We start from the raw sequence: 72,089 nt of genomic DNA, 5'->3' as shown, positions 1-72,089 counted from the left end.
GGTTAATTGCAGATAAGCATTCGACCTGGAAACATGGGTAAGTTGTTCTGGAAGGTGAAAGCGAAAATTGTTCCTTGAAGTGCAAAAGTCATCGGAAGAAAGTGGGCTCAAAGCTCTGAAGTCAATGAATCGTGAAATTTCACTGTCAAGGTGAATTAGTGAAGAACTGTGCGTCAAAAGAGGGAATGGTTTGAACTTGATTGGTCAAACCGAGTGTGGTCGTGACCGAAAGAAGAAGGAGGTGTTTTGACCAAGATTGCTTCCCGGGATAAGTTTGGATGCGCGAATCGAATCCCATAACGGTACATTCAAGATTGGCATGGCGCAACATGCTGTGAGGAGACAAAGCTGTTGTGACTCGAAAGCTGGAATCAGATATCTTAATTTCAAGAACGGCTGAAAATTGGGTCAGTTGATTCTTCAGGAGATGTGATTTAACAAGTCTGCATGCCGAATTAATATAGTGCTTCAATAGTGCGTTGATTTGTAATCAGGAATTCCGGATTTAATACGTCAATTTCCCACGTAATCACATGAATTGAACAATTAGTTATAAACAGGGGTGGCAATTCTTAAAAAGTTTAAAATGTGAGTTCTAGTTAGTTTTATATTTGTGCTGAATTATCTTCGAATATTTGTTTGAAATGCTCCCCTAGAAAAAATTTAGAATATTTAACATTTTGCTGACCAAACACGAGAACTCGTTTTTTTTTCGCTTGCCGCTTGTGTGCTACTCTAAGTGGCATAATATTATGAATTTAATGTGGCGAATATTATGAATTTTATTAATCAACATTATTCTACAAATTTTATTACGATAGTTTAAGTAACTTAAAGCTACAGCATTTGTAGGATTTGGTCCAGTGCTTTCTGAAATATATAATGCCGAATTTGGGTGTTTCCCGGTTTAGATTTCATTGTGGTTCTTAACGTGTTGATAGAATGGTTAGGACTCACCAAATAACAATGTTTCAAAATAATCATAGTTCAACAATAGTAATTTTAATTTGTTAACTTATTTAAGAACTATTTTGATAAATTTTGCTAAACATCGATCCTAATAGAGTGCAGAAGCAGTTTTGTTTTTTTATAAACTTAAAGAATGACTTCATAAATTATTTTCTCATTTGTTTTACTTCTGGCGTCTCGATATTTGAATCTCGTTGCAAATGTTTTAGTTTGAATACAGAAGTTTTAAGTTATTTGATTATTTAGAAGCGCCGTACCCATAATAGGGTAGAATCGGATGACTTTATCCCTTTTACTTGATTTCCTAATATCTAAATGGAAAAATTTAACAACTTACCGTTTTTAACAATAAGTCAAAAATCAATCAAAACCTAGATAAAGATGTCCGTTGACTATTTTTGGCCATATTTCATATAGTATAAAAGTATTGTTACTGATGAAATTTTTTTTAGTGATGTGTGATTTTTACATCACTCTAGAAAATCTGACTCCTAAACGAAAGTGTTGGTGTTTATAGAATCGGCAACGAACCTTTGTTTCAACCAGCGAAACAATTAATTCACGAATTATCAAATTGAAAAGCTTTCTAGCTTATACTACTAACACTCATTGAAATGTTTCATTCAAAATCGTTTGTGCAGGTTTCACATAAACATTTGTCTGCTGTTAATGGAACACTTATATTTGCATATTTTAAAGTTGAATAATTGATAAGATAGTTTAAATGTGAAATTTGTTATGTTTTTGCTGATTTTGATTAAATTTTACACTAAGTGAGGCCATTGGAGTCAAAAGGGTATAAGTGCATGAAGGCTGATTTCGAGAAAAACCATTTGAACTTCGTTATGTTCCAATAAATCTTATAGATATTTTATTGAACATTTTTCATGAGAATGATCTTCTCAAATGAAAACAAGGCATTTTACAACATTTTTCCAAAAACCACGTATATTAGACGTTAATTGAGACGACACATATTTTTTTGAATTCACTTATACCCCTTTGCCACCCACAAATTTGTACATTCAGGTGTTTTGATCTTGTTTATATGGATAAGAAAACATAAATATTTATTTCTATAAGAGTTAGTAAATTTTTGTTTAAATTTATTTTGTGCTGTTTTGATGGGAAACAAACTCTGGTACAGTAAGTTAGAAGATTTGAGGTCTGAAGTTCGACCTGGTCTTGTCAACTTCTAGTCAATCCCTTCAAACTACAATTTTTCATCAGGATAAAATTTATAAAGATTCGTGTAAGCTATCTTTCCACTAAATTTCAATCACTGCATGTTTGGAGCGCTTTTGTCTGATCAATTGGGCATTGGAAAATAACTTCCAGTCACTATGAGTTGATTGTTAATAGTGAATAAAAAAGGTGCTTCAATATTAATCCAATTATCTCGTACAAATACATTTTTTGTACTTTTAAAGCTTCTGTATTAGCCTTAAATCCGTGACACACTCCATATAATAGTGACCAGAATTCAGGAATTTTCGATCCACTCATTGGTGGTTCAAAAAGGAGAATAAATAATAATAAATAAATATTTAAAAATATATATATTTAGTAATATTTTTTCCACTAGAATTATGACTAAATTCAAACAGATGAATCACATTGTATGGTAAATTTTTAAACATCATCAGCTATTCAAACGTCAATTACATTTTTTTGGTCCCGATGAAAAAACATTACTTTCTGGAAATCACGTTAGGGTTGGTGGAAAGGGGTTACTTATACCCCTTTAGGGGTTACTTATATACTCAATTAGAAAGACTTTGTGGCAAAGGGGTATAAATGCTGCACTTATGCCCCTTTGCCACCAAACGAAATGTGGCTTTCAGTTAGTAGGGTTTTTTCCACGGAGAACAAACCATAAGAAAATAGTTGAATAACATTATTTATGATTTAAATAGCATATGGTCCCTTTGGCTCCAAGGGCTTCAAATTGAATTTCGATTCCAACAGAAGAACAACGATAAGTTTAATTAAAAGTGTAAAAAAATTTAATTTGTAATCGATTTGAACTAAATACTCGACGGCAAGACCAAAACAAAACAGACTTTATTCAACTCGAGTTATTAGCTACTCGATTTTAAGCCCGTTACACAACAACAATGCTTCCGGATTTTTCAATCTCACACGAAGTGCTCTTATCAGCTTTTAATTGATTTACCGTCATTTGGGGCAACATGCAACACTTTTCAACTTCAACTTACGTGCACAGATAATCGTTTGGTTAATTCGATACAAGGTTGATGGGACGTCAAATTGGAAAGAATTATTGGTTTCTTCAGTAACTTTCAATTAAAAAAAATCGATTTCCACGCTTTTCGGAAAATGGGTAACTAGCAACAAATTTGGTTTTCATGAAAAATTAAAATGTAGTAAAATTTGTATTATTCGATGAATTGGTGTTACCATGAAAGTCATATAGCATACACAAACGCGTTATCAGCAACCTTCAAATTTTGCTCAGTTCAATTTTAAGGGCCAGTTAACGAAATGTATATGGCAAACTTTTGAAATTCGATGAATGTAGTTGTCTAGTTCTGGAAAATAGAAATTCGTTCCAGCAGCACAAGGAAAACTATTATTTTACCTAGATAAGCTATTCTCAGGTTGATGAAATTTGAAAATCTGTTCAAAAAAGTTCATTATTGGCTTTTCCGGTTGATGAATTTCGGTGAATTTGAAATCGAATAAAAATAATTCTTATGACGTTTCGGCCAACTACTTTCAGCCATCCTCAGAAAACTATATTAAAGTACAAAAACTTGAGGTAATACAAAAAAATATTCACAATATTCCATCACAATATAACTGCACTTTTGCACTTACAATTTGTATCGCCGCGTGCTTCCTGAACGGCTGTCTTAACTACTTGATTTTAAGTCAAATTTGAAACGCTTTTAGCAAATTTGAACCTCAAACTTTCTAGGTGTCAGGGAAAAATTAAGAAAAACTGTTACACCAAACAAGAAAACGGAAGATATTTGGATTATTATTCAGAAAGTCCATATAAAGGGTGATACGGTCAAAATTTGGTCAATATCAACTTGACGTATTGCTTTCAATTTTGCATTTAAAAAACCTGAACACCCCTCATTATGAAGGTGTGTGTGTGTGTAGAATGATGCTCCTATTTTGATTTTTGACTCTTCAATTGTCAAAATGCCGTCCAAGGAAGAAAAGCAGCGTATCAAAATTTTGCTCGCGCATCTCGAAAATCCGAGCTACTCGCACGCAAAGCTGGCAAAATCGCTGAAAGTTGCCAAATCAACCGTTACAAATGTAATTAAAGTGTTTGGGGAACGTTTGTCGACAGCCAGGAAGTCTGGATCGGGGGGAAATCGAAAACCGGAAGCCGCTGAGACGACAAAGAGAGTTGCCGGTAGTTTCAAGAGAAATCCTAACCTCTCTCTCCGAGATGCCGCAAATAAGCTGGATGAATCGTCTTAGACTACAACCGTGCATCGAGACAAAAAACAAGCCGGACTATCGACTTACAAGAAGGTAGTGACTCCAAATCGCGATGATAAACAAAATACGACGGCCAAAGCGCAATCCCGGAGGCTGTACACGACGATGCTGACGAAGTTTGACTGCGTGATAATGGACGACGAAACCTACGCCAATGCCGACTACAAGCAGCTTCCGGGACAGCAGTTTTATACGGCAAAAGGAAGGGGAAAGGTAGCAGATATTTTCAAGCCATCTGTACCTGTGGTTTGAAAAGCAGCATTTTCATAGCTTTCGGGACTGTCAACCAAGAAATTTACGTGAAAGAGTGTTTGAATAAACGTCTGTTGCCTTTCCTGAAGAAACACGGTTGTTCCGTACTGTTTTGGCCGGATTTGGTATCTTGCCATTACGGTAAAAAGGCCATGGAGTGGTACGCCACCAACAACGTGCAGGTGGTTCCCAAGGACAAGAACCCTCCTAACACGCCAGAGCTCCGCTTATTTGAGAAATACTGGGCTATTGTCAAGCGGAACCTAAAAAAGACCAAAAAACTGCTAAGGATGAGCAGCAGTTCAAGGCAAACTGGCTTTCTGCGGCGAAGAAGGTGGACAAGGTGGCTGTACAAAATCTGATAGCAGGGGTTAAGTGTAAGGCCCGGAAATTCGGATTTGTAAAAGCGGAAGCCTTACTGAATATTTTTCCTGAATTTTATACTAATTAAACTTGAAAAAGAAATTTAATTTGATTTTTTAAATAAACGATTTCACCGATTTACACGCGTTTTCCCTTGACCAAATTTTGACCGTATCACCCCTTATACACAAAAAGAACACAGCGATCGCATTGGTTGACCGGGCACTGAATCTTAGCGACGTTGAAAAACGTGAAATGAACGGGACAATTCAAGCGTTTTAAAAAATCAGCAAGGTCTCTAGAAAATCAGGACACCTTTTACCTCTGGCCCTGGGTAGTGGTAATGCATAATTTCGCTCGAGTTTTTATGCTACAGATAAAATTCAGCCTTTACTACTACAATAATTCAACGTCATTGACATTAGATGTGAACACGCATTGCGTATCATTGAACGAAACAAAATAAAAACGTTTGCATGTTCTCCCTATACCACCATTAAATAAAGGGGGATGGAAACAATTAATGAATGAATTGATCCGCTTGGACAACGCTGTGCGTGTGTATGGGAAATAAACGCAAAATGGCATTTTCAAGAACTACGCTTATTTAAACTTAGAAAACAGCTATAAATTGTGAGTTTCTTCATTTTTTCGTGTTCTGGCATTAAAATCGCCTATTGTCTTAATGGCTAAAACTTTAAAAAGTAGATAAAAACGTTCAAATATGCATTTTAATTTTTGATGCGAAAAACAGAAAATCAGTCACTGTAGGGTCATAATGAGAACCCCCATTGTGGCAGTATATTTAAGCACCATAAATTGGGGCAAACGGGCATTCTCTACCGTAGAATCTAACAGCGAATTCAACTCGATGAAGTGTGCTGAATTATAGAGCTACAGTTTGACTTGTTTCATTTGACGATTTAACCGATTGGTTAGGTGTCGGAGAGGAAGACTCGAGTTCGATTCCTGGTCGAGGTGATTTGTTTTTACTTACCATTCATTTTCGATACATTTTGCACTTATGGGATTCGAACAGAAAAGTTTTTCTTGCCAATACCGGGTATCGAAACCAGTAAGCCTGGCATACCAAAATCAGACTCGCACCAGCATATCCGCTAGACCACATCAGTGCTTTTGTTTGGCGGAGGATGCTACTATCCGTATAATGCAACAGTAAACAAAATTGAAGATGAAAATAAAAAAAACGCCTTGACCAGGAATCAAACTCGAGTCTTCTGATTACCTTTCCGACACCTAACCAATAGGCTAAATCGTTAGATGAAACAAGTCAAGCTGTGGCTCTATGATTCGGTTGACTTCATCGAGTTAAATTCGCTGCTAGATTCTACGACAGAAAATGTTCATCGTGCCCCGATCAATGGCGCTCTGTTCGCCCTGAGTCAACAAGTTAAAGTAAAAATCCCTAAAAATGCGTTTTAAATTGATTATTGTGAAAAAAAATGATGGTGAAAATTGAGGAACGATGTGTACATCATGTTGTATAGTGCATACATTATAGATCAAGTTGATTTAACGATCAAAGAGCTTATTTTCCGGTGCAAAAAAAATTATAATATTTTTGTCACTTGAGAACCTAGTTGGTTTTTTTATACTTCTGTAAAGATGATGCGGAGATTTCTTTTTTGATGAAACATTAATACTATAGGAACTACAACGCTGTTCCTCATAAAAATTTATTCAAGAAAATTCGTACTTTCGTGGAAAAGAGGAGTGCTTACTATGCCCCGGTGCTTGTTATTCCCTTATCTCCTCTATGTAAAACGCTATAAGGAAAACTTCAGAGAAAAGAAAACGTTTCCTTGTTTCATACCACCGTCAAACAACCACGGCTGTGCTTGTGTGTATATAAGCAGGCAGTAGACAAGCACGGTGTATATAAGCAGGCAATAGGAAACCGTTTCTCGTTTTTTTAGGGAAGAATGCCACCGCGGTGTGGTAAATTCCTGAAAAAAAAAGTTTCTCGTGTCCATTTCCCTTTCCCATCATACGACAATTTATGACAATTAACTCTCGTCCTCCAACTGACTCACTGCTCACTGGTGAAGCTGTTGGATGGACAGTATGAAAATAGAAAGTTGTTGTGAGCTCAAATCCCACTATCCAACGGATTTTTTTTTGTTATCTTATTCCTAGGATGAATAATCCAATTGGATGAAAATCCTATAAATGTTTTTCTTGTTTCGCTTGAATGTAGTAGTCGTGCATCATTGTGCCCGAGAGCTTGAGTTTTTATGCCTGTCAGCGCTTGTTCGATCGGAATTGAAATTATGCAACCTCTTCTTTGGGTGCAATTGTCGGTAAAGCAATCCCATCATCTTTGGCGAAATGCACGTTCCAGCACGTTTTAGGCATAGAGTAAGGTCCGATCTCCGGCATAGAGTTAGCTACGATATCTTTTCAAGAATTCGATTTTTATTCTAACTCATTTCTTGGAAAATTAAATTTTTATTTATTTCCAGGCACGTCACTCTGTTTGGGCGTTCTGCTATGTGTGTGCATAGGTATGCTGATTCCTGTGGCACAGGGCGACTCGAAGGCACGCATAGTGTGCTACTTCAGCAATTGGGCTATCTATCGACCGGACGTGGGACGATACACTATCGATGATATTCCCGGAGAGATGTGCACTCATATCATCTACTCGTTCATCGGCGTAGACGATAGTAACTACAAGGTACTGGTGATCGATCCAGAAGTCGATTTGGAACAGAACGGTTTCCGTAACTTTACTCAGCTCAAGACAAAGTACACAAACGCCAAATTTATGATCGCAGTCGGCGGATGGGCTGAAGGTGGCAAGAAATACTCCGATATGGTAGCGGTCAAAGAACGACGAGATTCGTTTATTGAGAGTGTGATCCAGTTCATGAAGGTTTACGACTTCGATGGGTTCGATTTGGACTGGGAGTATCCAGGGGCCGCAGATAGAGGAGGCAGTTTTGGTGATAAAGACAAATTTTTCTACTTTGTTGAAGAATTACGTCGAGCATTCGATCGCGTTGGTCGTGGTTGGGAAATTACTATGGCAGTACCGGTGGCCAATTTCCGACTGCAGGAGGGTTATCATGTACCGGAATTGTGCGAAAATCTAGATGCAATTCACTGCATGACATACGATTTGAGAGGAAACTGGGCTGGATTTGCCGATGTTCACAGCCCGCTGTACAAGCGCCCGCACGATCAATGGGCTTATGAGAAGCTGAATGTTGTAAGTATAGCTATTTAAAGCGTTAGTTTTTAGAATATAATTCTGAATATTTGTTAAGAATGCAATTCAGGTTTAATTATGTTTCACTCAAGCGAAAAAAAAATCTGTCTCTAGTTATCAAACCTTCAGCGCTAAATTTGTTCAAAGGTCAACAGAAGGCATGGGGATGACTTAAGCTCATTCAGTCTAGAGGGTTGTTCAACAAGGCCAATGAGATTTTAGTACTTAGTATTTTTTTCTAAAAAATCACATTTTTTGCTGCAATTTGTGTGTGGTTTATGCCGATTGTGTATGAGGAAATTTTTCTAAACCTACAGATCAGGAACTATTCCAATAATGGCATGCAGATATTCGCAGAAAATTGGCAAATGATTCACACACTATTGGCGTTGATAAGCTATGCAACCATTGAATCAGTCCACACAGCGCAAATGCATAGCGTATGCCTAATAGGAACATAAAAAAATGTTTTTACAGCTACTGTCGGTTTTCAGCAATGGCCGTTACAGAAAAAGTACGAAAATGAACAGTAATGAACACCCCATTCTTCAACTGACCCTGGTAGAACACACGGCAATTTTCAGTCCGATGTTCATTCTCCCGACGGCAATTTTTCAAAGTAAATTTTAAAATGTATCATTCCTTCTTTCCGATTTATTTTCAAAGCGTAAAATTGGGACCGTTTACACTAGACTGGTTAAACATAGGAGTATCTTCCGGAATCTAAACCTTAGGTGCTGAAATCGTTTCTCTGCCTGCCAGAAGGCCCCATGCCAAATTTCAGCTCATTTGGATTATTCAAAGGGGTCACTCAACGACACTTTAAGTTGTATGGAACTTTGACATCAGTTGTTCTAGCTTGGCTAAAAAATCAGCCTCAGACTTTTTTGTCGATTGTCGATTTTCAAGAATCGATCCTATATGTTCATTTTATAGATGGACCCAAAACTGACCTGTTTATTACACACTCAAAACTGACAAATTATAAATTTAATTTTGAGGTTCACTGAGGAGAAGCGAAACGCCAAAAGTAGCTCAAAACGTTTGGACCAACCAAAAGTCAATGAAAGCAACAAACAATTCATCGCGGCGATTAACGAGTTAATCAATCATAATTGACCTAGGCAAAGTTTCAGCTCAATCGGACTTTATTTCGGGGTGCCTCAAAAGGCTCAAAGTTAAGATTTTTTTACCCTAAAAATCACTAAAGATAGGATCAAAGGAAATCGGGAATATCGAATTTAACGATCCCGATTTCACCAAACTTCAAGAATATTATTTAGTTTCTGGGATTACAATTTTGGGAATTTTTTCCATTCGAGAACTAACGGCGTACAACTGATTGGTTCCGAGTGACAATTGGTACTGTTTTATTATGAACTTATCTCCTGGTGAGCAAGCTTCTAATCAAAGCTTGTTCTCACCCTTACACCTCCACCCATAATTGAGAAAATTATACCCATAACATATACTTTTACTTATTAATATCAAAAGGTAATAAAAGATCATTGATTGCTGCTTTTTAAGATAATGTTAAAATGAAGTTTCAATATTGAGATTAGTATCCTTTTCGCAGAATTTCTATTGAAATGGTGTAAAGCAACGGTTTCATTCGAATTAAAAGTATTTTTTCATGCAAATTTTGCTTTTCTTTATCATTTTGCTTACTATCTTCATTTCAGCTTTATTATTTTCAAGTAAAAATAATTTTGCCAAATTTTCATCAATTGTTTTATCTGAGCTTTTCTGATCACTGCTTGGACATCAACTAAATAAACAGACGGTGAAAATTGTTCAATTTTTTTTTCGAATATCTTCAAAATGCCAAAACCACCAACCCGCAGAAAGTGTACTATGTACGCCGTGACCGGGATTTGATCTAATACCTGCTGGCTTAGAAGACTTGAAGGCTATCCTCTACACCACGGGCTGCGGCTCAAATTCTTCTTTTGTCATCACCCCATGTGAAAACTAGAAAACTGCGCCTTTAAGTATGCAATGAATATAGGGTAGTAGACAAATTTTTAGAAATCTTTTTATCTGACACTTATAAACTGTGAAATGGAAACTTATATAGACTACTTATAATGGAAACTAATGTCAATGGAACTTTTAATAAGAAAAAGGGACCAGGTATCCTCATTCTCCCCTACATTTCTGTGTTTTAAGGAAAACAATTTTTTATCGCCGCTCGAATATATTTAAGTTTATGGAATATCGAAATATTATAATTCTAATTAGCGAGTAATTAAGACAGAAACGAAAATTGATGGGTGGAAAGGTAAAAAACGTCGATATTTGGTTTGACAAGAAAAATTTACAAATAAAGGGTGATACGGTCAAAATTCAGTCAAGGGAAAACGCGTGTAAATCGGTGAAATCGTTTATTTAAAAATCAAATTCAATTTCTTTTTCAAGTTTAATTAGTATAAAATTCAAAAAAAATATTCAGCTAGTCTTCCGCTTTTCCAAATCCGAATTGCCGGGCCTTACGCTTAACCCCTGCCATCAGATTGTCCACCTTGCTCGCGCAGAAAGCCAGTTTGCCTTGAACTGCTGCTCGTCCTTAGCAGTTTTTTTGGTCTTCTTTAAGTTCCGCTTGACAATAGCCAAGTATTTCTCAATTGGGCGAAGCTCTGGCGTGTTGGGAGGGTTCTTGTCCTTGGGAACCACCTGCACGTTGTTGGCGGCGTACCACTCCATGGCCTTTTTACCGTAATGGCTGCTACCTTTCTCCTTCCTTTTGCCGTATAAAACTCTTGTCCCGGAAGCTGCTTGTAGTCAGCTTTGACGTAGGTTTCGTCGTCCATTACCACGCAGTCAAACTTCGTCAGCATCGTCGTGTACAGCCTCCGGGATCGCGCTTTGGCCGTCGTATTTTGTTTATTATCACGATTTGGAGACACTACCTTCTTGCAAGTCGATAGTCCAGCTCGTTTTTGGCTCGATGCACGGTTGTAGACGATACACCCAGCTTATTTGCGGCATCTCAGAGAGAGAGAGGTTAGGGTTTCGCTGGAAACTACCGGCAACCCTCTTTGTCGTCTCAGTGGCTTCCGGTTTTCGATTTCCCCCCGATCCAGACTTACTGGCTGTCGACAAACGTTCCCCAAAAACTTTAACTACTTTTGTAACGGTTGATTTGGCAACTTTTAGCGATTTTGCCAGCTTTGCGTGCGAGTAGCTCGGATTTTCGCGATGCGCGAGCAAAATTTTGATATGCTGCTCTTCTTCCTTGGACGGCATTTTGACAACTGAAGAGTGAATTTTAAAATCAAAATAGGAGCGACATTCTACACACACAAAGTAAGGGGTGTTTAGGTTTTTTAAATGCAAAATTGAAAGAAATACGTTAAGTTGGTATTGACCAAATTTTGACCGTATCACCCTTTAGTTTTAATTTCATTAAGTTCTTCTTATCATTTATAACTAAAATTTCCCAATGTTTTAGAATGACGGCGTTCAACTGTGGGTCAATTATGGCTGCCCACCAAATAAACTGGTCATCGGCGTCCCGTTCTATGGAAGAACGTTCACACTTAGCGCAAGTACTACAAATCCCACACTCGGTTCATACATCAACAAAGAAGCTGGTGGAGGTGATCCGGGTCCATATACCAATGCTACTGGTTTTCTAGCGTATTATGAAATCTGTACAGAGGTGCAAGATGAGGAGAAGGGTTGGACCAAGCAGTGGGATGATGTTGGGCTATGTCCGTGGACTTATAAGGGAACCCAGTTTGTGGGATACGAAGATGTCGATTCGCTTAAGCATAAGATGAAGTGGATCAAAGAAAAAGGATACGCCGGAGCGATGACCTGGGCGATAGACATGGATGACTTCCGAGGTCTATGTGGACCGGAGAATGCTCTCATGAAAGTACTTTACGATGACATGAAGGACTATGTTGTGCCTGAACCAACCGTAACCACGACCCCAAGAGTAAGTGCTGATTTAAAAATAAAACTGAGTAGATAATTTTTACTGAATAAAATTTACCACATTTTAGCCCGAATGGAATCGGCCACCTTCAACTCAACCAAGTATTGCGGATGTACCGTATGCTGGAGGTCCAACTACCACCACCACAACTCGAAGACCCAAACCAGTCGCAGCATCAACTACCCCGAAACGAACAACAACTTCCAGACGAACCACAACTCGACCGACAACGGAATCACCTTACATTGACAGCGAAGAAGTCGACAAAGAACCGGAACCAGTACAACCAGCACCAGTGGCTTCAGCGGAAGAAACTGATGCTGTCGACTGCTCTAGTGGGGCGGACTTCGTCGCTTCCTCTGATTGCACCAAGTATTACCGATGTGTTCATGGCAAGCCGGTGATGTTCGATTGTAAACCTGGAACGGTGTATCATACCGGGTCGAACGTGTGCGACTGGGAGGAAAATGCAGATCGAGAGGAATGCAGGGGCAAAGTGAAAACAGTGAACGACATCGCATGGAGAAACGACATCGGCGAACTGCTAAAACATTGACATGAAAATCGAAACAGATTTGCTATTAACAATATTTTGATATTAATAAAAACAAAAATTACAGTTCTTTTTTCGAAAAATGTTCATTCTTTTCAAGCAGAAATTATTTTAATTTTTCAACACTTTGACATTGTTCACTCTATGACAGTTTATATAATGTTTTTGAAGTTCATTGTCGATTAGAGCAAGTTCACTGGTGCTAGGAAAAAGTGGTAGAAATTTTGACATTTTAAATATTTTACCATGCAAAAATGTTTTCAAGATCTTGGGGCGTTGTATTTTTTTTGCAACACTGTTTCTAATTCAGCCGTATGTGATAGAAAAATTGCTATTTTTGCATCACAGCATGCGACAATACAACACGTGTTGTAAAGAAACTAGAAGTCCACAGATCTTGAAAATGTTTTTTCATCGGAAAATTTTCAAAATGTGCCGTTAGTGTCAAAATTTTTACCACTTTTTCCCAACACCAGTGAACTTGCTCTTATTGGGCTCTGTTGGAACTTTTTTTTCACGTCGATGATACCATCAAGTAGCCATTCACCGCCCGAAATCACCCTTTAATATGTATTTTGAAAAAAAAAACTGTAATGTTTTCCCTAAACATATGACGTCTAGTCTGTGTTGGCATCATTGCAATGATGCAAATAGAAATTAGAAATAGAAATTCGCTGCAACATTTTTTTTTACTTTTCGGCAATAAACTGAGCACTTTTTAAAAAGAGTTGTAATCGTTGAAGATAAAAACTCGTGCCCAAATAAAAAAAATAACAAAACTATTGTTTTATAGATAAGACATGCTCAGTTTGGTTAAATTTGTAAACCTATTCAATGCAAAACTCTTTTAAAGACTTAAAAAAAAGGTTTAATAATGATCTTTTTAATGAAACAAAATTTGTTACCTGCCCACTGGTCAGTGATTAAATCAAACCAGCTTAAAGTTTGAGCGCTTTTTTTAAATTATTTTTCTGTTTTCCATCCCTGGAATAAAATATTTACCTTTAAATAGTTGAATTACCTAATAAATATTAATTCGACTTAAATTTGCTAAGCACAATCAAGTATTTTGTTGGAAAACATACTGTGATGTCAAAGTTTTTTAAAACTTAAAACTAAAAACTACCCTAAAAGTTTAAACTAATTATAAAGAGACCAAATCTCTGCGATGGAAGTCTGCATCGATTTGGCTCTGAAGTAAGAGATGATTTTGTTGGCATCTCTTCGATCGATTCAATGCACGCAACCCGATTAAGATCTTCGGTGCTGTCCCAAGGTGGAAGACGCAAAATCATATTCAGAACCTTGTTCTGAATCCTTTGGGTGGCTTTCTTCCTTGTTACGCAGCAACTAGACTACACAGCAAAAATTATTTCCTGTAAAATTACGCAAATGCCCTGTAACAAAAAGGAGCAGGACATTTCCCATAATTTTACAGGTCGAAAACATGATTACGTGACATTTAATTTTTAGTGTACAACTTTTTTACAGGACGTTTGCTGTAATAATAAATGAATCTTCGTTAACTTTCAAGGAAAACAATTTAAAATTACAGGTTTTGTTAATAACAGGAGATTTATTTTAAAGGTTGCAGTTTTCAGTGACACGTAATAGTCAAAAAAAAATTCTGTGTTGGGTTACCATACATTCTCTATTAACAGTAGGGGAGAGTGGGGATACTTGATCCCCTTTTCTTATTTTCACCATATCTTTTTGGAAAAATTTAGCCACTCGCCGCCTTTGACATTTTCTGACAGCTTGTAACTTCTAGTTTCTATGCTTCAAAAATTAGAACGATACTTGAACCCGTTGATGAACTAGTAGCATTTTCTTGGGAGTAAAAAAATTGCGATTTTTCTGAAGTTAGTGGAGACTTGATCCCCTATTGAAAGAGACTTGATCTTTTATTCAGGAAGCCCTAATCCTTGTATAAAAATCAAACAAAACCCTAAGATAAAATGTTAATTGACTATTTTGGTCATGTTTGTTCTCATTTCACAATTTATAGCAGACATAAGAAGAAAATTCTATAACTTTGTCTCATGTGTATGTATGTATAATCCATCCAACGACCCCCTGAGCTGGCAGGTATGTTATGCAAAAGAGCCAATATTAATCCATTTGATTAAAATTGTTCAATCGCGGGTGCTGGTGGTGTTAGCTCTATTGAAATTCCAGTAACCCATTTCAGAATGGCACCTGCACATCCCGAGGCTACTTTCATTGCCAATAAGCCCCGTCCAATCATAGCCGCATGACCAATTGGGTCATGTAATTATGATTAGTCTTTACATCTTTTATTGTTGACATATCTAGGAACTTCATAAATATAATATAATACGTCCAATACAAGATGGACATGTATTTAGTTTATGATTTCAGTTATAGTTACTATTATGTTATAGATTAAGATATAAAATATGAGTGAAAAAAAAGTAAAAAAAAAAAATTAACAATGGTCGTAAGAGTTGGAAGCTGGAATATAGCTATCGTATTTTTCTGGAAAAAAAACATGGTTAATAAAACATTTGATGCATACATTGTTCGAAATTTCTCCTTTTCTACATGTTATTCATCCTGTGGTGATCCAGCTGAAAATCTTAAGGATTTACAAATATTTATATTATAATGTTAATATAATGACTGTATATTTTTTTACGAATCTGAAACCATTAATATATTAGTCAAAGCATAAAATTTTATAAGATATAGACTATTGTTGTGAATTGGAGTTTTTTTTTTGCTATAAGGTTGTGAAGCTTTAATAATAATTAGTCATATTATGTTGAACAAAATCTTTTTAAGTTGGTTTTTTTTTGTTTTTGAGGAATTTTGAAACCTCTCTAACCTGCAGGCAGCAAGGGCACAGGATAGCTAGATTTATAGGTATACTACTCACTTCCATCTGTACCGTTGAGCCGTCAACACGTACGCCGGAGCATCGTATCGTTGCTGTGTACCTGCAGGAACATTTAACATTATTTATTTTTTCCTTACCTGTATTTCAATCAGCACTTTTCAGTGCTAAAATTATTTTCATTTTCTTTTATTCATATTTTCTCTTTTCTTTCCAGCATGGGGAAGTCATCGGCTGGCTCAAGGGCCGGTAGGAAACGAATTGCCGAGCCTAATTCAGGTCCATCGCCCAAAAAAGTTGAAATTTCCAACTCATTCGATGTCCTTCATAACATCGGTGATGAGGAAATATTCATATTTAATTCTGATAAGAGTACTAAGAAACCTTCTTCTTCTTATACTCTTAAAAACGAAAAGATTCCACCAATAACGGTCACGATTCCTGACTTCAATGCCTTTCGAAAAGAAATCGTCACTTCCGTCAAGGATGTGAAGATTTCTTTTCAGATCGGTCGAAGGGGAACTGCTCGTATATTGGCGGAATCTTTTAATGATTTTCAAAAGGTTTTAAATTATTTGAATAATAAAAAACACCAATTTTTTACGTACGACACTAGAAGTGATCGTCCATTTAAAGTTGTACTTCGTGGTCTCACTGGCGATCAGACACCGGATGAGATCACAACTGAATTAAATTCTTTGTTAGGTTTTTCTCCAATTCAAGTAATTCAAATGAGGAAAAGAACCAACACGAATAATACCAGTAGTGTTGGTTTTGCTCCTGAGCTTTATTTGATCCATTTTAAAAAGGATCAGGTTAATAATTTGCAAATTCTTGAAAAGGCTCGTCTTATGTTTCATTGTCGAGTCAAATTCGAACCTTTTCGTAAATCTTCTACCAATTTTTTACAAAACATTACGCAATGTCGTCGTTGTCAAGCTTTTTGTCATGGCACTAAAAATTGTAGAATGAATGCCAGATGCATGTTTTGCGGCTCATTCGATCATGAAAAATCTAAATGCCTTTTTGGTGGTGATAAGCCAAAAACAGAATTTTTTAAGTGTGCGAATTGCGCAGGTAATCATTCCTCGAATTCTCTAGACTGTCCCGTTAGGGCAAAAATTGTTGCTTCTAGGAAAAATCCCAAAGTTTCCAGAAAAGTTTCTTCTCCTCCTTCCTCTTTTTCGTCTTCACACGTCAGACCGGCAAACAACCTGCCTGTTCGCAGTCAGCCTCGGCCTACATTGGAATCACGGCTGGGTAATACCCGAAGTGAATTTAATGTTACCTGGGCTGATTCTGCGCCACAGACTCGTTGTTTATCGTTCTCAGAGGTGGTTGAAAATGGGTTTCCCTCTTCAGGTTTAACTAATAAAAATGGGAAAAAACCAAGTCTCAACGTTCATGCGAAGGCTTGGGAAAATCCCCGAAATTCAAATACTTGTTCTTCTCCTTCATTTTCTGATCCTAACAATTTTGTTGATTTGGGTGAGATTACTGAGGAAAAATTAAAATTTTTGCATCAAAATTTAATGGAAATGATGCAACTTATGTTGAAAGCAAATTCAATGTTTGAAGCTTTCCAAACTTCTTTTAATTATGCTAACAAAATTATTATGACTTTACGATTCCCTCATGGATCCAAATAGATGTTTAAATATCATGAATTGGAACGCTAGATCTTTGCTGGCTAACCAAGATGAATTCTTTTTATTTTTGAAAACTCAAAACATACATATTGCTGCCATCACTGAAACTTTTTTAAAGCCAGACAATAACTTGAAAAGCAATGCTTTCTTTAAAATTTTACGAAATGATCGACTTGATCGACAAGGTGGGGGTGTAGCTATTGTCATCAATAGTCGTCTCAAATTTAGACTTCTTCCTTCTTTCAATACAAAAGTCTTAGAAACAATTGGAATTGAATTAGAAACTTCTATGGGGAAAATTATAATTGTTGCCGCATACTTGCCTTTTCAATGCAGCGGTGAACAGAAAAATTTTTTGAAGGGAGATTTACAAAAACTCACCAGAAATAAATCTAATTTTTTTATTATTAGTGACTTTAATGCAAAACACCGATCTTGGAATAATATTTCATCAAATTCTAATGGGAATATTTTGTTTAATGATTGCTCTGCAGGTTATTATACTGTTGAATATCCTAATGGGCATACTTGTTTTTCTTCGATTAGAAATCCTTCCACAATTGATTTGGTTCTAACGGATTTAGGCGAGCATTGTAGTCAATTAGTTACTCATGCGGACCTCGATTCAGACCACCTTCCAGTAACTTTTTCTTTATCCCAAAGTCCCATTGAAAACCCTTTAAAATCAACTTTTAACTTTCAAAAGGCTAACTGGGAGCGATATATGAATTTTATTGAACGTAATTTAGATGTAAACGTTCCACTGAATTCAATAGAAGATATTGATTTGGCTGTAGAAAATTTGACAACTTCAATAGTCAATGCTAAAGCCGCTTCAATACCTAAAGTTAAACATAAATTTAATCAACCTTTAATTGATGATGATCTTCAGTTTTTGATACGACTGAAAAACATTCGTCGACGCCAATATCAACGTACTAGGGATCCTTATTTGAAATTTATTTATTGCAACCTTCAAAAAGAGATCAAACGTCGTTTAAATTTCATTCGTAATGAAAATTTTGCCAAAGCAGTAGAGGACATAAAACCCTACTCAAAGCCTTTTTGGAAATTAACTAAAATTCTGAAAAAGCCTCAGAAGCCAATTCCTACTTTGAAAGACGGAGATAAACTTCTTTTAACGAATGCAGAAAAAGCTCAAAAATTAGCCCAACAATTTGAGTCTGCTCATGATTTTAATTTAAACGTTGTAAGTCCAATGTATGCTCAAATTTCCCTTGAATTTGATGATATTCTTTCTAAACAAAATGTATTTGAAAGTTCTTATGAAACAAATATTGATGAACTTAAATTGATTTGCAAAAAATTTAAAAATATGAAAGCCCCAGGGGAAGATGGGATTTTCTATATTCTTATTAAAAAGTTGCCTGAAAGCACTTTAAATTTTTTAGTTAAAATCTTCAATAAATGTTTTCACTTGGCTTATTTTCCAAATAAATGGAAAAATGCCAAAGTAACTCCAATTTTAAAACCTGGGAAAAGTGCTTCAGAGCCTTCAAGTTATCGACCAATTAGTTTGCTCCCTTCTTTAAGTAAATTATTTGAGAGAGTTATTTTGAATAGAATGATGATTCACATTAATCAGAATTCTATTTTCCCTGATGAACAATTTGGTTTTCGTCATGGACATTCTACTACACATCAACTTTTGAGTGTAACTAATATGATTAACGCTAGCAAATCTGAAGGTTATTCAACTGGTGTTGCTCTTCTTGATATTGAAAAAGCTTTTGACAGTGTTTGGCACAAAGGTTTAGTAGCTAAATTAGCTCGATTTGATTTTCCTGTATATCTCACCAAAATTATTCAAAATTATTTGACTAGCCGAACCTTACAAGTAAGCTATCAAAATTCATGCTCTGAAAGGACACCCATTAGAGCTGGTGTCCCTCAGGGTAGTATACTTGGGCCAATTTTATACAATATTTTTACTTCTGATCTTCCTGATGTACCAGAAGGAAAAGGTAGAAGATTATTTGCTGATGATACTTTGCTTTCAGCCAAAGGTCGAAATTTACGGGTGGTACGCAGTAGATTGCAACAAAATTTAAATTCCTTTTTGAATTACTTGAAAATGTGGAAAATTTCTCCTAACGCTTCCAAAACTCAACTTATTTTATTTCCCCATAAGCCAAGAGCAAATTTTTTAAAACCTAATGAAAATCATTCCATAACTTTTAATGGGGTTTCATTAGAATGGTCTGATCACGTGAAGTATTTGGGACTCACACTTGATCGGAATCTTACTTTTAAAAATCACATTGAAGATATTCAATCTAAATGCAATAAATACACTAAATCTCTTTATTCTCTCAACAACAGGAAATCCAGGTTGTGTCTGCGAAACAAGATGTTAATCTACAAACAGGTCTTTCGACCAGCGATAATGTATGCAGTTCCGATTTGGTCTAGCTGCTGCGCGACGAGGAAGAAAGCCATCCAGAGGATTCAGAACAAGGTTCTGAAAATGATTTTGCGGCTTCCACCTTGGCACAGCACCGAAGATCTTCATCGGATTGCAGGCATAGAATCGATCGGAGAGATGGCCAACAACATCATCTCCAACTTCAGAGGCAAATCGATGCAGTCTTCCATCGCAGAGATTCGTTCTCTTTACAATTAAGTTAGTTTTTAGGATTTAGGATTAAGTTTATACATTTTTTTTTTTTTGCTCAACAGGATATTCTCCTATAATTCAAATTATTTATTGCTTAAGCAAATTTAAATCAAATAAACAATGTTTAAAATTAACTGTATCAAAGAGTTGAACTGATCATAATTGATCTGAACACTTTAATTTAACTTTAATAATGTAACTTAAATGTAATGATTAAAAGACTAATAAAGACATATTTAAAAAAAAAAATAGGTATACTACTCCGCTGCTTGCATATTAGACTAGTTCACTTTTCGGCTTTTTTCGCAGATCAAAGCCGGACTCATATGGGTTGTTCCTCAGGCATTTTCAAGTATTTCTGCCAAATTTGGGATCTATTGAACTAATTTCTGTTCTGCGCAATGAGTTTTTGTGAAAAAAGTCAATTTTTCTTGAAAATTTACTTATAAGAGTTCTAGCAAGCCCCTTTTAATATGAAACGATAATTTAAGGATGCATGGTGGTTGATATTATTAGCAATTTAATGGATTTGTTTTAGATAACCGTTCAAAACAAACCGAAAAAATTTAAAAAATCATAAACTACCAACTTGAACAGAAATTTTACTTACAAGTTGAAAGTTAAAAATCTACAGTAATTAAGAAAAAAATAATTTTCGCAAAAGCTTTTCTTGTAAAGCCAGCTCTTTTCATTACCTCAAGTCAAGTTATTTACAGATGTTTGCAACAAATTTGAATTGATAAAATATTTTTCATTCAAGTTTTCTCCTCATCAACTTGTGCACAAGCAAAAATATTTTATTCAATCTAGTACCCCAAGACTGGGCCAGGAGTAAAAAAAGCGCGCGCTTTGATCAAGTTGTATGCAAGTTCTCTTGATGCCACGTTTTTCAGGTTGCATGAAGCTAAAACTTGAATAGGAACATAATTCTGATTTAAAAACTGATGCATTAATATTTGACTAACTTTGCTCCTATTCTTGCGATAATTAAACTTTATACATCAAATGATTGATAATAAACAGGGCTACATTAACAAGAAAAGATTTTGTAAAAAATATTTTTTTCGGATTTACTGTAGATTTTTAACCTTCAACTTGTAAGTAAAATTTCTGTACAAGTTGGTAGTTTAAGATTTTTTAATTTTTTTTGGTTTGTTTTGAACGATTATCTAAAACAGATCCATAAAACAGCTAATAATATCAACCACCATGCATTCTAAAATTAACATTTAATATCAACAGAGGCTTTCTAGAACTCTCATAAGAAAATTTTCAAGAAAAATAGACTTTTTTCACAAAAACTCATTGCGCAGAACAGAAATTAGTTCAATAGATCTCAAATTTGGCAGAAATACTTGGCCCTTATTCTGCGCCGCGCGTGACGTGATGATAGTCGAGTCACCCAAGTCACTCTATTCCAGTAGTCGGTTTAGGTGAGGATTGTCACTTCGGATGAACTTTGTGAGTTCTTACCCTATTCTCGTAGTCACCGTGGGTGAGAATCGTCGGTACCTTTTCAGGTGGTGACAAGATAGAAATTCAATGAAAATTTTTCATAAAGCAAACTTAGTTTAGGCTCTAAATAGTTCACCACAGATAACAATGGCAATTTTTAGAAAACCCAGATAAAATTATTTACCTTTTTGAAGAAAATTAATTTTTTTCACCCTGTGAAAAAAAATTTGTAATGAAAAAGATGATTGTAATGAAGATGATTTAAAGAGCTGATTTTCAAATCCAAATCTAAAGTTTGTTTCTGCATGTATAAAGTTATTTATTTTAGAAATCAAAATCCAAATTTAAATTTTACAATAATAGCACAATATTGGTATGAAGGTGTTGATGATAATCCTTTCAACGAGTGATCATCTCCAGTTTTGCCCATCTCCAGTTGGATCCATAGAAGCCTGGAACTGAGGCTTTCTGACGAACATGTTTCCTGGATCGCATCCGGATCTGATAGCCGATAGGTTGTCCGGTTGCTTCCAATTTTCGGCGGCATTCCATTATGCTAACAAAACCTGCCACCTTCAATTCACCCCTACGAAAAGTGCAAAAAAATATATCCGGATTAGCTCGGATCATTTCTGTTTTTTTTTTAAACTTACTTGTTGTTAAATCCTTTCTTATCCAGGGACAATACAATACCGGTTTATCGGGACAGCAGCCGACGACTCCTGCATTCGTTTTGCATATTTTCCTCTAGGTATCATCGTATCAGCCAACTACATGGTTATGTTTTCACACCATCCGCTGCACTTCTGAACTGCTTATCTAGCTTGAATGCCTTGCTTAGATCGTGCAATTCGACGGTAGCCTTTTTCGAACCGAAAATCTTACTAGTTGAATTAAAAACTAATTTAAAAGTTTGAAAGCGCTTACAAAACAAAACAAACCAAGCCGGTTAGACACATGAGTTCATTTTGTCACTCACCCACAAATGAGCACCAGTCACTTCACCCACACAGACTCCGGGAATAAGGTGACAAATCTCACGGTGACTCGAGGTGAGGTGACAATCGTCACCTCATGCGCGGCGCAGAATAAGGGCCCTTGAAAATGCCTGAGGAACAACCCATATGAGTCCGGCTTTGAACTGCGAAAAAAGCCGAAAAGTGAACTAGTCTATTGCATATGCATTAGTAGGCCAACAAAAATAAATAGTTATAGAAATTCCACAGAAATGTATGGAATTTTTTTTTAAATGTTAGTTTTCTAGAAAAACTACTGATTTTAAAATTCTGCAAAAAATATAAAAATGTTCACCGAAGTATTTACAACGCATTAAGATCTTATGGATCTTATTACGTATGGAATACGTAAGTTTAACGTACATTTTTATTTGAGTTAAAAAAAATTGATTTTTGCTAAATTTCTCATAACTGATTTTTTTTACATTTTGTATTATTTAAAATAAAGAAGCATTCATTACAAGAAGTAACAAGTCATTCTTTTAGCATATTTTCACGACTTCATTTGAAAAAATGCTTTCCGAAATTCGATTATTTTGCTGAAATACTGCTAAATGGCCAAAGAAAAACTGACTCGTAGTCAGAATATTGAAAGCTTTCGAACATGAATTTTACCAGTGTTCGGCATCGCTAACTGAAAAAATAGCGTCGCTAATTAGATCGCTAACTTATTCAAAGTTAGCGATCGCTAATAAAATACGCTAAATGTGCCGAAAAAGTTATCGCTTTAAGCTTAAAGCGCTAATCGCTAACCGCTAACTGTTGAACAACATAAAGGCCGGAACAAATATCGAATTCTCGATTTTTCCAACTCCTCAAGAGGGAATAAATAATGTTTCAAGGATTTCATTTAAAATTAGATAAATTGATCGAATTTTCATACAATTATATGAGCAAAACAAAAACTGTCAAAGATGAGAATTTCAACAACTCTCTGTGTTCTACTATTTTGAAAAAAAAAACGAATTTTCGAACAATTACAAGAGCAAAAGAACAGAATGTAGAAAGATGGGAGATATCTCTTTTTTTATTTAAATTTAGGTTAAAAATTTACTCAATTTATGTGCTTTGTGCAAAGTAGATAGTATGCAATTTCGTTGCAAACAATCTTTTGTGCAATTCATTTCTTTTTGTTGTTTTTTGAATGATTTTACATTCTCATAGTTTAAAATCTTCAAACTGTTCTCCCCTTTTTCAAACTTGCAGGAGCATTGTCAAACGTAAACATATATACAATTTCTATTTGAACTGAAAACGAATGCTACAATGGTTATGTTATCTTATTTTTATATGAACTGATCTGTAAAATTTCTTAAAAATTGTATTGTGAAAAGTAAATATCTTAACCATTTGAAGACAAATGTTGATGAATGGATGTTAAAAATAGTTTTGTATTGTTTAGTACCTTTTCTTGTTATCTTTTTCTGTTGCGAAAAAAAAGTGCTAGAAAAGAGAGAAATGACACTAATTACATCTTTTCTCTAACTCGAGTACCCAATCCTCCAACTAGTCTAATTAAGCAATCAGGCTGATGCCCAATGTCACCTTAACTTGATTAATGACAAAAAGTTTATTTTGTCACTTATAATTCGGGAAGTTGATACAAATAAATGAGAGTTAGCGATCTTCAATTAGCGGAACCAAAAAATAGCGGAACTTTTTAATTCGCTGGATCACTCAAAACTTAGCGGCAAAATTAATCCGCTAACGAAAAGTTAGCGGACTAACTAGCGAATAGCGGATTAGCGCTTTTGTGCCGAACACTGAATTTTACTAATTGCTTTACATATCGTTCGAAATTTTATGACTATTTTTGACCCTGCGTTTACACGGTTCTGTCGATTGAAGTAAAGCGCAATGTTTTACCTAATGATCTACCTATCTTGGCAAGGGAAATCATGATACTGCCCAAAATATTTGAGCCGTTCTTCTTTCTTATGTGCCTGATCTTTTTAAACTATGATATTTAACTCAGCATTTTTTACAATTAATATCGCATCTAGTCAAGCACAAAACATTTTTAACACATACCATGATATAAATTTGTTAGAAACATTGCTATTGAACTTTGCAGTTTTGAAATTGTTTTGGTCGAGGAGAATATTACATTCTAAAATGCAGCTGGTAAAAATGAATTCAATAAAAAATCTACCAAAACTGTCTTCGTTAAGCAGTTGCTTTTTACTTTCAACATGATTCAAAAAACAAATTTGAGGTTAATTATCAAAATATTCAGATATATTGCTTTCTGAGTAATTTTACCCTAGTTTAGTTCCAAAAATTCCGAAATCATTTATTCTTTAACTAAACTCAACATATGTGAGATTACTGTACCCTGAAATTATTGTCGGAATCAGACAATTGGATTTCTGAAATCTAAATCTAAACTGAACTTCCATGCGTTTTTAAAAATCCTTCAAAAAAACAGCAACAAAAATATTAATTGAAAAGATTAAGGACTTGATGATTTTTACTGTTGAAATCACTAAGTTGTACAGTAAACACATTTTGAGAAAAAAGCGCACTAGTCTTGTAAAACGGGAATGACAATTTTTTAAGTTTTGATATTTGTAGTTTCTAAATACATTTCTAAATATGTTTTTTTGTAAATTTCCTTGGATGTGACTACCACTTGAGTAGAAAATGCAAGAGCAGTTACTTCTGAAAATTACTAACGAATAACGACAATATAATACAACAACAACCTGTAACATTCTCTACTAGTTTGAAGTTCGTTCTTTAAAAAATGCTAAAAATGAACTAACATTACATCAGTAAATCCCACAAATACGAGCTGTTGACATTTCTTACCAATTTTTCTTGAATTTTTATTGTAAAACCTGACCAGTCAGAATAAAGCTTGTGCTCAGATTAAAATGGATGAATTACCTCTAAAACGTGTAGGGTATTTCGAATTTCAAATTCACCCTCCGTTTTTGCACACGATCATAAAAACTCTCTTAGGCTTACTACAAAAATATTTTTTCTCAACATATCCCTCAATGAGCAAATGTGTCATGGAAAATAAACATCACTAAAATTACCTATATAAGATTGCATTTCAACTCGATTCGGATCTCATTTCAATCAAGCATACTTCTTCGACTATAATCGAAATAAAAACAAACCTTCGTGAGCCCTGAACTTGTCTGTGCCTTACAGACTATTATAATAGTCAAGAAGACTGATATATTTTCAAATTTTAAGGTAAATTACTTTTTAAAACCGTTTTTCACAACCTTTTAATTGTGCATTGTTTAAAAGCTAAAAAGATTAAAAATAAGAAAGAACACACTTACCGACAAAATCCATAATTCTATATACAAACATTCACGAAATGATTGATGGTTCCCTTCTTCGTACGCAAATCCTCTTTGGCGACATCCAACAGCCCATGAAAAATCTTAAACCATAGCTTTTTGTTTCACCTCTTTTCAAAATTCTATAACTTTGTCTCAACGCTAATTACATTGCATACTTAAAGGCGCTATTTTTTATAATTAAGAGAAAATTGATTATTTTTGCTCTTTTCTTCAGACAATTGTTTGATAAATATTAGTTTTTGGATAAATATTAGTAATTTCGTAATAAGCAATCATAACGATCAATTCAGAAGAAGAATATGCCGTTTGAAAGGGGGATCAATTGTACCCAACTCTAGGGGATCAATTGTACCCATAATCAACATTTTAGAAAACTTTTTTTGAAAAAAGTTGAGAGTTTTCCATTGCTTTGAAAATGTGGCATTCGTAAGTTCATTTTATGCTCGAACGATTGATACATCGGAACAAATATTTGATTCATAATTCTCCCATGTAAGGAACATTTTAAAGTGATGAAAAAAGATCTTCAAGTTACGTTTTGTGAAATTTTTCAAACAAAGTTCAATTACTCAAACAATTATTTTGTTAAAATTTTTTAAACTAGAAGCATTGTTATTTTGCTCATTTTGGCACATTTTTCTAGAACATTTGATCTTTGTAAGACATCCAGTTTCGAGATATAGCTAAGGAATCAAGTATCCTCATTCTCCCCTACATGTAAAGGGTGATACGGTCAAAATTTGGTTAAGGGAAAACGCGTGTAAATCGGTGAAATCGTTTATTTAAAAATCAAATTAAATTGCTTTTTCAAATTGAATTAGTATAAAATTCAGGAAAAGTATTCAGTTCCGGCTTCCGCTTTTCAAAATCCGAATTGCCGGGCCTTACGATCTTGTACAGCCACCTTGTCCACCTTCTTCGCCGCAGAAAGCCAGTTTGCCTTGAACTGCTGCTCGTCCTTAGCAGTTTTTTTTTGTCTTCTTTAGGTTCCGCTTGACAATAGCTCAGTATTTCTCAATTGGGCGCAGCTCTGGCGTGTTGGGAGGGTTCTTGTCCTTGGGAACCACCTGCACGTTGTTGGCGGCGTACCTTTACGGCCTTTTTACCGTAATGGCAAGATGCCAAATCCGGCCAAAACAGTACGGAACAACCGTGTTTCCTCAGGAAAGGCAACAGGCGTTTACTCAAACACTCTTTCACGTAAATTTCTTGGTTGACAGTCCCGGAAGCTATGAAAATGCTGCTTTTCAAGCCACAGGTACAGATGGCTTGCCAAACCAGATATTTCTTCGCGAACTTTGACAGTTTCATGTGCTTGAAAATATCTGCTACCTTTCCCCTTCCTTTTGCCGTATAAAACTCCTGTCCCGGAAGCTGCTTGTAGTCGGCATTGACGTAAATATCATGAAATACTAATTTTCCTTCGGATAATACAAAAAGGAATATTCATTGCCTGACTTTTCTTTTTTCATAAGTTGAAAAAAGAGGGCAACATCCGGGCAAATCAGACAAAAATCCAGGCTTGGCTAATGATAATTCAAGAGAAAAAGCGAAAAATGAACACATAAAAAATTATACTTTGTTGAGTCAAATAAGCTGTTTTTAATTAATATTTTACATTTCCAAAAAAAATGTTTGGAAGTATTAGAATGACCCTAAAAATAACCTTTTTTTTTATTAATCATCATTCTATTCAAAATAACTCTTACTTAAAGGAGGAAGCAAACTAACTGGTCGATAACTTGAAGGCTCAGAAGCATTGTTTCCAGGTTTTAAAATTGGAGTTACTTTGGCATTTTTCCATTTATTGGGACAATAAGCCACGAGAAAACATTTATTGCAAATGTTTATTTGTTTATTTGTTTATTTATTTTTAATCCATCGAACGACTAGTCTAAATGGATGGGATGGGAAAAGCACAAGGCATAAAAACCCATCGATGAATGTAGCAAATACAATACATGAACGATACAATAGTTTGTCAGGATATTTAAAACTAGTTTTAGGGATTTTACATAACACATTAAATATAGTGGATCAGAAAATAAAAGTAACGATAAGTTCTAACATCAAGTACTACAATAAAACGATATCATCTTAACATTGAAGCCCGTAAGCGGTTCACAAACATATCCGGGGTCATATTAAAATCAAATTCGCTAAATTTATCATTAAACACTACACACATTGCACGGATAGGCTCGTTCTGGCCGTAAAGTGTACGATGAAAACCAAGCCGAAGGAATTCGCGACTTCTTAGTTGTCTAGGCATCACGTTGAAGTCAATCCTCTCAAGAATGTTTGGTGCATCAATGCTTCCGAGCAGCAATTTTCCAACGAAGGCCGCTTTCATGTATTCTCGTCGATCAGCAAGGGTATCCAGTTCCAACCAAGAGCATCGTTGCGTATATGAGGGAGATTGTTCCGGAATCGGCCACGGGCGAAGCCGTAGTACTGAGCGGGTAAACTTAGATTGAACGGATTCGATTCTGTGAATCCAGTTGGCGTGACTAGGGCTCCAGATGACTGCCGCTGACTCAAGATGCGGGCGAACCAAGGCACAATACAACGTCCGTAGGCAGCGTAATTTGGTAAATTCTCTGGTAGTTCGCAAAATAAAACCCAAATTCCGGTTCGCCTTAGCTACTACATGGCTCAAGTGATGTTCAAATGTCATTTTGGAGTCCAGTATTACACCTAGATCCTTTATTACAGGAACTCGTTCAAGTGGGGAACCTTGGAGTGTGTAATTCCAAATCTCCGGATTCTTCTTCCGTGTAAAGCTGATGACGTTACATTTCTCCACACTGACTGTTAAGCAATTCAGATCGCACCACACCATGAATTTGCTCAACAAGTGCTGCAAATGTTGTCTAAATGATAAAGCTTCTAAATAAATTCTACCCGCTCATTTTCACCATCATTCATTTCTTCTAACTTTCTATCCGTTTACAAAAAAAATCAGAATCTCAAGATGTTCTGAGTCTGAGTCGATGGTACCTAAGTGTTCAAGTCAAAGCCTAGAGTGAACATCGAGAACAGTTCAACGCCAATCATAAGCATATTTATTGGTCGATAGATTTATATGATAGACAGCTCAAGAAGCTATAATTCGAGTCGGTCTACGAATCATCGCTTTCAATTTTATTTTATTTTATCAATTTATCAATCATTACTTGTAAAGTAAGAAAATTTCTTATGAATTTTTGCAATAGGGTTTGAATGAGCTCACAAAATAATGGCTTACAATTTAGAGCCAGACAAACTTTCGATGCGGGACTAAACAAAACGACTAACGGAATGGATTACAGTAGGGGAGAATGAGGATACTTGATCCCTGGGGATACTTGATTCCTTAGCTATATCTCGAAACTGGAATGTCTTACAAAGATCAAATGTTCTAGAAAAATGTGCCAAAATGAGCAAAATAACAATGCTTGTAGTTTAAAATTTTTTAACAAAATAATTGTTTGAGTAATTGAACTTTGTTTGAAAAATTTCACAAAATGTAACTTGGAGATCTTTTTTCATCACTTTAAAATGTTTCTTACATGGGAAAATTTTGAAAAAAATATTTGTTCCAATGCATAAATCGTTCGAGCGTAAAATGAACTTCATAATGCCATATTTTCAAAGCAATGGAAAACTCTCAACTTTTTTCAGAAAAAGTTTTCTAAAATGTTGATTATGGGTACAATTGATCCCCTAGAGTTGGGTATAATTGATCCCCCTTCCAAACGGCATATTCTTCTTCTGAATTGATGGTTATGATTGCTGATTACGAAATTACTAATATTTATCCAAAAACTATTATTTATCAAACAATTGTCTGAAGGAAAGAGCAAAAATAATTAATTTTCTCTTAATTATAAAAAATAGCGCCTTTAAGTATGCAATGTTATTAGCGTTGAGACAAAGTTATAGAATTTTCTTCTTATGTCTCCTATAAATTGTGAAATGAGAACAAACATGACCTAAATAGTCAATTAACATTCTTTCTTGGGGTTTTGTTTGATTTTTATACAAAGATTAGGGCATCCTGATTAAAAGATCAATTCTCCTTCAATAGGGGATCAAGTCTCCCCTAACTTCAGAAAAATCGCAATTTTTTTACTCCCACGAAAATGCTTCTAGTTCATCAACGGGTTCAAGTATCGTTCTAATTTTTGGAGCATAGAAACACGAAGTTACAAGCTGTCAGAAAATGTCAAAGACGGCGAGTTGCTAAATTTTTCTAAAAAGATATGGTGAAAATAAGAAAAGGGGATCAAGTATCCCCACTCTCCCCTACTGTTCGATAAAAATGTACATACCTACTGAATATTCTCCAGAACCAGCTCTCTGAATCTCATTGAGTCTTTTCCTCTCCTTGGAGAAGTACAACAAGATGATCAGTTTGCAGTAGGTATAAACCGTATAAACAGTCTACCACTGAGCACTAGAATATCAGTTTAGTAACGATCGTCGTCGGTTCAAAAACGGTACCACGAACCATGGAATCCAGAGGTGATATTTTTAGCAATTGCTTCAGTGCATCCGGTGCAAAGTGTTTGTGTTCGATTTCATCAAAACCCACTATCGTTAACGTTTTTTGATTTGGCTAAAAATTGGTGTAATCTGATCGGTGACTTATTTTATGCAAAACCAAAGTTAACTGCAAGATGGTAGTGAAATTGGAAAATCCCCCGTGAAAAAATAAACAAAAACGAATAAATTAACTACGATGGGTATTCACCATGTTGAGTGAACTTACCGGTTTCAGAACAGCACTCATAAACATAAACATAGCTCATCGTTAAACGGTTTCTTTAATGATAACGATTCTTTTTCAACAATATTCTCATAAACAGGGCGGGTTCAACTGATTTTAACAGTTCTGGGCGCAGTGATAATCCCGTTGATTTCTGCGGTTGGTGAGGGTAAGTGTTTTTTTTTTTATATTCAGTCTATCCATCAATCATGCTTTATGCGACAAGCTGCGAGGAACATGGATAGAATGTTTAATTCGAACAGATTTTATTTGAATTTCAACTTAAACAAACGTAACGTAACGTAATTGACCATACAAAGCAATGATAAGCGATGATTTATGCAAGACAAGACAAAGCGATTAGAAAGTTTAAATCAAATCGTAAGAAATAATTTCTATCAATGTTTGTATGTGTTGTCTTATTTGTTGTGACGAACAATACGCCTGTTGAACTTTTTTTTTCTTCTTATTGGTTAATATTTTTTTTAGCTTTTGGTAGACTCATTCTAACTTTGAAATTTTGTGTATTGTATCATTCGGCTATTTCGGGTCAGAAAGTCGTCGTTGTCTGGCTTAAATTATAAGAAATAAATTTTTTTTTGGCGTCAGCTCAGAAAAATGGTGTTAAAAGATTACTACCTCGATTTTTGGCAAAACAAAATATCCGCCTTCGAAACACTTTAAAAGTGTTTTAAAAATAAAATTGTAAGACCTTGAAATAATTTGCAGCTAATATTTTCAAGGGTTTGAATTTGAGTATTATCTCTAGATTCTACTTTTGAATTTTATGGGATTGTTAATCCAAATATAATCCAAAAACTTATGATCCTAAACTGATACTAAAATAACAATTTAGCATTTGAAACCAGCCGAAATCTTTCTTTGTAAATTCATGCTTGTAATGTTCGTTGAGTTGTTTTACTTAATTTCTTCATAACATTTGTCATTTAATACAGGTTCATTTAATAAAGGATCTTAATTTGCGTTACGAATTTTAAATCTGAAAAAAAAACTTACTCTTACATTTAGAATCTTTATCTGAATCTAAAACCGGAATTTAAATTCAAAAACATGAAACCATCAAATTTGTTTATTTTCATCAACAGATCACATATTGATCCAAATGATAGGCTAAAAATTAAAGACAAACTACAATTACGCGGAATTTACTCTATACTATACTTAATGCACTTAGGATTCTTCTTCGGAACAATTTTCTCGAAACGTCAAAATCAAAATGATCGGAGAAGCGGTTAAACGTCCTGATTACACCAATTAGCGCTGTATTAGCTCCGTAGTTATTCTGTCGGAGACAGGGGCGGTCCTAGAGCTGGCTCTTGGGGGGGGGGTGATTTTCCAAATTTTGAAAAATCAGTCAATAACGAAAATATATTGCGAAAAAAAAACGTTCATTTGGAGAGTGCGAATGGGGGGAAGGGGGGAGGGGGGTTATTGTGCAGTTTCAAATGAGACTTTAATATTTGCTACACACCAGACCCGTGCAATGGACACGGGATTTCGAATTTCAAATTTTGTTAGAAATTATAAAATACCATAAAAAAGGACAATAATAAGCAAATTGATTTCCAAAACCATATTGAAACCCATAATCATCACACAAACTCGAAAAAAATACTGATACGAATCAAAATATATCAGAATCAAAATTTCAAATCAATTTTATTTCCGGTTAGTCATTAATAATTCATTCGAAATGTTGATACTTATTCTGAACAAAAAAAAATCAAGCAAGTATTTTCAAAACATCAAAAACGGAATGCGAATTAAAAATTGGAATAAAGCCAGAATTTGCAGCTTCGGGCATGACAATCAGTGCACATAAGAAGAATAGATAAAATATAACACCAGATTTGATAAGAAATTAAACTCGAATTCTTACAAAAAATCAGATCAGGTCAGAATATTTAATTGATAATAATGTAAAATATCAACCATATTAATTTACATTTCTTTTCTTCAATTTTAATTTTAGTTTCGGTTGAAAAATTCCTCTGTAATGTCATCCATTTGAAATACTATTCAATCACAATTTGAAATGTGAATTATCGACGAGGAAATTATATCCATTTTGAACTTCAGAGAATTTACTCGAAATTAGTAGATGATTATTTTAAAAATTAAAATAATTGATTCTATCGATTTATCAAGTTTATAACTTTATGTATTTAAAATACAACAACAATTCATCATCACTGACAAAGTACGATTCGGGGAATGGAAGAGTTCTTGAATGGTCAAACACGAAACTGATCCCTTTTATTTATTCATTTATTCATTTGTTTATTTTTTTTATCCATGAGGAATGAATTGATGACATGTGATTTAAATGCTTCTTATAAAATTCTACTTTCTCATTTTCAATATCCATACATTTCTAACTTTCTATTTGACAAGAATTTTCATAATGTTGAAATGTTCTAAGTTATGTTCTTTTAATTTTCATCGATAAGGTCGATAAATAAAATTAACAAACAAAATCACGGTGATTAACTCTTCATAAATATGAATATAATATGAAGGTTAAAAAGATTAGTTAATAACATTGGAAAATGATTTTTCTAATAAAAACGTCTTTCCAAAATAATGCAAGAGATAGCATTTTGGTGTCTATGTTTTAATGATTGATTTACTAGAACTCGTACTTCAACTAGATTTTGTTTATCACCTCTCGTTTTGGTGATATGGAGTTTATATAGAGTTTTAAAAAGAATCAGTTTTGAGTAACATTAATCATTGATAATTGATGAACTTACAAATTAACATGAAAAAAAAACTGATTCTGAACTTGTTTATTATATTTCATTCAATAAAGAAATACTACTTTCATGATGATGAATGATCTTAAAAAAATCTACAGTGTTTAATAATGCAAACACAAGAATTCCTGACATTATTGACTAAAGAAAGTTGTAAAAAACAAATCTGAAAAACGATTTGGTTTCTACTTGGAGAAATATCTTAAATCCTATGTAGTCATTACTTCTTTAAACATTCGTTGAAAGTCTATTTTTTTACAAGATTGGGAACAGTAAATAAACAGAAAACTTAAATTTAAAAAATTTCACAGAAGTCAACATTACTTGCGTTCTTGAGGATAGAAATGTGATATGAACCATAAGGGTTCGAATTTTTATTGTAATGTTTAAAAGTTTTGTCAGAAAAGTGCAGAATTTTCTTGAATAATGTTTAACCTATTTGAAAATAATTTAGGGCACCAACATAAATCAAAATTAGCTCTTAAACTCTTTTCATTTAAAAAAGTTTTAATTCTGTGGCTATGTGAATTTAAAAAAACCCTTTTGAATGTGGAGTTGAACATTTAGATAAAAAATAGAGGCTGAAATTGGGTTCTTGAAAAAATATTTCATATCAGCATAAAATTTGTATTGATTCAAACCATTTTTTGGATTTATGTGATAAATCATCAAAGCAATGGATTAATTTGATTAGATATAATTTAAAAAAAAAACAATATTTCACGACCATGATGCACGCTGCTTCTTCTCTTCCCTTATAAATTTCATTTAAATTAATTAGAGGTTTATATTTAAAAAAAAGTTAGATATTAGAGAAGTTTAACAAACTTTCTTACATACTTATTTTGATATCCTTTTAAGTAGCATAAACATCCTTTTATAAAACAATCTGCGAATCTTTAATATTTACTGCGATCGATTGTTGAAAACAAGGCAATTTTCGTCATTTGTATATTGAGCAGTTTAAAAATTATCAATTTAAGAACTCTTCAAAAAACCTTCTGAGATAAATGTAATTTTACAAATGAAAAAATACACACATGTGAAAAAATCTCAAGTTATCTACAATATTTTAACATCACCGTAAAACTCTCACCAAAATTTTAGTGATTCTCGTTTTCCATCAATACCTTTTGAAATCCAAACATTTATTTGAGATTGTGTTAACAATTGCTATGAATTAAAAACTGAATGTTTTATTATTTTTCAGAAGTATATTGCTGAATCGTGATTCGAAAAAACTAATTAATATAAACTCTTGTTTCGATTATTCTTAAACAAAATCATTAAAATCAAATTCTTAGGTTTGCAACTCTCGGAACTTTATTTTTATTTGTTTTCTCTTAATGCAGCTCTCATAGATTTTTAAATTTATTGTATTTGAATCGAAAGATACAGTTATAAATTTGAAACGAATGATAAGGTAAAAAAGTGAAAAATAGTATTTTTGCTTCATGCATTTAATATTTTCAAACATCATGTATAATTTAAAATGAAATAAAAAATAACAAATGGTTCATTTCTTATAGCTTATACTATTTATCAATGAAAAGTCCTTGTTCTCGAGAAAATAGTCGAGTTATGACGGGATATTATTATCACTGGTTTTATCTCATCTGGGAAAAATTGATACATAGGCATTTGTTTTAAAACCTGTTTTTGGAGGAATATTCCTGAACTCAATTTTTATCAGGTTTTGTTCATCACCTCTAATTTAAGAAGTAGTATTTTTGGTATTTTTAGAAAATTTAATAGATATGATTGTATAAAAATCTATAAAAGATTCGTATATGGTCAGCGCAATTTAGAATTCAACACTGTTGGTGCCATAACAAAAGTAATTTGGTGAAAATTGGTCTAGGGGATTGCAAGTTACAGCGGTATTAGTTTGACGGACCGATTTTTTTTCCAATTTTAAGAAGTTAAGAAATTAATAAATTCTTTTATTTAACAATCACCCCCACGGAGTGGAAAATTTTGAAAATTCCATAGAACATTCACTAGGAAATGTTCGAACTTTTCATAGAAATTCTAGCGTTTGCGAGTATTTTGTAACGGTTTTTTGCCGATTGGGGGGGGGTGATCACCCCGATCACCCCCCCCATAGGACCGCGCCTGGTCGGAGAGGAGCAAAGAGCTAAAGATTACGATTCCTCAAGCCTCGGGATCGTACGCTAAGTTGGAGTGCTTCTAGCAGTGCAGGGCAGTCGGTTCTCGACGAAAGCAGATCGGCAACAATAGAGTTCGAAATTCGAATTTTAGTGCTATCAGAATCTAGAATCCTCATCTCAAACCTGAATCTGAAATCTGGATCTGAAATCTGAATCTAAATTCTGAATTTGAAATCAAAGTCTGAAATCTGAAATCCAATCACTAATTTAATAATCTAGTGTCAAATATCCAAACTAACTATGTCCAATTGAAATTTAAATCTTAAACCTGATGCCGACTGAGAAATTAGAATCCCCAATAAAAAAAATCTGAATCTGTATCTCAATATATTTTTTTTTAATAAAAAAAAAATATTTTACAAAAATCAATTGGAAACAGCTTTTGAACGACGTTGTTTTTTCTCGGAATTCTCTACCCAAATCGAGATTATTTCATTTTTATTTATTTCCATGGCTTTCCGCCCAACGACACAGCCTGATAAATAATAGATTGTGAATGTTAATTCATTCATTCATAGTTTCATGAAATAAATACATTTATTATTGTAATTGGAAACTAAAACATTTGAAAATTAATGTATGTATCGCAAAACGGGGTAATATTGATCAATTTTTTCAATATTTTTCGGTTTAGGAGAATGTGACAGTACTGGACTTCTATGAACGCAAAACATGGTTTTATTAGGCTACTTTAAATTTGATTTAAAAATCGATTTCGTCTCTGTTTAGAATTAGATGCTGTGGGGTAAATTTGATCCGTCTCTATTTTGACGGTTTTAACAAGATATCTTGATCATAAGGGATACAAAACACCTTCATAAGATTTTTTTGCGGTCCAAAATAAAAACAACAACACGGCCCTTAATGTGTTAAGTCCGAAAAACAATTAAAATCAAAATATGGACAATGATGTTGCATAAATTAAGGAGCTAAATTTTTTAACATCCCAAGCAACCAAAAGCCACATATTTACATGAATGAAGGCATTGAAAGTTACATATTGGCTGACAAAGAGAATAAACTGCCTAATTCCCTTTAGTGAACTTTATGTACTCATTAATGAACTTGAAAGTTGCAAAAGTGATTAATATGTGCGTTGTATGTGGCTTGTTTTGCCCAATCCCCATGAGTGAACTATATGTACTCATTAACGAACTTGAAAGTTGCAAAAGTGATCTATACGTACGTTATACGGGACTTAAAGGTCACATAAAGGGCCCAAAAGTGCTCAAAACGGGATTTGGTAAGTCAAAAAAAGTGCATTGATATACTTTCAAAATCAAATCACCACTTCGAGTTTTAGTTTCAGTTAGGACAACATCTAGACGTTGTCTTGTGGTAGCGTACTCGATTCTCACCACGAAGGTCGGGGTTCGATCCCCAAGCCGGGCAAGTTTTTTTTTTTAATAAGTAATTTAGTAATTGAGTGACCATTCTGATGCGATATTTGTAGAAAATGTAGGAAAAAAGCAATTGAGCAATTGGTCGAGTTTGGAATCCGGAGCGTGGCATCATGGCGGCACCGGTACAGAACACAGTAAATAATCAAGAGAAGGTGATATGAACCAAAGTCAAGGGTTCAGTTGAGATAGAGAGCAATTTTATGCTCATTTTGCGATTTTTTGGAAGCTGAATTAGATGTCCGCTCGAAGCTGAATAGAAGATCATTAAGACTTGTTTTACAACTTAAAAGTATCAATAAGAACCTCAATTTTGAGCTGCATAGAACGTACTTCATATCAATTCTTGGGCTGAGTAAGCGTTTTTGTGTTTTATGGGACTTTTGGTTGCTTGGGATTACTTACAAAATTTTAACTACGAAAAAAAATATTTTTTTGCTTTCATTCATTTTCCTACGCCCTTGCACTATTGCTCTTTATTTTTTTCCTTCGCACTTCACCATTTGATAGGGTTTCTAGCCTTTTGTCCTAGAATGACTTACCTTTGGAAAATGTCCCTATTTTTGAATATCAAAAATTTACCTCAAAATACAACAAAAACTACACCAAAACGATACATTTACTAAGGGAAAAAGTAGAACTCTTAAATAAATTAACCTGTTGCTTCTAAACGCTTTGATTTCTCAGGAAGGGTGTTTGTTTGCGAGCCTTCGACAGAATAGATGTTTCCAGATTTTGAAATAACATTTTTACTTACATTTGAAATTTTCAAAGTTTTTCCCAATTTGAAACTCATCTTACAGGTTTTTAAACGTAGAGAAAGAATGGCTATTGTGCATTAAACAATGCCAGAACACCTACTTCCGACATTATATTTCTTTGTCAGAATTAAGTTCGAAAGTTTATAGTAATTTTTTCCCATGTGATCATCATCATTTTCATGTATATTTAAGTCAATACCCCTATTACTTATTTATTTTTTATTTACATAGTATTCCGTCTCACGACATAACTTGACGAACATAATTCCTAAAGTTCACTCGCTCCATGGCAACCGTTTTCCAATTTCTCGGGCACCCTAGGTTCGCCAGATCACGCTCCACTTGGTCTAACCACCTCGCTCGTGGCACCCCCGCTCGTCTTGTTCCTACCGGATTAGTAGTGAAGACCTGTTTTGCAGGACAGTCGCCCGGCATTCTCGCAACATGTCCCGCCCAGCGTATCCGACTAGCCTTTACCACCTTCTGGATACTGGGTTTGCCGTAGAGTCGCGCGAGCTCGTGATTTATCCTTCGCCTCCACACTCCGATCTCCTCGTCGCTCGAATACTCCCAGTGTACGCAGGTCCTTCTCGAGCAATATCCATGTCTCGTGCCTGTAGAGAACAACCGGTCTAATGAGCGTCATATACAGATTACACTTCGTGCGAGGGCTAAGTCTTCTCGACTGCAGTTGCTTGTAGAGTCCATAGTAGGCACGACTTCCGCTGATAATTCGCCTCCGGAACTCACGGCTGGTGTCATTGTCTGCGATCACCAGTGAGCCGAGATAGACAAAGTCTTCGACTATCTCCAGCTCGTCGCCGTCGATCGTGACCTTGTTATTACTGAACAAGCGGGTTCGGTCGGTCTCTGATCCGCAGGTCAGCATGTACTTCGCCTTGGACGTATTTATCATCAACCCAATCCTTCCTGCTTCGCGTTTCAGTTTACGGTAGACTATATCAATGTCATCGGCAAAGCAGATAAGTTGACTAGATCTGTTGAAAATCTTGCCCCGCATTTCGCCCACCGCTCATCGAATAACACCTTCTAGTGCCACGTCGAACATCGTGCAGGATAGACCATCACCTTGTCGAAGCCCCCTGCGCAATTCGAATGAACTCGACAATTCACCCGAAATCCGCACACAGCACTGCGTTCCATCCATCGTCGCGTTGATCAGTCTGATCAGCTTCCCGGAAAAGCCGTTCTCGTTCATGATTTTCCATAGCTCGTTACGGTCGATCGTGTCGTATGCGGCTTTGAAGTCGATGAATAGATGGTGCGTAGGGACTTGGCGTTCCCGGCATTTTTGGAGGATTTGCCGTAATGTGAATATCTGGTCCGTCGTTGACCGTCCCTGCATGAATTTGGCCTGATGACTTCCCGCGAATCTATTTGCTTGTGGCGTTGGGCGGCGGAGTAGGATTCGGGGCAGTCCAATTTGTCGCCCTTCTTGTAGATGGGGCATATAACCCCCTGCTTCCACTCCTCCGGCAGCTGTTCCATGTCCCAGATCCGGACTATCAATCGGTGTTGGCAATCGACCAACTTGTCCGGGCCCATTTTGATGAGTTCAGCTGCGATGCCTGCGATTCCCAGCCGACTTGTTTCTATTCAGCTGGCGAATGGCTTCCTTAACTTCACTCATCGTTGGGAGTGGCTCCTCTACGTCGTTGGCTACGCCGGCGATGTACCTTCCATCACCGTCTTGATCTCCTGCATGTGCGCCGTTCAGGTGTTCATCGAAGTGCTGCTTCCACCTTTTGATCACCTCACGACTGTTTGTCAGGATGCCCCCGTCCTTATCCCGGCACATTTCGGCTTGCGGCACGAAGCCTTTGCGGGATGCGTTGAGTTTCTGATAGAACTTTCGTGTTTCTTGGGAGCGATGCAGCTGCTTCAACTCCTCGAGCTCCTCCTCCTCCTCTAGGCGGGGCTTTTTTTCCTGGAAAATTCGGACTCGCTGCCTCTTCCGCTGTTGGTGATTTTCCACATTTCGACGGGTGCCTCTTTGCACTACTGCCGCCCGCGCGGCATTCTTTTCGTCCATCACCCTCCTACAATCCTCGTCGAACCAGTCGTTCCGTCGAGTTCGCTCCACATAACCGATGAGCTCTCCGCAGCACTGTTGATGGCTATCTTGATGGTATCCCAACAGTCCATGAGAGGGGCTTCGCCCTCTGCCGGCAGCGCTGCTTCGATCGATTGCGCGTAGTCTGCCGCAACCTCAGGTTGCTTCAGTCGTGCGATATTTAACCGAGGCGGGCGCCGGTTTCGTGTGTTGTTCACTACGGAGAGTTTTGGGCGCATCTTCACCATCACCAGATAATGATCTGACTCGATTTTGGCGCCTCGACAGGATCTGACGTCGATGATGTCCGAGAAGTGCCGGCAGTCAATCAAAACGTAGTCGATCTGTGATAGCGTTTGGTACGGTGATCTCCAGGTGTACTTGTGTGGAAGGCGGTGCTGGAAAAAGGTACTACGGCCATTCGTTTGGAGGCGGCGAAATCAATAAGTCTGTGCCGTTTTCGTTGGTTAGCTGGTGCGCACTGAACCTTCCAATTGTCGGTTTGAATTCCTCCTCCTGGCTGACCTGAGCATTAAAATCCCCGATGACGATCTTGATATCATGTTTTGGGCAACGGTCGTATTCACGCTCCAGCTGCGCGTTAAATTCGTCGTTGTCGTCACCGGTACTTCCAAGGTGAGGGCTGTGCACGTTGATGATGCTGATGTTGAAGAACCGGCCCTTGATTCTTAACCGGCACATTAGTGAGTTGATCGGCCACCACCCGATCACGCGCTTTTGCATCTTTCCCATCACTATAAAAGCTTTTCCAAGCTCGTGTGTGTTGCCGCAGCTCTGGTAGATGGCACGACCATCTGGTTACGTTCGTACCGTGGAGCCCTTCCAGCATAACTCCTGCAGTGCTACGATGTCGAATTTGCGGCACTTCAATTCGTTGGAGAGCACGTGAGTACTGCCCACAAAATGTAGAGATCGTCAGTTCCATGTTCTAAGTTTCAAATTGCTAGTCCCTTTTCGTTGCGTGGGTCTTTGCTTATTTCCATCCGAAATTTGTTGTTCGTTGCTTATGTTTTTTGTAGTCACGGGCTCGCAAGGCACTCCACACGCCGCCCCAGACATGAAGAACAGAGGCGTACGAAGCCCCCTAACTCAGTCTGCATGCGACCAATGCATCCACCGGGGTTGGGTACCTGATCTCCGCTAAGGTTGCTCGCACCCCAGCTAGCACCACGGGGAGGTAGAGAATCGGAGTTGCAAACAAGAGGTGATATGGCCACTACCCGAAAATTGGATGTATGGGGTCTCGAGTTGCACATTGTCTACCGTTCACTAGCCAATACCAAGTCAGTACTCCTAACAGGGTCTTAAAAAAATACACTTGGAAAATTTGATAAGAAGAAGAAGGGAAGAAGAAAGGAATACCTAGTTTTGTCGCAATTTTTGACATATAAACAATACATTAATACTCTGCATCGTTGAATACTTCATCATATTTTATCCATCCAAACAAAAGTTAAACACCAAACAAAGTGTTGCATTTTTTCCGAATACAGTCCTCATTTTGAAACCCTGCCGTTGCTTTATGATACCCTAATACTTTCATTCATATTTCAGTTGAAAAGCCGCGACTTGTTTGCCACTACACCACATGGTCCCAAGGTAGAGCTGGAAGTGCATCGTACCGCATTGAAGATGTCCCGGGTCAGTTGTGTACCCATGTAGTGTACAATTTCATCGGTATCAACGAGGACACCTTCGAGGTGGAGCATCTACAACCCGAAATTGACATAGTTCAAAATGGATTTGGCCGTTTTACCGATCTGAAGAAAGACTTTCCTCACCTGAAGACGATGGTTGCCGTTGGAGGTTGGGGACATGGTGGTGCCAAGTTCAGTCGAATGGCCGCTTGACGGCAGCGCCGGCAGAAATTTGTAGCTAGTGTGGTCCAGTTCCTAGATCATTACGGGTTTGATGGATTGGAACTGGTGTGGTTGTACCCAGGTAATCCGGAGCGCGGTGGGAATTCCAACGATAAGGATAACTTCATCTATCTGGTCGAAGAATTGGCGCGAGCTTTCCGTAAGGTCGGAAAAGGCTGGGAAGTGTCAATCCAGGTTCCGGCAGATAAATCCAGACTCAATGCAGGTTACGAAATTGACGCGTTATGCGAGTAAGTTTTATAAAATTTGGATAATCTATATTGTAGTAGCTAAGATATTTTTTTTTTCTTTTCAAAGTGCTGCTGATTTTGTGCATCTGATCGGATACGACATGAGAGGCTGGTGGAACAATTTTGCAGACGTTCACAGTCCAATGGCGAATCGTCCACACGACACGGGTAATTTCCGAAACATCAACGTGATGGACGGTGTCCAGGAATGGATGTCCAAGGGATGCAATCCAAACAAAATGGTTTTAGGTGTTTCTATGCTTGGCCGAACCTACATCTTGGCCAACTCGCAGGAAAACGGCTTGGGTGCACAAACGACTGGTCCTGGACCAGCTGGTCGATACACGCACGAGGCGGGATACGTTGGATATTGCGAAATTTGTCAGAAATTCAAAACTCCTCGGGCAAACTGGCAAAAACGGTGGGATGATGTTGGCCAATGTCCTTACACTTATCAAGGACGCGAATGGATCGGTTACGAAAACGAACAATCATTGAATGTAAAAATGGAATTTGTCAAGCAGAAAAGACTTGCTGGCATGTATGCTTTTTCGTTAGATCTGGATGACTACCAAGGAGATTGCGGTGGAGAGAATTATCCTTTGACTAAAGCGCTTTTCAAACTCGTAGAAAATACCATTTTAGACGATGATATTGGTACCATTTTCGAAAGACCGTGGGAGCAAAATTAACAGTATCGAATAAAGATAATCGATTTCAGTAAACCACAAAAAAATAAAACTCACTTTTTGCCATCCGAAAGCGAGCCAATAATTTATAACAGGGACGAATAACGCACATTTCATATATTTAGGGCTTGTGATATAGCTCAGTTGGCAAGTCTGTTGTCTTCTGAGCCGATGTCCACGAGTTCGAGCCCAAGAGTAAACATCGAACACAGTTGTACCGGATAAGTTTTTCAATAACGATCCGCCAACTGCAACGTTGATAGAGTCGCGAATGCCATAAAGATGGTAAAACGACTATAATCGAAACAAAAAAAAACATTTCATATAACGTTTATCTATTCAACATTGTGAGATGAGTATCAAGGCTTGTTTCCTGAGGTGACTCGATCTCTGGAATATTTTACAAAGATCTAAATATTCTAGAAAAATGTGCCAAAAACAGCAAAACAACTTTGCTAAAAAATATAGGTATATATATAATAAAACTAGCTGATCCCATACGAACTCCGTTTCGCTTTCAACTTGTAATATGTCATGAACAGTTTGTATGAAAGCCAATTGCCAAGCATTTTCCAGATGCACTTCTGAATTCATTGTTAAGTAATAATTGCAAAAATATTGGTCGATCACTTTGTCTGTCGTCTGCTACTAAATTTGAAATCAGAAATCCTTTGACCATGCCAAAAAATCACGTGTATAAATTTCGATTCGATCATTGCATAACAACGCAATTATTGCCAAAAAGTTAAACCCCTTTCGGGGGCTCTTATACAATCTTTGATGACTGAAATCGATTGCCCTTCCCTCAAAACTCCCGTGTGCAAATTTTCAAAGCAATCCATTGTATAATAACGTCAATATTGCTAAAAACAGTGAAGAATTAATTTATATGGACGACCCCTTTTGTCGACCCCTGGCAAAACATTTGACATCTGAAATCGGTTGGTCGTCCCTGAAAACTACCGTGTGCAAATTTTCATCCCAATCCGATGTAAAATAACGACGATATTGCAAAAATACTGAAATGGACGACTATAATTATATGGACGACCCCCTTTGCCGGCCCCTTACACTGAATTTAATACCTGAAATACATTGCTCATCCCTCAAAACTCTCGTGAACCAATTTTCGTCTGAATCCGATGTATAATAACGACAATATCGCATCAACAGTGAATAGTTAATATGGACGACCCCTGATTTTAGTTTTGATAAGTGAAATCAGTTGTTTGTCCCTAATAACTCCTATGTGCAAATTTTCACCCCAATCCGATGTATAAAAACGTCAATATCACTAAGATACTGAAAATTTAATATGGACGACCCCTTTTGCCGGCCCCTTACACTGAATTGGATACCTCAAATCGATTGCACGTCACTCAAAACGATCGTGTACCAATTTTCATCTGAATCCGATGTATAATAACATCAATATCGCAAAAACAGCGATCAGTTAATATGGACGACCCCTTTGGCTGACCCCTTACACAAAATTTGACACCTGAAATCGATTGCTCGTCTTTCAAAACACTCATGTGCAAATTTTAAACACGATCCGACGAAAAGTAACGTCAATATCGCGAAAACAATATTTGTGTTCTATGGGCGACCCCCTTCAGAAGGGGTCATCCGAAAATCTAAAAACATTTTTCATCCTTCCTGGTCCTAATGAGCATCCATGCCAAATTTCAGCTCTCTAGCCCTTAAGACGGCTGAGTCTATAGAGGACAAACAAACAAACAAACAAACAAACAAACAAACATACAGAAATTGCTTTTTATATATATATATATATAGATAAATATTTCGAAAGTAACCATCGAGTCACTATCTATCGCCCAGTAAAGTGGTTTTTCTACTTCAAACATGTGTGATAAATAAACGATTAGGGGAGAATGAGGATACTTGATCCCTGGGGATGTTTGATTCCTCAGCAAAATCTCGAAACTGGAATGTCTTACATAGATAAGCTGTTCTAGAAAAAATAATGAATGTGAAATAATAACTAATATGGCAAAAAAAGTCAATGGAACTTTAATCTTTAGATTTTGCATTTTGTTTGCCAAAGCTTTAGACACCTGGATTAAACAATCAAGTCTCCTAACTTCCAAAATATCACTTTTTGTTTAGTCCCTTCGCTTCTAGTTCATCTACGGGTTGATGTATCGATCTAACTTTGGTAGCATATAAACTTGAAATAACACACCGTCTGAAAAAGCAAAAGACGGTGATCTGCAAATTTTTTTCAAAAAGATATGATGAAAATGAGAAAAAAAAATCAAGTATCCCCATTCTCCCCTACAGATTTTTATGCATTTTCTATTCCAGTACCTTTCAAAATTGCTCTATTTTCAATAAAAAAAATTTGAGGAATGCGAATGATGTATACTTTTCAAAATAACTAACTTAACTTGCGGATGCTAAAGGGGTTCAATATCGCCCATTCGACTTTCGTACTTTCCTTTAGTCAAAATTTCCAGAGATGCGATTGGACATAGTTTCAGACGCCACACGAGCTTACGAACGGTGTTATAGTGCCTTTTTAAGCCCTAATTTCCCTATATTTTGTAAACAATCCAGAAAAAAAACTTATTTAGACTTGAAAACTTAGAACAAAAATAAACCTATTTTGTGTATTTTCTTCTGAGAAATCGAATGAAGGCTGTTTGAGCTACCGCACGTTTCGAAATTTGGAGTCATGGCTGTTTTTACCCTCAATTCCCCAACATTTATCAACTATTTAAGAAAAAAGCATTTTCGGACTTGAAAATTTTGAACCAAATTAGACATATCTTTTGTGATTTTTTTCGAGGAATCCAATGAAGCCTGTTGAGCTACCGCACGGATTGGAAACTGGAGTTATGGCTGTTTTACCCTCAATTCCCTTACATTTTCCAAATAGTCAGAAAAAGCATGTTCGGACTTGGAAATTTTGAATCAAATTAGACTTATCTTATGAGATTTTTTCCGAGGAATCCAATGAAGGCTGTTTGAGACAATTCACGCTTCAGAAAATGGTCTTATGGCTGTTTTACCCTCAATTTCCCTGTATTTTTCAATTATTTTAGAAAAAAAGCATGTTCGGACTTGAAAATTTTGAACCAAATGTAAAGTGTCTTATGTGATTTTTCCCGAGGAATCCAACGAAGCATATTTGAGCCACCTCAAGGTTTGAGAATGCGACAAAGCCTGTTTGAGCCACCGCACGCATTGCAAACGCGAGTTATGGCTGTTTTACCTTCAATTCCCTTACGTTTTTCAAATAGTTAAAAAAATACATATTTAGACTTCAAAATTTTGAATCAAATAAGACTTATCTTATGCAATTTTTTCCGAGGCTTCCATATGTCTTATTTGGTTCAGAATTTTCAAGTCCGAACATGCTTTTTCTGACTATTTAAAAATGTAAGGGAATTGAGGGTCAAACAGCCATATTTCCTGTTTCCAACGCTTGCGATGACTCAAACAGGCTTCGTTGCATTTTTCAGAAAAATCACACAAAATTCGTCCCATTTGGTTAAAAAAAAACTCAAGTCTTAACATGCTTTTTCTGATAAACTTGAAAAATGTTAAGAAATTGAGGGTACATGCCATAACTCCAGTTTCCGATCCGTGCGGTGGCTCAAATAGGCTTCGTTGGATTCCTTGGGAAAAATCAGACAAGATGCGTTACATTTTGTTCAAAATCATAGGCTCCAAAATGCGGTTTTCTTGAGTAATCAATTTAACTCTTTAAATAAGTTTTTGGGAGGTCAAGATATATTTAGTGAAAAATTTCCTTCTGAATTGTTGAAAAACTTATCTGTTCCATTTTCACATTTAGTTGTAATTTCCATATTCCACATTTAGTTTTAATTTTCGATTTTTTTCAGTCAGAGATTTTAATTTTTTAAGTATTTTTAATTAGTTTGTCTTTGTTTTTTCAACCTGAATTTTTTGTTTGGGAAAGATTATCCCTTGAATCCTATAAATGTGAAATTTTGGGTTCGAAAAATATAATATCTACATTTTGTCCTTGGAATCAATATTCAAATAGACGATGACCAAATATTCAGAGCTTAAAAATCGCGCTAAAAAATAAATAATGTTTGACTGTTTTTTCATTATTATTTTTAATAATCTTTCTTGAATCAATCATATTTTTCAATAATTTATGCAAAGATCGGAATATGATTCGGAGCAGCAGCTGTAAAGCTAAGCTTTTATGTGCAATGTAAAGAAAATTAGTATATGCTTCATGCTTTCAATATAACACAAAACTGGGAAATCCATATTTATATTTCTATCAGTTCCTTATTGAACACTCAAAGAATCACCTTTTAATCAACTTTTACAATGTCAGTTTAAATCTTTTAATGATGAATGGAAGTCTGAAATCTATTTTTTCAATTGGGTTTTAATTTCTTTATATTCTAATTCGCACTCTATTTCTGCTGTTTCTGAAAAATAGATTTCAAATTTGTAAAATAGACTCATAAAAATTTATTTTCTAGCAAATTTCTAGTTCTGAATAATAGTTTATCATTGATTTATCGGAAATCGCAATAATGTTAAACGTTGATTCTGATTTATTTTGAATCGTATCAGTTAATCTATTATTTTTTCTAGCATTTGTGATGATCAGACATGAGTAAGAAAACGGTTTTATTTATGAATGGAGCGACTGTCTAGGTTGATTTTTGGTGACGACTTTTTTACTAAAGTCTATTTCACTTAAAAAATCTAAACTGATAGTCGTTGAAAATCCTTAAAAAATAGGTGTTAGAAATCAATTTGCTTATTTGTTGTGCATTTTTGGTATTGTTATTATTCCTAGCTGACTTTGAATTTCGAAACCCCCCCCCCCCTCCCCCCATGGACGGGTCCTTCGCACGGGCCTGGAATTGAGGGTAAAAACAGTCATAACTCCAATTTCCGAAACGTGCGGTAGCTCAAACAGCCTCCATTCGATTTCTCAGAAAAAAAATTCACAAAAAAGGTTTATTTTTGTTCAAAGTTTCCAAGTCTAAATAAGTTTTTTTCTGGATTGTTTACAAAATATTGGTGAACTAGGGGTAAAAAAGGCACTATAACACCGTTCGTAAGCTTGTGCGGCGTCTGAAACTATGTTCAATTGTTTCTCTGGAAATTTTGACTATTGGATAGTACAATTTCATAGATTTGGGTTGTGTAGGAGGGAACATATTGAATTTCTTCGCGGTTTATACACTTTTTTCCCCATTGTGCAATGGGTAACTTCCATTTTTTAAATAATTTTTCGAAAATGTTACTTGTTAAATGTTTTTTATTTACATAGTATACCATCTCAAGACATAACTTGATGAACATTATTCCTGAAATTCACTCGGTTCATGTCAACCGTTCTCCAATTTCTCGGAGGAAAATGTTACTTATGAGTTCATTTGATCCTTAGAGTGCAAAAGGCATATCTTTATTTTTAATGGCTCATGATCATTACTGAGCATGATATGACTTATTTTTATCCGATAACTTATATTTATTCATTTATTGCTGATTAAAATTACTGTACAGATCGATTTTTGCTTTTAATTATGCTATGAATCCTCTTTGTCTTAGATAAAAAAAACATTGGTCTAGTAATTATCGAGATTATCATTTGAATCCCTTCACTATATGTTTATGCGTGCCTTTCCTACTTTTCCAAAAGGTGTCTCGATTTTACTTAACATGATAACTTGTTTGCTTGAAAAAAATACTAAGTTAGGTCTTCGACAAGCTTAAACAGCGAAAATTTCTTCAACTATCTAAAACCGAATCCCGAGGTTCACTTAGTTGGCATAAAACCGAATCAAAGTAATCTTTTTACAACTTGTATTTTTACAAAACATAAAAATAGCTAACAATCCGCCATGTTTACAGATGTTTGATAAACTATTATCAAAAGCTACAGATGAAATCAGTATTATTCAATTCAATTGAAATGGCCTAAATTTCTGAAAACGCATAAAAAGTATCAAAAACACAGATTGCTAAATTTTTTGTTCTAAAAGAAATATGGATTTGTGGCTGCTGGTGTCACAAACTCATTGGTTTTTTTTTGTAAAAAATATGAACGAATGAGATGATGTAAATATAAAGCCCACGTTTAGACAGAGTTTGCTAGAAAAATGCATTGAGTAGAAGTCGAGAGATTGTATTCATACGTTGCATAAATAAAATTAAAAAAAAAATTAAACAAAGGTATTCTAACGATCCCACAGAAGAGTCCAACCATTCATAAACAGCCTGCTCGATTTTTTTCAAGTGCTGTTGTCCTCGCAGAAAATTAAAGCCAACTTCACATTTATCAACACGATTGGGAAATTAAAATTTTTGGGTAAAACCTTCGCACCTGTCAATTAGCGAACCCCCATTACGTTTGGGTTGTAAAGCTTCTTTAAGTGCTGACGGACATCATCTTTTTGTTTTTAACATTTGCTGCAGCGCAGCAGCCCCGTGGCCTTCATTCTTTCGGGAGTGTTGAATTTCGGGGTTTTCACTTCCGAGCGGAAATTTTTACGCCATTCAAGACAAACAGGTTTAGACGATTTGTGAACATGACACCGACCGGTTCATGTGTAGTAAACCTACACAACATGTGTAGTAAACCTACATAAACCTGATCCAATTAAAAAGAAATATGCGCAAATAAATATACATAATTCTAATCAATCAGCATTGGGATCTGGTTCTTCAACATAAATACCGGTGAAATATTCATCAAGCAATAGGTATACTGATGGACATACGTATTCGACACTTTTAGTGTTCTGGTGCCATTTTCGTTGTTTTAATATATTTTCTCCTTCTTATGGAAAAAGAGTTGAGTGTAGGAAATTTCATGCCATTAGATAGGAACATTTCCATCAATCTATTCTCAAAAAAATGAGCACTTTAGACTATTCTTGAATTTTTCAAACCCTGAGGTCTAAATAGCTTCGTTTTGGTTTAAAACTCATTCATGATTATTCGCAGAATTTTTTAAGTAACTTTTACATGAGTAATTTTGAACTTTTAGGTTTTTATGTGAAAAATTATTAGTTGTACCAGAAAATCCACATCATTTCTGTTTCATCTGAGGCAGACTTATGGTTTTTATGCCAATTTATAAATTCTCCAAAAAAAAATTTCCGCTGAACAACTTTGTCCAAAACCTTAACTTTGTATCTTTAGGAAAAAAAAAGTAGTCATACAATACCTCCCCTACTTCCCTAGGCATCAGCAGTGATGTCAATTGAATGTTTTGTTTATTAATTCCAAAAGAGATAGTCCTATACAGATAATAACTTCGACAAAGTATTTCAGCGGTAAATTTGCTTTACAGTATTCATAAATTGATACAAAAACCATAAGCAGACTCGGTTCCACAGAAGAAATAAAAATAATGTTGATTTTTTAGTACAAAATATTAAATTTTCCCACACAAACCTTAAAGTTCATATTCACTCATGTAAACGTTACTTTTAAATTCTGCAAAGAATCATGGTTTTGAAGCTTTTTAGACCCCAGGGTCTGAGAAATTCAAAAATGGCCCCAAATCGACTCAGTCTAATGCACATATCGTAAACTAATAAGAGTTAGGGTAAAACTGTACAAAACGCACCAGCTAAGCATAATTGCTATTTATAGCGATACCAATCATTTAAGAACCAAATTGAAAGTTGACGACGATTCAAGGATGAATTCTACGTATTATCGAAAAGAAAAAATATGATAAAAACTCGATTTTGACTATATTTTTGTAGAAAAACTAGAACAACAAGAAAACAAACCGCGGGGTAGAACGCCAAAACTAATGGACAGAACGCACCAAACAGGAAGGGTGGTAAGAAATAGAACAATGATTATACGGAATGTAATTATTGAAACCCCAAATGTTTAATTACATGTTCATCGTAGTTTTGTAAACTACCATTCTTTAGCTAAAAATCATTTAGTATTGCTAAACTCATCCAAAAGTTCGCTTTTCAAAATACACTTTTTAATATCCTTATATGTAAAACGCCTTCAAGTAGGCAACAAAATTCAATATTTTCGACTGATATAGTGATATCGCGGCAAACATGGCGGCCGATAATTTTTTCGAATCGAATATTGGTGCACCGTTTTAACTCGAACAAGGACGAAGTTTGTTATAATTATGCAATGTTATCGTCATTTGGGAGTCAGCAAATAAAAAGAAAGGCATTTTGTTTTGATATTCGGGTTTTCTCAAAAGTTAACAGCATTCAAAATTTGAGCGTAAAACACGTGGTCTTGTGGGCATTCTGCCCCTATTTTCATATGTTTGATTTTGGATAAAATTTGTAGGAAGTTAATAAAATACAACAAAATATTTATAGTCTTTCGAAAAAGCACATGAGTGGTAAAACGATAAGCTGTAGTTTGATCAGATTGCCCAGGCTGTTTTACCATAAAACCTTATATGTAACTTATGAAAAATTAAAAGTTTCACGCTGATTCCATTAATTCTTCTGTTTCTAGCAACTAAAGTAGATTTTGTGAACTTTTTATCTATTGAATGATGAAAAAGCTTGTTTACTACAATAAAAATGAAGAAAAACATCATTCGAAGCCGTAGGTTAGTGTATATTTGAGAAAGAATGACATGGACCATTTTACCCCGCTGGTGCGTCTTGTACAGTTTTCCCCTACTGTAAATTGAAATAAATGCGATGTGTGCACGATGGTGCAGAACATCAATCTAGATGTACTAAATTAATAGCGCCCAGGAATGAAGTGATATACATTTGGTGTCTTCGGCAACAGTGTTAATTATTATAAACTAGCTAATCCCGTTCAAACTTCGCTTTTAACTTCGAAGCTGATGATTTTGTATTTGATTGGTAATTGGGACGCACTTTAACAAAAAAAAAAATGCTGAAAATACTAAACAGAATTTGCAAGCGACCTATTTGCTTGTCTACCAAACGGAAATTAAAAATAAGAAATTGATTGACCGTCGAAAAGAACACCCGTGTACGAACTTTTGTCTTTTTCGGATGCGTAACAACGAAATTATGTCTAAAAATTTTTAAAAGTAATATGAACGGCCCCTTTTCTGTCGTCTGATTCAAAATTTGAATTCATTAATCAATTGTACGTTTTGTACGTTTCTCATGCATAATAAAACGGTTATAGCAAAAACATTAAACAGTAAATGAGGACGACCCCTTTCTCAGTCGTCTAATAGAAAGTTTGTTGTCAGGAATCGATTCCTCGTCCTGCAAAACTCTCGTGTTTGAATTTTTGCCTCGATATGGTGCCTAACAACGTAGTTTTTACAAAAAAAAATCAAAAATGGACGACCGCTTTTAATGATTCCTTGTCAAAATTTGACACGTGAAATCAATTACATGTACTGTAAAACTCCCATGTGTAAATTTTCATTATAATCCGATGACACCAAGATAATTGGCCTTATTCCGAGAGTCACGTTACGTGATGTGAAAAATTCACATCGTTGTGCCGACTCCAGAAACCACGATAGGCTAGAAGTTTCAGCTCAAATGTCCTGGGATCGATTTTTGGAGCTCATTCAAACTAACGTTTCTTCTCTGAAACATTTCCTGGAGTCAGGAAGAATTGATATTTTGTGAGTCACGTCACTCGACTCGCAGAATAACCCCCCATATAGCAAAAACAGAGAACAATATGGACGACCATTTTGCCGACCCCTGACTCGAGATTTGAAACCTGAAACAATTGAGCGTCCCTCAAAACTTTTATGTGGAAATTTTCATCTCAATCTAATGCATTATAACGCCAATATCGTGAAAACTTTCAAAAGTTTATATGGACGATCCCTTTGGCCGATCCCTGACCTTGATTTTAATAACTAGAATCGATTGCTCGCCCCTCAAAATACTCATGTGCTAATTTTCATATCAATCCAATGCATAATAACATCAATATAGTAAAAACTCTAAAAAAGTTCACATGGACGACCCCTTTTGCCGACCCCTGACACAAAAATCAATACCTAGAATCTATACCCCATCTCTCAAAACCCCTATGTGCAAATTTAAATCACAATCCGATGAAAAATAACGTCAATATCGCGAGAACGATATTTGTCTTGTATGGAAGACCCCCTTTAGAAGGGATCATCCAAAAATCTGAAAACATTTTTCATCATTCCTGGTCCTAACGAGTATCCATGCCAAATTTCAGCTCTCTAGCTCTTAAGATGGCTGAGTCAATAGAGAACAAACAAACAAACAAACAAACAAACAAACAAACAAACAAACAAACAAACAAACAAACAAACAAACAAACAAACAAACAAACAAACAAACAAACAAACAAACAAACAAACAAACAAACAAACAAACAAACAAACAAACAAACAAACAAACAAACAAACAAACAAACAAACAAACAAACAAACAAACAAACAAACAAACAAACAAACAAACAAACAAACAAACAAACAAACAAACAAACAAACAAACAAACAAACAAACAAACAAACAAACAAACAAACAAACAAACAAACAAACAAACAAACAAACAAACAAACAAACAAACAAACAAACAAACAAACAAACAAACAAACAAACAAACAAACAAACAAACAAACAAACAAACAAACAAACAAACAAACAAACAAACAAACAAACAAACAAACAAACAAACAAACAAACAAACAAACAAACAAACAAACAAACAAACAAACAAACAAACAAACAAACAAACAAACAAACAAACAAACAAACAAACAAACAAACAAACAAACAAACAAACAAACAAACAAACAAACAAACAAACAAACAAACAAACAAACAAACAAACAAACAAACAAACAAACAAACAAACAAACAAACAAACAAACAAACAAACAAACAAACAAACAAACAAACAAACAAACAAACAAACAAACAAACAAACAAACAAACAAACAAACAAACAAACAAACAAACAAACAAACAAACAAACAAACAAACAAACAAACAAACAAACAAACAAACAAACAAACAAACAAACAAACAAACAAACAAACAAACAAACAAACAAACAAACAAACAAACAAACAAACAAACAAACAAACAAACAAACAAACAAACAAACAAACAAACAAACAAACAAACAAACAAACAAACAAACAAACAAACAAACAAACAAACAAACAAACAAACAAACAAACAAACAAACAAACAAACAAACAAACAAACAAACAAACAAACAAACAAACAAACAAACAAACAAACAAACAAACAAACAAACAAACAAACAAACAAACAAACAAACAAACAAACAAACAAACAAACAAACAAACAAACAAACAAACAAACAAACAAACAAACAAACAAACAAACAAACAAACAAACAAACAAACAAACAAACAAACAAACAAACAAACAAACAAACAAACAAACAAACAAACAAACAAACAAACAAACAAACAAACAAACAAACAAACAAACAAACAAACAAACAAACAAACAAACAAACAAACAAACAAACAAACAAACAAACAAACAAACAAACAAACAAACAAACAAACAAACAAACAAACAAACAAACAAACAAACAAACAAACAAACAAACAAACAAACAAACAAACAAACAAACAAACAAACAAACAAACAAACAAACAAACAAACAAACAAACAAACAAACAAACAAACAAACAAACAAACAAACAAACAAACAAACAAACAAACAAACAAACAAACAAACAAACAAACAAACAAACAAACAAACAAACAAACAAACAAACAAACAAACAAACAAACACACAAACATACAGAAATTTCTTTATATATATACCTATAGATTAGTAACAAGCCAAGATCTGAAATCACTTCATTCATTATCATTGATTTAGATGTGCTGAAGCTCTCTATAAAGCATTTTGTGTATTGTTTAAGTGATTTTTAAAGGCTCGTTTATGAAAAAAGCGCACAATATCGCAACATTACCATTATACCTGAATTATATCAGTTTGTTTGTTTGTTTGAATGTAATGAGATTTTCAGTCATTTACAGCTTTGAAAAGAAAGGCGGAAGCCGCCATCTATTTTGGATTAATGATGGCGTCAAACAACAAATTTTGTTTCCTACTTGTTGGGCCCTTTCACTCAATACTCATATTGTAGAGATATTCATACCACTTCCGGTAATTTGAAAATTTTCAAACTTTTTTATTTTTTTTTTTAAACTAACAAACAAAACACACATTACTTATCAAAAATGTGTAAAAATGTGAATTACAAATCAAATACGTGCAATCTAACCTGCGCGTGTCTTGTTTTAACATCTTGATCGAAAACTGTCACTCAAGTTTATGGCGATTTTATAATCAAGCACTGATTGCTATTATGAATCATACAAAGGAAAGTTTTAAGCAATCTTCTAAGTTTGTGTTTTATGGAAGTTTTAACAGAGTTTTAATTCTTACAAAATAACTAAAACAGTATATTAAGTAAAAGCTGAACTACCGTTATCAAAACTACCTGGAAACAAATAATCGGAACAAGAATATAAGCATTTTCATGAGTATAATAAAACCGTCATAAGACGAGCTGCACAAAAATGCTATAATAAAACAATAATGAAATTTACTAATGCTTAATAGTTGGCTTAACCTGTGTTACTGGGGTTGTTTGTATTTGTTTTATTTTTATTTTCATGAAATTTTCATGTTTTGGTTCGATAACACCGGAAAAAGGCCGGCCAGGGAGACAATATCGGTGTTTGCTTAAATTTTATCAGTTCTGTTATAGCAAAAACTATAAGGTAATGTTGTTTCTAGAAACCGTTCGATTATTGCACATGTGCTAAAGTCGATTGTTGCATTTTTTTTTTATTGTTTAGCATGAACAGGCTCGTGCGTTCACTTTGTGTCTTGTGAAAACAAACCAGGATGAATAAATTAAAATTAATCAATCATAAAAAAAACTCATAAACCACCAGATGAATGGAAAAATGATATAAAATTTCTTTGAATTATTAATTTTCATTAATTAAAAATCATTTTTGAGTTCTTCGGGTAAGATGTAGCAATGGTTGGGAAAAACCATTTGAAGACAAACGGGCCCTTCGGAGTCGGACATCGTCAACACCGACATCGTCAACACCGACATCATCAACACCGATCCGGTCGAAAATAAAGTAATTTCGAATTTTCGTATGTAAGAACGTCGAGTATCGTGTCCTGGAACACGTCGTGTGTTAGTTGTGTAAATCCAACTCTTTCGATTTTTCAAATTAAGTTTAATTGCTCTCGTAGGTATAAATTTTCGACGAATTTAAGTTCAAGCTCTATTGCATACGAGCTTATATGTCCTCGATTTATTTTTCACAATTTTTAGCTCAACTCAGTACTGTAGAAGATTTCAAACAGTTTTAATGCATTAAATATTCAATTAATAGTTATAGCGCCGATGTGGTCATTTTTTTAGTAAATTTTAAAAATAACTGGTGAAACCAAAAAAAAATCTGGCAAATTCAATTTGATGTCCCTAGCATCGTCATTTGTGTAAACACTGTTTCTTGCTTACCAAAAAAAAACCCACACCGCAGTCAATAAAAACATACCAATTAGGGATTCCAATCACACCCTTCCAACAGGGATTTAACTAGACCATCGTTTAGGTAGGTAACTTAACCTGATAATCAAACGGACGAAGCTCTCTGTCTCTCACGTGTAGCGGTGATCTTCATACAGAAGCCGGTTTAGTCATCGTTTTCCGTGAGAGCCCCAGTGCTATATTTTCAACCGTTTGAGATCGCGGGATCGATCGAATGGATTTTCCAGTTTTTTTCGCATTACTATTTGAACGCACTCCTCCAGCTCCTCGAAGGGGTAGAACTATATAGCTAGAGCTGCTAATAAAGCGCTGTTCAGTCTTGTAACGATCATTTATTAGCAGCTGAAGCTTTGAGGAGTAGCAACAGTACAGCTTACGAGCATGGCGAGACAAGGTGAGTGCATAGTACCCCATATGAGTTAAGATCATGTCAAGCGAAAAGTAGTTGTAATAGTTCTGAAGATTAATTCTATACCTGTGAAGAATTGGAAAGTGGTTTAACTTTTGTTTTTTTTTCATTCTTTCGTGTTTTCAGTGCTATTGTTTCTGGTGGTTTGTTTAGCTTCGGCAACAGTTCAAGGAATCAGTCATTCAACCAACAAGGGGCGTAGATTCATTTGTCATTACACGACCTGGTCTCGATTTAGGCAAGAAGATGGGGCGTATTCCATCGAAGATATACCTGGCAACTTGTGTTCCCATGTTGTGTACAATTTCGTTGGCATCAGTGAGAAATCCTATGAACTGACTTCCATGCAACCGGACTACGATTACGGCGAGAATGGCTTCCAGCGGTTCGCGGATTTGAAGGACAAATTTCCCAACCTCAAATTGTTAGTAGCCATCGGGGGTTGGGGCCACGGTGGTGAAAAGTTTAGCCAAATGACCGAGAATCGCAATCGGCGACGACGTTTTGTGGGCAGTGTTGTTAAGTTTTTGCACAAGTACGGGTTCGATGGACTCGAAGTGGTGTGGATGTATCCGGGAAATTACGAGCGGGGCGGGAATGTGAATGATAAAGATAATTTTTATTACCTGATTCGAGAACTGCAGCAGACGTTCGATGATGCGAAACGAGACTGGGAAGTGAGCGTGCAGGTTCCAGCAGACAAGTCCCGACTCGACGCGGGCTATCAGATAGATGCGCTTTGCGAGTAAGTATTTCTCAATAAGTGATCAAGTGATCAGTTGGTAATTTGGCCCAATTTGTAGAGGAGTTATTGTACCCAGCTATTGAAGTTCCAAAACTAGTTTGAATTAAGCAGGTACTTACTTGGGGTTCTTTTAGAAATGTCATTCATCTCCATTCAATGCAGAACTTATAGTGTTTTCTACTGCGAAAAAGTTTATATCATTACGCAGCACGTTTAGGGGGGGGGGGGGGGGGAGTGTTGGGGTGAGTGAGGGGGAGTGTTATATCAGTTTATTACGGTTTTACAAAACTAATATTATTGGTTTTGGAAATTCGATCATTTCTGATTCGGATAACAAGTGATTTTCTTGAACAGAATCGATTAGGTATAAGCACTTTGATAGTTCTAAAAATCCAGCATCATTCAAGTTGAAACATTCCCGTCAGATAAATCATTTATCGATTCTTACAGCACAAATAGTGCACCTTCACCTTTATGTTTAATAACAGACTAGTCATCTGTTCTGGGATTTAACTCTAGTTAATTTGTTGCTTTGTTGAATCACTCTTCTCGTAAAATGATCACCATTATATTTTTTACTAGCTGATCCCATACGATTTCCGTTTGGCTTTCAACTTGTAATATGTCATGAACAGTTTGTATGAAATTATTTAAATTTCGACTCAATCGTTGCATTACAACGCAATTAGGCTGGTACAAATATCAAATTCTTCTTTTGTCACCCCTCCCCCCCCCCTTCGAAATTTTCCAAAAACCCGAAGGGGAGAATATATAAAATTTTCAGTATTTTATGTAAATTTCGAAAAACAGTTCAAATATCTAAAAGATCACAAAAATAAGAAACAAATTTTAAAAGATGGGAGTTGTTTAACCTTTTGAATTCTCAATTTTATTGAAATTTTCGATAAAAAATTACTTGATTTATAGGTTTTGTGCAATGATAAAGTATGCAATTTTGTTGCATACAAGCTTTCGTGCAATTAATTTGTTTTTCGCATTATTTTTTATTGTCCCCCCCTCGCGATGTTCCAACTCCGAGTGACAAAAGAAGGATTTGAAATTTGTTCCGGCCTTATTGCCAAAAAGCTAAACCCCTTTCGGTGGCCTCTTATACAATCTTTGATATCTGAAATCGATTGCCCTTCCCTCAAAACTCCCATGTGTGAATTTTCAAAGCAATCCATTGTATAATAACCTCAATACTGCTAAAAACAGAGAAAAATTAATTTATATGGACGACCCCTTTCGTCAACCCCTGGCAAACATTTGACATCTGAAATCGATTGCCCGTCCCTGAAAACTACCGTGTGCAAATTTTCATCCCCATCCGATGTATAATAAATAACGACGATATTGCAAAAATATTGAACACTGAATTTAATACCTGAAATCCATTGCTCGTCTCTTAAAACTCTCGTGCACCAATTTTCGTCTGAATCCGATGTATAATAACGACAATATCACATCAACAGAGAATAGTTAATATGGACGACCCCTTTGGCCGACCCCTGATTTTAGTTTGGATAAGTGAAATCAATTGTTTATCCCTAATAACTCCTATGTGCAAATTTTCATGCCAATCCGATGTATAAAAACGTCAATATCACTAAGATACTAAAAATTTAATATGGACGACCCCTTTTTCCGGCCCCTTACACTGAATTTGATACCTCAAATCGATTGCACATCACTCAAAACTATCGTGTACCAATTTTCAACTGAATACGAAGTATAATAACGTCAATGTCGAAAAAACAGCTAACAGTTAATATGGACGACCCCTTCGGCCGACCCCTTACACAAAATTTGACACCTGAAATCGATTGCTCGTCTTTCAAAACGCTCACGTACAAATTTTCAACACGATCCGATGAAAAATAATGTCGCGAAAACAATGTTTGTCTTCTATGGACGACCCCCTTCAGGAGGGGTTATCCGAAAATCTAATCCATGCCAAATATCAGACCTCTAGCTCTTAAGACGGCTGAGTCTATAAAGGACCAACAAACAAACAAACAAACATTCAGAAATTGCTTTTTATATATAGAGATTAGATTTAGCACAGTTATGTATGTGCTTAGTGATAACTTGAAGTTTAAAAAATTAATTTGATAACACTAAGGAATATCATTTTTGGTGCCAATGTTAAAATAACAAAATTTGGAAGATCATTTATCAGATTTTATCTCTCTCCTCTGGTTTTAATGATTGAAATTGATTAAAATTGGTCAATTTTGAATCAAAACAATCATTCATACGTGGTGAGCTAACGAACCTAGATACAAAACAATAACTAAATTTGAATCTTTTATTATTCTTCATTCAATAAAGAATTCAGATTTTGCTTTGACAATCTGCTTAAAAAAAATCATGAATTTTTGGAAATTTTCATGGTTAAGACTATATTTTTTTTCGGCATCACTAAAGAAAATCTTTGAGCATTCAATATTAAAGATTCCAACTCATGTAACAACTTTGTAAAAGACTGCAAAACGATTTGAATTATGCTTCAAAATACACCCAAGATTCAATTTGTCTTAAGTCTTTTTAGAAATTTCATCATAATTATAGTTTTTGGCAGAATTGGGAAATATAAAAAACAAGAAAAAATCGAAAATTTTAATCTCAGATCTAAATTACTCGCGTTCTTCGGAAAGGTTGGTCATTTTTTACTTTTCATTTTTGTTGAAATTTATACATACAATTTGAAAGGCGATTTCTTCAGCTTTGTTTGCATTAATAAAATCAAATGAGACTTATAAAAAACAAGATACATACACAGTAAACGAAAATTACCGAGTTCGGTAATTTTTTTTTTTACCGAAATCCTAACATGTGTAAATCGTTAAACTGTTCGGTATTTTTTTCGGTCAAAAATAAACGAACATCGGTAAATGAAGAATCGATTTACCGATGTTCGTTTATTTTACCGTTTATTTTTACCGAAAAAACTACCGAACAGTTTAACGATTTGCCCATGCTAAGATTCGGTAAAAACAAACAACCGAACTCGGTAATTCTCGTTTACTGTGTACAATTAAATTAGTTCATTTTTAATAATAAAAATCTATTTTATGATGAATGCTTACAGTTTTTCTCACTACACGGGTTATACTCAAAAAAATTTATGCCCTGTACCCTAAACATGTTTTTTCCAAATGGGGTAGGCACTTTTAATGATTTGACGCAACAAAAATTAGAGTTTTTTTTTAATTTTCATTTAACTTTTGAAGCCACGTTCAATGCTGTTTACAGAATTAAAATCGGTTGAGAAATAAATAAGTTATAACGGTTTCAAAATGGAAGACCATGCTCCCGAAGGCATAAAACTTCCTCACTAGGTATTTATTAATTTTTTTTGTTACCGTAATCCGGGGTAATATTTAATGTTCGGAAAATCGCTCAAGAAAAGCAATCAGGATTGGTTTCTAGCTAGAATACTGATATCTCCGAGTGCTGTGATACGCACATGGTAAAAGTACCCATTGAATATATGTCGAAAATCAACACTAACTTGATACAAGAAAATATACCATGCCCATCGGAGGCTACCGTTGCTATTCGTCACGTGGCTAATCGACGGTGATCGACATACTTGGCGATACATTTTGAACGTCGCTCCCTCAATCATTCCCGAACGTCTATCCTCGCATCATTGTTGATAATGTTCATTATTGATAGACGATCATGAATGTTTCAGAAGGAAAAATCTGAAGAAATACCAGGACCACATGTTCAAAAAAGCCGTAGCACATGCTGGATAGTTCACTGCGGTTACCTAGTCATGATTTTGTCCTTCTACGCAAAGCGAAACGTGAAAAATCATCTGATAGCCTACATAGATCGCTCAAAACTGATACATATCAGTTATGATCCTAAAGTTTGAAAGTCGTCAAGGAAGGGAATCAGCATCGAGACGTTCGTTGCTGATAGTCTGCGTCCTCATATGTATCGCAAAAGTGTTTCAAATACAGAAGCGTCGTTGTCATGTATGATTGTTTGTATGATTTGGTTGAAGAAGAAAAATTTGACTGCTTTGATTTTTTGGCTCTGAATGTATCCAAGCATGGCTCAGTGAAAATGATTGATTTTCGGAACATACTAATATTGATAACTTTTTTCAATATTTTTCGATTATTTTTTTCTGTTAAGGGGAATGTGGCATGTTTTATATTTTTAAAACCAGTACTTGACTCCTATGAACGTAGAACATGGATGCAGAAAATTATTAGACCTCTTTAAATTTGATTTAAAAATCGTTTTCGTCTCTCTTCAGAATTTGACGCTTTGGGGTGACATTGATCAATCTCTATTCTGACGGTTTTAACGAGTTTTCTTTATCATTAAGGATACAAAATACCTTAAAAAAATTGAAAAATGCTAGTTTATCAATTTAACCTTGATTTTTAACGTTTAATTTTTAAAATATTTATAATCGAAAATAGAGCAATGATGCTGCCTACATTTAGGGGCAAAATAATTATTATTGCTAAATAGTTAGAGCTTCAAAATACAAATGAAATTCTACCTTCACACATTCCCCTAGGCCCTCCCACTATCTCCATTTTCATTTTTTCTTCAAAATTAACGATTTGATAGGGTTCCTATCCATTTGTCCAACACAAGCTTACTCTTGGAAAATGTCCTTATTTTTTAAATATCTCAAAAATTTATCGTTAAATGACTATAAAAATAGCACACTAACTGTTCATATACAAAGAAAAAAGTTGTTCTTTCACATTAAACAACCCGTTTGCTTCTAAATGCATTTTGGTATCATCAGGAGAGCTGTTTGTTTGCGAGCCTTGGAAAAATAGATAATTTAAGATTTTGAAATTAGATTTTTTTTTAACAAAAAAAATTTCAAATACAAACCAAATGTTGCCTATTTTATACTCAGTTGACAGGCTTTCAAACGTAGAAAACAGTTTTCAAAAATTCCAACCAACGACAGAGTTATTGATGATAATGTGGAAAAGTTTTTTGTTGGCAAATTTAACCCGGTGATCAAAGTTACCCCGTTTTACGGTACTTCTTTTTATAATGTATAATATTTCGGTCGAACATCATTTCTTTTCTTCAATATAACAATTTTCAAATTTTTTGTTTTTCATTTCCTTCGTGTTGGCTCTCCTAGTTATTAGATTTCCTTTTGAGCGTGTTGGAAATCTGTGGTTCAGATGCTGGATTTGTGGGTTGTGATGGAAAAGCGGATTGTTCAGTTTGTTGTGAATCTAAATCACACTTTGAAGTTCCCTTAAAGCGGCCATTAGTAGTATCGAGGCTTCTTGGTAAAGATCGTGGGAGCAGAAAAGTCTTGGCCGTTTATAAACTGCTTTTAAGCATCGGTTCGGTATGGCTTGAAGAGCCAAGAGCTGATGTAGCTCTTCCTAGCAGCTCCCCGAATCGAGACCATGTTACGAATCTCAAAATCTTCCATATGATGCTGTATATGGTGCTTAGTTCATTTCTAAGGCCATCTATATGCGCGTTCCATCTAATCTGCTCGTCGAACTTTTGGCCTAGGTATTTGAAAGTTTTAACTTGTTCAATAGATGTGGTACCAACTTTAAGCTGATTGTGGCACGCAGAAGGTCGGTTCATGGATCTAAAGATGACATATTTTGTCTTATCCAGATTGAGCAAGAGGAGGTTTGCATCAAAATATTCCTGAAGAATTTCTAAATCAGTCGACATCTGGGAAATTATCGTTCCAATATCTGTGTGCTCGTAGGACAGTGAAGTGTCGTCAGCAAACAGTCTGGGGTTACCATGTAAATGTAACTTTTGCAGATCGTTTACATATAGGATGAACAAAAAAGGCCCTAGGTTGCTGCCTTGAGGAACCCCAACAGACCAGTTACATAGATCACTAGTTGACTGGTTTATTTGGACGTATTGTTTCCGGTTGGTTAAATAACTCCCAAAAAGGGAATTCGCACCACCTCTGATTCCACAAGCCTCTAGTCTCCGGAGAAGAACGGTCTAGTCGATCGTGGCAAAAGCCTTCTTCAAGTCTAAGAACAAAACTCCCATGAATTATCTGCTATCAAGGGCATTGCATTGTGGATTGCATCCACTAGCTCAGAGGCTGCTGTCAGAGTACTTGATATTTCGCGAAAGCCATATTGATTGGTGTACAGGATATTGTGGTGCTACATGAATTGCAAAACACGATCAGCTATTGGCTGCTCCAAGATCTTACTGAACACCGATAGTATAGAAATCGGGCGATAGTAGCTGCAATCAGTCTTTTTTCCTGTTTTATAAACGGGTAGAACTCGTGCTCTTTGCAGGAATTCTTTGAATTCACCGTTTTGTATGCAATCGTTGAAAACGTCTCTAATCAAGGGTGCCAAAATGGTATGATTCGCTTTGACAAAATGTGCTGGAATATCAGCCGGTCCCGGACTTTTTTAGTTGTCGAGCTTGCTTATTTTAAGGATAACTTCTTGCTCTTTTGCCGGTCGAAGATAAATACTACTGCTGTTTCCGACATAGCGATGATCATTTCTGTGGACATTTCTTGGGATTGTGGCAGCGAGTTGGATTCCTATGTTACAGAAATAGTGATTGAACGCGTTGGCCATCGTTTTTCCTTCCTCCATTTATGTAGCTCTAGCTTTATCGTTTCTTTTTTCGATTCGTTCACTCCTTCCAGGTTGTTCAAGTTTTTCCACATTTCTCTTTGGTTAGATTTTGGAAAAAGGCTTTTAAAATTCTTCATTGGTAGGGTGTTTTTTACAACGCAAAAGTGCTTTATCTTTGCTTAGCATCAGCTTCCAAACGTCGAGCGACATCCATGGGCAAAAGCCCTTGATTTTGGCTTCAAGCTACAACAAATATTGTTTTTGAGTATCTTTTTTTAGTTGACTGTAAATTGTGCTCAGTTTCTCTAGCCGTTCAGCCGGATTATTCGCTTGTAGATTATTGAACTCTGCCCGGAAAGCTTCATTAGTCTGATCTATGCTGTTCTATGATTTTTTCTAGTTTTCGATTTACACATTGCATACTTTTGATGAGTTTAAGGTAATTTAAAAACCAATATAACTTTTTTTATTATAACTCTAATCGAGGTGCAATTTCTGATCAAATATTTGTCATGATATGAGCTTTAGCAAAACTCACATCCGAAACAATTCGATTACTATTGAAATAAGTTATTAATGAAAACTTTACTGCCATCGTGTTCGTTGCGTCACATCAGGTCATGGCCTCATGTTTACATGAGGATTTTTCAAAACATTGTTAAATTTGCTTTAATAATCATAATGATTTGCTGATTAAAAAAAATAGTGCGAATGTTGAAAAATTATTTGACCTGGCTCCACTGGGCACCATTCAAAACATCGAAAACTCAACAGGGGTTTCGAAGGGGTGAAAACGACAATTTTGTCTTAGGAAAATCGCGGTTTTGGGTACATCTTCTTGATAAAATTATTCGTTTCATTCTTTTAACAAGCTAGGGCTGAGGCCTTTTGGTAAGATCATGTTCGTAAAGAACTATAATTTACATCTTAATAAGCAAAAGTTTCTTTTGTACACGATATTGTTCCGTAGCGAGTTGCAACAGCAGAACTTCTTTCCAAAATTTGGAAAATTAAATTTTTATGCGCCAACTAGACGACTTAGAAACCGAAGTACATATTTATATTTACTCTCAATCATCATCGCACAGAATACGCAAAAACTGGGCCAGTCAAAAGCATGGCGATTTTTTATAATCAACACTGTGAAGCCATTGACTTTACGACATCTCGGCATAAACTCAAAGAGTATTTTAAATTATTGAACTGACAATACTTATTATTTTTATATCTTTGTATAGTAACCAACAATGTATGTGTCTACTAATGATTGAAGAAATAAATAAATCGAATTTTAATAACTATATTTCTTTGCTTATTTCTACTTTTTTGTAGGGCCGCACACTTCATCCATGTGATCGGATACGACCTTCGCGGCTGGTGGAACAATTTTGCCGACGTTCACAGTCCCATGCAGGATCGCTCGACCGACGAAGGCAGCTTCATTGGCTTGAACGTTCAGAATGGCGTTGATCATTGGCTGAAGGGCGGATGTTCGCCCAGTCAGATAGTGCTCGGCGTTCCCCTGTTTGGAAGAACGTATCTGCTTTCGAGCCCGGAGGAAAACGCCGTAGGATCACCCACCATTGGAGCCGGTTCCGCAGGCGAGCTGACGAACGAACCCGGCTATCTCGGGTATTGTGAAATCTGTCAAGCACTGCCGGCCATGACCATTCGATGGGACGAGGTTGGAAAATGTCCGTACGCTTTTAATTCGGAAGAATGGATCGGTTATGAAGATGAACGATCTTTAAAAGCCAAAATTCAATGGGCAGTCAACAAAAAATTGGCGGGAATTTACGCTTTCTCGCTGGATTTGGACGATTATCGAGGCAAATGTGGACAAGCTTATCCGTTGACGCGAGTACTGCATGGATATTATGAGGAAACTAAAAACGAGAGTTTAGTAACGTGGCCCACCAAACGATCGGTTCGATAAAATTTAAATAAAATAAAGACAATTAATTTATTTTTATAGGCTAAGATCCCAAGACTTATTGTTTGTAAGATAATGTTCGACTGTGCCAGAAAACTATTTAATTATGCTATAAATAAGTCCCTTTTTGAAGCCGCGAAACACAGATTCTTGCGTAATATTATAATAAAAATAATTTTCACATGAGCTACTTTTTGGCGCTATTTGCTCTGAGCTAAATTTATATCCGAATGAAGACAATCCCAACCCGACCGAAAATGTACCCGTGCGCCATATAGACGACATACGGGGCCGTTGAAAGGAATCCACATGAGGGAAACGGTTAAGAAATTATATGCCGCAACCTTTTCCGAAAAGTCGTATCCGGTACACAAGCACAAACCTTATTTTAATTCAACTTAATCCTTCTTGAAGCTGCTGTTCAGAGGAATTTTCAATCAGCGAAGCAATAATTTGTCGAACGGAACCGCAAATGCAAATGTACACAACCGGTCGCGCAGATTGAATTTTCGCCGATAGTGGCACGTTAAGTAACAATCTCGATGTTATTGATGCATTCTGATATCTGACGATGAATTTTCGTGCTACCTGGCAAAACCTATGATTTAGCGAGATTTCTTTTTCTCGAACGCATCGTTATCTCAATGGAAGTCGCAAATATTTCGTTTTCATTCAGACTCTTGGTACCACTGCGGAATTCAGTCTAGGAAGTGTCTCATGATTTGCCATCTGTTTACGAAAAAAAAAAATTATTATCATTTATTATATTCATCGTCTGGAAATTGGACTAAAAATAAAGAGGTTACATTGTCTTATTGCCTTGAATTGGAGCAAGGTCATTATAAAACTAGGTTCTCTTACTTTCACAGTAAGTAGGCGTGGAGAGTGCGGTGAAGTTATGTGGTGGTGCTCGTTATCTTTGTTTACAAACTAAGGCTATGATCATTTAGTATCCGGGCACTTTATTTCGGTGATAGCTACGTTAATAGAGCTCGGATATGCAAAACTTTAGAAGCGTTGTGTTGGTTATGAAAAGGACTATCTTGCCTATTTTTGATAGATTTTTAAGCATACGCGTGTTTGAGATATTTACGATGCAAAAAGACATGGTAAAAATAATTTTGCACCAATTTGCTCCTTTTACGCATTTTGCGCCTCGAAAATTCTTAATTGTTGGCTTGAAAGCACAACACAAAATTTAATAGTCTTCCCTCTGATATAAAAAACATAACATACAGGAATTATTTCAAGAACAAACTAATGCAATATTTCAAAGAAAATTTAATTTGATGTTCAGCCAACCACTTTTTTAGAGTCAATAGAGTTGTTTTTGACATATCTTACGCACACTTGCTGAGCGAGACGGGACAATTAACCTCAAAAAACTCTCAGTACAAAAAACGGGCAGCCGGTCAACACACATGATCGTTTTTGAGGTTGATTGTCCCAAAACTGGAAAGTATTGGTGAAACAACTAGCACAATATCACCAACACTACCAGCGGCAAATAGGACTATTAGATACCTTTTCGAAATTTTCTTAGCTGGATAAATAATTCATTTTATTTAATTTAATAGTTCTAATTAATCTAATCTTAAGCTCAATTTTTAATTTGTTTTTTGTTAGCTTGTACCTTTAATAATAGAAACGCATGTATCTCTTCAAAGGAAAATATCTTTCCACTGAGATTCATGTTGTAGTTTAGTTGTTGTATCGTTACATTCCCTCGTTTAAATAATTTTTTTAGGTTCTCAGCATGATTAAATCTTGATCGCGAGTTGTTTTATTTCCCTTTTGCTGCCAGACGTGCTGAGAACAGTTAGCGTCCATTACCAGGGGGCTCTAATGAGCTTCTTGGTGTGGGGGAGTGTGGTGGGCCGCTAAGAAAATAAAAAATATAAAAATATAATATATATAATAAAATATAAAGCTCATGAACTGTTGATTTTTTCTGATTTTTTTCGCTTTTGTTTCTGTGGTAAAAAAATAAATCAATACATGACTTAAAAAAGTGTGCAATGATAAAAAAGAAATTTTATGAAAAAGTTAGAATTCTTTTATAAATCGAATAGTTTTTTTTCCATTGAGTTTGTACATTTTCGGGAGTTAAGGTTTTTTAAAGAATAAGATAAGGATAAGGATAAGGAATCAAAAGATTTTTTTTTTTCAATGAAACTGTTTGTTGATTCCATTATATTCGTAACAAATATTTTTTGCAATTATAAAGAGGTTGTAGTAGATATTAATGCTACATTAAAGTAATCATATCAGAACATTGACTAGCTGTTGAACGAAAACATAACAAAATTGTCCGACATATCTTAAATTATTTTTTCGATAATGTTTTCTCCATCAAAAACCATCAACTCCTTTCATAACTTTTTCAATAAAAATATTTTAATTCTAAAATGCTTCTTATTAATGATGTAGTGTGCAACGATTTAATTACCGCAATTGTTTTTTCAATCGAAAAAATTTATCTTTTCAGGTTAATGACAAAAAGATTGATCCAATGCGTGTTGTGATATTTGTTTATACATTCCATCAAAACCAGAAAACTAGTATGAGGCCGAGATCAGAGAAGCATTAAGAAATTAATAAAACGACTATAATATCAATTCAGCTTCTATAACACTATGATTCTATCATTTAAGGAAAAGGAGTGAAAATATTGCGATCAAATGGCTGATAATTAGATGTGTTGAAAAGTATCATGAAAAACGAAAAAATGTGGTTATAAGTTAGGATTGTACTTGTACCAGTTCAGGTATTTCCATTAAACAACAATTTCAGGAATATGAAAACTATATCACACTTGTCAAAATTGTTTTCCATACTCCGAAACGGAATTGTTTGCTAGGATGCAGAGGTGACCTCGGTCCTAAAGCGCAAAGTTATATTATTCATCCCTTTCTATATTTTTTCCTAACTATCAATTGACTACTAGTACGTGGCCGGCGCCGTTATTGATGTTCAAAGAGAGAGCATCAGTTTTGTACAATGAGAATGAGCTACTAATCCCAAGTACCATTCTTTTGATTGACAAAATTGATGGCCTCGGTCAATCACGGAGTAGCAACCATTGGCGATGTAGCACTCGTTCCACTGAGCCACGCCTGCGATCATGGTTTTCGAAATGCATTTTGTAAAGAAAAAAGAGAGTTAAATGATAATATCATTATTCAACAATTACTTAGACACGAATGCCATAATGCTGGTAAAGTGTCAAAAAAAAAAAAAAAAAAAAAAAAAAAAAAAAAAAAAAAAAAAAAAAAAAAAAAAAAAATTCAACAATTGAAAATATCTATTTCAGACGTGAATTTATTTAGTATTGATTGATATATGGAGCATTTCGGGTTCAATGATTCAGGTGGATGTGAGTAGTCAATCAAGCTAAGCTAAATCATTGATAAATATATTTTTTTTTATATTTTTACATCAAATGTCATATTAACACCTTCATTTCCTCCATAGAAAGTTTATCGATCAAATGAATAGTTTTTAAAGTACACGCGTTTGTAACTTCCCGGATTCTAAATGATCATAGCCTTAGCAGTGTGCTAAAATGCAAAGGCAAGCTTAGGTCTTAACCAAAGATGCCAATGTGCCTGATTTTTCGAGGCTCAGCCTGACAACCTGATCAGCCATTGGATTTCCCTGTTTTTTTAAAATAAATCTCATTTTGCCTGATTTTTGAAAATGTTATGAAAAATGGGTTGTTAGGAAGTGCATTAGATACCATTGTTGAAGTGGTTGAAGTGAAAATCGGGACCGAAGACCAAAAAAAGGTCATCACTTTGAGCGAAATTTCCGTTACATTGACGTATCTTGATTTGTATTCATCAGTCCCTGATTTTTTGTAGGGAAGAATGATAGCTTGCTGTTAAATTCCTTGAAAAAAAAGGCCCTGATTTAAAAAAAAAAACTTTTGGCAACCATGGTCTCAACTGTTCTATGGATCAAGCTTAACGAAGCAATCAACATGGCTGATTCTGAAATTTGAGAGATTGTACTACCATCTATTTACTCCCCTTGGATTAGTGTTTTTTTAGCTAGATAGAATCGAAACTAACACACCTATTGAAAAACGTAGGGGAGATGAGGGCATAACGAGCACCCAGGGCATAATGAGCATTCCTTTTTTCAACATAAGTACGTATATTCTTGAACAAATTTTCATAAGGACTTGTTTCGTACTACCCATAGTATTAATTTTTCACCAAAAAAGAAATATCCTTTTCATTTTTACAGAAATATTAAATAATAACCAGCTAGGTTCTCAAGTGATGAAAATATTATAATTTTTGAGCACCACCAAATAAGCTTTTATGACCTTTAAATCATCTTGATCTGAAATGTACGCACTGCAACATGATCTACACATTGTTTCTCAATTTTCAACATCATTAAATTTTTGATTTTCACTTTAATCAATTTTAAAACGCTTTTTACTTTAATTTGTTCACTAGAGGCGAACAGAGCACTATTAATGAAGGCATAATGAGCATTTTCTGCCGGGGAATCTAGCAGCAAATTCGACTCGATGAAGTCAACTGACTAATAGAGCTACAGCTTGGCTTGTTTCGTCTGTCGATTTGGCTTATTGGTAAGGGGTCGGAGAGGTAATCAGTACACTCGAGTTCGATTCCTGTTCGAGGGGATTTTTTTTGCACATACCATTCATGATTGATTTTTTTTTTATTGTTACATTATACGGCTAATAGCATCAAAGCATCATCCGTCAAACAAAACACCAGAAACATAATGTATGAGCATGTGTTAATTCTTTGAATTCTACAAACAGACCTAGATTATTTTGTTATTGCTTCGTTTGATGAATCTACGCCTCACCGTTTAGTGCAATCATGATCATGAATGATAAATGAAAAAAAAAAATCACCTCGACCAGGAATCGAACTCGAGCCTACTGATTACCTCTCCGACATCTTACCAATAGGCCAAATCGTCAGACGATACAAGTCAAGCTGTAGCTCTATTAGTCAGTTGATTTCATCGAGTCGAATTTGCTGCTAGAATCCCCGGCAGAAAACGTTCATTATGCCTTCATTAAAGGTGCTCATACTGCCTCGGGGGGTTTCTCATTATGCCTCTACAGTGACTGGTTTTCAGCTTTCGGCAAAAAATTTTGAAATGCGTTTTTAAACGTTTTTATCTACTTTTTCATGTTTCATCCAATTAGGCAATAGACTTCAATTCACATTCACATATTACAGCTGTTCTCTATGGTTAAATAAGCGTTTTCCTTAAGGTGGCCATTATGCCCCCATCTCCCATAGGTAACGGTATTACCTGAATGTTATTCTGAAATCTTTTAAATATCTGCAATACGACTCTTCTGATGGATACGAATTGATGGACGTATGAAATAATTCCTAATAAAGAGGTTTGAATGAGGTTAGCCTTTGATCAAAGATCATGAACCAACTGCATCAAAGCAATCGGAAGATTCCTTTTAATTCAACCACGGTAAATGAAAAGTTCAGATACCAGTATTTCGATAGCAACTTCTATCTTGTTCAGTGAGCGTTTTCGATTGAAATACATGGTTTTCACACTTTGAGGATGTTTCAGCCAAATGAAAAAAGAACTTATACAGACCTAATCAACCACATGTCCACGCTTGTCCATGGAGGGAGGAAGGGGGTCAAAATCTCATTTTTCTGTCCACGTGGTATCTGAATGGCCTCTAACCTTATCAGATCGCTATTACTCTACATAGAAAATTGTTCCTGCTTCTTAAAAGTCAAAAATGATTTAATTTTTATTTTTACTTGTTTTTTCTTTTTGGGCACCATTGAATCCGATAGGATGTTGAAAAAGCAAGTTTCCGGTAGTTATTCGTAAACTGCAAACTATAATCGTCTGAAATATTTTTTTCAAAGCAAAATTTCTAGAAAAAAAGTTTAACATGAACCTGGAGAACTAATTAGAAGCAGAAAGCTAAAACCCCTATCGGTTCACTACAATTAAGGAACTAATCGGAAGTTTACAATAAAATAACTGTTTTATTTTTCGAGAAGTGGCTAAACACTAAATATTTCCATTTCGAATTTTTGTCTGATTTTTTTTCAAAATGCTGATTTTAGAGTCTGCTGTCTTTTTAGGAATGTTCGATCTTCTGGAAACGATCGATTCAGTTGAATGGTTCCAGGATCGATCCACCTAAAAAAAACGATGCAAAAGGATCGATCTCTGCAACATCGAACTTTTAAATTTTTGGTAGGAGGGGTGCTGCCTGAGGCCTGCTGTATGGAGAAGTAAATAGTAAAAAACTACGGGCAGCTCAGTCATTTGAATATCAAATGTATGATCAATGAAAAATCAAATTCAACTTAAGAATGTTTAACTTTTCACGAATTTGGTTGAGTGC

General features: G+C 35.4%; 2 protein-coding genes and 1 pseudogene across 2 annotated transcripts in view; all 3 read left to right on the top strand.

Annotated features, from left to right (window-relative positions):
* LOC129755978 (endochitinase-like) overlaps positions 1-12,860 on the top strand; it is a 12,918-nt gene extending 58 nt beyond the window's left edge. Inside the window, exons 1-4 of the mRNA XM_055752723.1 lie at positions 1-37; positions 7,551-8,299; positions 11,751-12,242; positions 12,310-12,860. The exon at positions 1-37 is cut by the window's left edge and continues 58 nt beyond it. Coding sequence (XP_055608698.1) covers positions 34-37; positions 7,551-8,299; positions 11,751-12,242; positions 12,310-12,798 — 1,734 coding nt within the window. The 5' untranslated portion in view covers positions 1-33 and the 3' untranslated portion in view covers positions 12,799-12,860. The remainder of the gene's footprint in view (positions 38-7,550; positions 8,300-11,750; positions 12,243-12,309) is intronic.
* A 17,276-nt stretch (positions 12,861-30,136) lies between these two features.
* On the top strand, positions 30,137-42,522 carry LOC129755948 (endochitinase-like; annotated as a pseudogene).
* Positions 42,523-56,040: 13,518 nt separating this feature from the next.
* LOC129755941 (endochitinase-like) lies at positions 56,041-65,879 on the top strand. The gene is made up of 3 exons (XM_055752658.1): positions 56,041-56,415; positions 56,557-57,175; positions 65,098-65,879. The coding sequence occupies exons 1-3, from the start codon at positions 56,403-56,405 to the stop codon at positions 65,699-65,701; spliced, it is 1,236 nt and encodes a 411-aa protein (XP_055608633.1). The 5' UTR covers positions 56,041-56,402; the 3' UTR covers positions 65,702-65,879.
* The last annotated feature ends 6,210 nt before the right edge of the window (positions 65,880-72,089 follow it).

The sequence above is a fragment of the Uranotaenia lowii genome, chromosome 1, assembly GCF_029784155.1.
Source record: "Uranotaenia lowii strain MFRU-FL chromosome 1, ASM2978415v1, whole genome shotgun sequence".
NCBI classification, from domain to species: Eukaryota; Metazoa; Arthropoda; class Insecta; order Diptera; family Culicidae; genus Uranotaenia; species Uranotaenia lowii.
Note: the sequence above shows the minus strand (reverse complement) of the source record. Positions and strands in the feature narration are given on the sequence as shown.

Bases quoted from the DNA above. Each gene is read 5' to 3' on its own strand.
- LOC129755941 (XM_055752658.1), top strand. The intron at 57,176-65,097 runs GTAAGTATTTCT...ACTTTTTTGTAG, and splicing joins CAGATAGATGCGCTTTGCGA to GGCCGCACACTTCATCCATG.